Source organism: Acomys russatus, chromosome 17 (genome assembly GCF_903995435.1).
Source record: "Acomys russatus chromosome 17, mAcoRus1.1, whole genome shotgun sequence".
Lineage (NCBI taxonomy): Eukaryota > Metazoa > Chordata > Mammalia > Rodentia > Muridae > Acomys > Acomys russatus.
Genome location: NC_067153.1, coordinates 64,189,892 through 64,251,137, shown reverse-complemented (window position 1 = coordinate 64,251,137; position 61,246 = coordinate 64,189,892). Strand labels below are relative to the sequence as shown.

The following is a 61,246-nucleotide window of genomic DNA, read 5'->3' as shown; positions in this document are numbered from 1 at the left end:
TCTGCTGCGTCTTCAGAGCCAGTTACTAAACAGGCCACACCCAGTGAGAGCCAGAAGATGCCTTTGCCGTCCTCTACCACAGGGGCTCAGCAGGGACAGCCCTGAGGGGACAAGGCTAGCAAATGTCACAGCAGATGGTCAGGGGCAGGTTACCGTCTCCAGGGCTTTCACTTGGCTTTAGAAACTCACAGCCATACTTTGAGCTCAGGACTTTTTTAGATGGCTGTTTCCTGGGATCTTTTTTTCTCCTGTTTATGAATTTTGTTCCTCCTCTTCCTCTTCCTCCTGCCCCTCCTTTTAAAAATCATCTTGACTTCCCACTAGCAGCCTTGCACTAAAACACAGTTGAGTTTATGGCTCCCGAGGAGCCTTGACAGACCCTTGGCTATTTTTCTTCTCCCACCTGTCAAGTGTTTTTTAAGTCACTTCATATGTGCCCTACCAGTGTGCCTGTGTTGCATGTCTCCTATCTGTGAGGTTCTTTTTCACCTCCGTTACCCTCATGTCTGCTTCTCTGCAGTCTTTGTTTTTATAACAGGAGTTAGTGTTGGGGACCTGAGTGACGCAGGGCACCCCCAGGAGCACAGAGGGAAGCAGCTGGAGAAGGGGCAGGGGCAGGGGCACCCCCGGCTCCTCTACGTGGCTCTGTTTCACTGTGAGAGCAGAGCAGCTGCTTACACGGACTCCTTACCTTTGCCACCTGCATCGTTGCTGCCAGTGCTCACAGCCCTGACCACAGCCTGCAGGTTTATGTGAACCAGAGCAATACCCCAGAGTCAGGAACCCCTTCTTGACGCTGATTATGGTGTGTCAGAGAGGGGTCTCTGGACATGTCTATGTGGGGTCTAGATGCTCCTAGTATTTGGATATCAATTCCAGTCTCTAGATTTAAGAAATTTTGTGGTATAATTTCATTAAACAAGTTGACTAATTCTTTTTCAATTGATCTCAGGTCCTCCTCCTGCCCCATGGGTTTGGAGGTCTGTCTGCTCTTTTGAGCATACCCCAAACTGGTTGGAGGCATTGCTCATGTTTATGTATGTGTGTATATATGTGTGTGTATGTATGTATACACACACATATATATGTATGTGCGTATGTCTGAGTATACTGTTGTCCCGACTTTATGCTCCACCCCAAAACCGCATGATCTTATCTCTTGGGGTTCCTTTCCTAAGAGGGTTTTCATTAGATCATTTCTCTTTGATTCCTTTTCCATGTTCAAATGCCCTCGCTAACCTTTCTCTCCATATTTCTGACTTTCTTCTCCAACTTACCCACTTTTTTGTTCCCTCTTGTATGCAGTTCCTCAGTTCATTTATGTGTATTTGAGACTTCTGTATGATCATTCGTCCTTTTCTAAAAATAGGAGGCTCTTGAGTTCTTTCTCCGACATCTCAGTCCCTCTGGTCGTCAGGGAGAGGCCTGAGTGCTCTAGTGGCTTCTGTGGTCCATGCATCAGTCAGGGTGGATGTGTCCTCCAGTTTTAACTCATCCTTGCCCAGCTCTGTGTAGTTTTATGAGTCCACTGAGCCCTTCTCAGAGCCTTACCTAACCGAGAGGAGCTGAAAGCGCGATGTCTTAGGACTGAGTGATCCCACTCCATAGCACAGTGTGTTCAGAGTCGCGAAGGGTAAGAAGCCTCCCAGCACTAGGCAGAACCAGCAAGAACGTGGCTCCTTTCCTCCTTTCTGCACTGCTGTCCATGGCTGTACACACCAGACCACACACTAAAGGGAGCTGTGCTGGAGAGCCTTGCCTTGCTGCCTGCCTCCCCTCTACCTTCTGCTCAGGACCTGCCCCAGCACCCATGTCCTGAGAGATGGAGTGCCTCACCGGAACCTGCATTATCTACAGCCTGAACGACCCAGCACACACACGCACTTCTCCCCTGGCTCCTGAGAGGCTCCTTGAAGGTGCTAACTCCTGAGGTTACTCTGTCCACTTTGTCCCCTTGATAACTTTCTTCCCCTCCTCAGATTACATTTCCATTAATATTGTATCCACAAAAAGAAATAGGTATTTCCTTTGGGGGAAAAAATCATAGTTAGACTTGTCTTCTAGCAATGTCATACATGCCTTTGTGTATAAGCTCTTTCTACTTTGTTTAGACATGTTTGACCAGGGGGAGATGTGGGGAACAGGACAGGTGGGATCCTAACCCTATCAGAAAGCCCTCCCCCACCGCAGTCCAGCCAGACGTTCTCCTTAAAACCCTGCTTGTGTCGGTACACGTGCATGCGCACAGACACATCCCCTGGCTCCCGCCAGCGTGGTGACCCCACAGGAATGACCATTCCCCCTCCTCACTATTACCTTGGTGGGGATGGGGCAGGCAAAGGTTGCTGTGTCCTTGTCCATGTGAGTTTCTATCTCGGCTGCTGGGTGTGTGCAGCTGGCAGGCTCTCACCTGCTTCTGGAGAGTGAAGTGTTGCTGTGGAGCAGCCTGAGCACTAACTAGTTCCTCAGGGCAGTGGCTCAGCAACGTCAGCAGCACCATCACCTGCAGCATGCTAGAAATGTGCTCTTGGCCACCCCAACCTCCTGAGGATGAGCCTTACCAAGCAGGCTGTGCAGGGGTACACACTAATGCACAAGAGCCCCTGGAGGCAGGCTGGGAGTATCCAGCATGACAGGGATTACTTTAAATGTCTCTTCTGCCTTAGAACTGGCTTTTTATTTCCCCCAGTTCTTCCTCCACTTCATTAAAACAGCTTCCATCAGATTACTCATCTCAAACTCTAGGCTGGTCTTCCTTCTAGTCTTAGCTCTAAAACTTTTTCCTTTAGTCTGGGCAGGACTTATCCCATTTCCTTACAGGCTACTGGTTCTGCATTCTTGGTGACATTAAGAACCAGCAGGGAGACCAGGAGTGTGGGGCACGCCTTTCATCCCAGCACTTGGGAGGCAGAGGCAGGCAGATTCAAGGCCAGCCTGGTCTACATAGGGAGGCCATTAAAGAGCTATGCTGTGAGACTCTGTCTCAAAACAAACAACAGAATCAGCCGGAGCCCTAGTTGTCCAGTTCCTCTCTGTACACACACACATCTCTTGCAGGCAGGGAGATGAGCCTCCACTCCCACAGCAGAGCCTTCGACATCCTCATAGAATATCTGTTGAGAAGAAAGCCATGTGTATCTATGAATATATCTCTGTTCAACTATATATTTTTGACATGTAGCAATACCTCTCCATCCGCAAGGAACTCAACCCAGTCTGGGCCTCCTCAGGCTGCAGTGGGAGACCTGACAGGTGGGAGGGTGCAGTGCTACGGGCTGTTTTGTTACAAAACCGTCTTCTCTTCCCTCCACCCAACTCAGCATGACCCTTGTGAGCAGGCTCTCACAACCTCCTGGGGCAGGGCTGAGGCAGGGGCTTTGAGCTCTTCTCCCTAACCGTCCCTCCTTCCTTCCTCCATGCTATTCAGCAGTTACTGCCCAGCCTGACCTTCTCCCTCCGTCCTTTGCCCTGACGTATACTGTGCCTTATTTATGCTGCAAATATAACATTAAACTGTCAAGAGAATTCCTGGTACGTTTGGTGTTTCCCTACTCAGATCCATGGGGCCCACTGGCTTCTATGTCTGACCATCCTCACCCTTCCACATCTTAGGACAGGAAGAGTGTGTTCTCCTGTCTGCCTACTCTAAGGAACATGGTGTTACAGAAGGCACAATGTTCAGATCTGTGAACCACCTCAAAGACAAGGCATCACAGGAGCACTGGTGGGAGAAAATGTGTGGGGAACGGGACTGCCTGCACACTAGGAACCTCTCCTCTGTTCTGTCCTTACCCACTTCCAACAGTTGAAAGGAAGAAAAGATCCTACTCCCAATAAGACACTGGGGGATACACAGAGACAAGCCAGGCGTGGTGGTGCACTCGGGAGGCAGAGACAGGGGGATCACTGTGAGTTTGAGGCCAGCCTGATCTACAAAGAGAGTCCAGGACAGCCAAGGCTGTGTACAGAGAAACCGTGTCTCAAAAAAACCCACAAAGACAGAATCAAGCTTACTGTAGAGAGGAGGAGGAAGTGCTGGAGAGGTGGCTCAGTCCTTCTCTGCGCTGGCAGAGGATCCAGCTGTGGTTCCCACATACGTTTGTTGGCTCACAGCCACCAGACTCCAGCTCCAAGCAATCTGCTGCCCTCTTCTGGCCTCCACAGGCACTGCACTCACCTGCACAACACCCACCCGCCACACACATACATAATTAAAAGGAGGAAAAAGGCTGGAAGTTCTAGGCCCACTTTGTTTAGAAGCAGATGAAAGATCACAGAGCAGGCAATGCTCAGAGGGTGAGGAAGAGGGACAGGTGAGCCACGGAGCCTTCTTGTGTCCGTGCATACCACTGAAAGTGGGTACGGTGAGTCAGACCAAAGGCAACAGACAGAGCAGGTAGAACAGATTGACCAGGTTGGTGTTTGGTGAGAGACTCAGAGCCTCCTTAGTGCTTAGGAAATAGAAGCACTGTCTTTGTTTGTTTGTTTGTGGTTTTTTTGTTTTTTGTTTTTTGTTTTTTTCCGAGACAGGGTTTCCTCTGTGTAGGCTTGGCTGTCCTGGACTCACTTTGTAGACCAGGCTGGCCTCGAACTCACAGCAATCCACCTGCCTCTGCCTCCCGAGTGCTGGGATTAAAGGCGTGCGCCACCACGCCCGGCTTGGAAATAAAAGCACTGTTGTCGTCCTTGCTATACGGGGCTGGCGTGGTGGCTCGGCAGTAAAGGGGTTCACTACCATGTCTGAAGCCGGAGTTTGATCTCTGGACCCCATGGTAGGAGGAAAGAGCTGGCAAGGTGTTCTCTCACCTCCACACAGCCAGGTGGCTCACAGCTGACTGGAACTCCAACTCCAGAGGCTCTGACCCTGGACTGGCCTCCCCAGACATCTGCACTTGAATACATGTGTGTGCAGACGTACAATTAAAAAAGAAAATATAAGTCAGACACTGTGGTGCATACGTGTAATCCCAGCACTCAGGAGACAGAGGCAGTTGGATCTCTGTTGAGTTCAAGGCCAGCCTGGTCTACAGAGCAAGTCCAAGACAGCCAGGGCTACACACAGAGAGAAACCCTATCTTGAAAAACAACAAAAAAGAAACCCAATATAGAACAGAGGGTGTCGCTCTGTGGTAGAGAATTCACCTAGCGTACATAAGGCCCTGGATTTGATCCCTAGAACCACAGTTGTGGGGAGATGTCAGTAAATACACAGGGTTTCTCTGTGTTATTTTACCTGTCCGGGACTCACTTTGTAGACCGGTGATCCGCCTGCCTCTGCCCCCGAGTGATAGGATCACAGGTATGTGCCGCTGTGCCTAGCTGTAAACAATGAAGTTTAAAAATGTAAGTTGGTTCCAGTAAAGTGCTTCCCTGTCAAGCAAAGGATGTGGATAACCAAGCCCTCAAATATGTGAGGTGCTTTTCCTCATGGAATGAGAGCGGTTCCGAGACCTCTGACAGAGGGCGCCAAGAGGCTTCAGCCCGCTCAGCATCAGGAGAAACATGTCCGAGGAACATCTCGGGAAGTGGTGAGTTCCCAGGCTGGAGTGGGAAGAAGGCAGAGGTAATCACGGTTGACACTTGCAAAATGCCAGCTCTGCTTTTCTACAAAAGGAATCCAAATAATCTTAATCAGGAAGTAGTTCATTTTATTGCTCCCATATGTCACTGAGCAAAGTAGGGCCGAGTGTGGGTAGCTCGCTTTGCTCATGGCTGTGGAAGGACCTGGACATGGTTTGAGACATGGCACGCTGGCACCTGTGAGGTGAGGGGGAGCTCCTCGGAAGGATCCTTCCCTGAGCTGGAGGGGCTCTCTCCCTAAAGCAGAACCCCAGTCACCAGCCCCAGTAGTATATTAGAACCAGAGACAGGCAGAGACTGTGCTGACCCGAGGGAACTGGAGCAATGTAAGGGCCCAGCCCCTCCACCCCACAAAGAACTCGTCCTTAGGTCATCCTAGGTAACAAGGCTTGAAAAAAGAAATGGTTGGGCCTGGCAGTGATGAGTAGTGGCCACAAGGTGGCAGCAGAGTTTCATCTGTGGAGGCCTATTCCCCAGCTCTCTGTAGGAAGGATGGGCCTGTCTACCTCTGCTCAGTAAGGCGCCAGAAACCATCTCCTGTATCTCACCTAACTGTCCGTAGGTAAATCTTAGAACAGCGACCCCACATTTAATCCCACCAGAAGCGTTGGATTGGGGTGGGCTGTGATCCTGACCGCCCAACCCAGGCAGGGGTGGCTGACTCCACCAAGCTGGGTCACCTAGTTCCTTCCCGCTGGGTCCTGACAGGAGAGCAGCTCTAGCCCTACAACCTGTTGAAGGATTGGGGGTTCCTGTAAGGCTCCCCCAGGGCCTAGCTCTGACATGCTGCCTGCAATTAATGATGGTTCCCGAGCTCTAGAGACAGGATTTATGCATCTAATAAAGTCGGTAACTCCAGGCTTGGGCTGGAGGTAGGAAGCTGAGAGCAGAAAGTCCCCAGGGGGGTAAAAGGGAGGGGTCCCAGGTGGCTCTTAATAGAGCTATGCATTTCCAATGCCTGTCTAGATTTCCCCCCGGGCTGCTGCTGAGGTGGGGGTGGGGGGCAGCAGGTATAAGAGGATGATGGTGTGCCAGTGGGGGAGCAGATGGCAGCATGGATTCCAAGCGGGCTGCTGTGCTGCTGCTGCTGCTGCTGCTGCTGCTGCTGCGGCTGGACTGGGGCCACACTGAAGAGCCAGGGAGCCGGGGCGGAGACCAGGTCTTCTCAGTGAGTGAACACCCTGCTGCCCTCACCCAGCCAGCCATCGTTTCCCCCTCAGCTGAAACTGAGGGTTTGATGTTCCTGGACTGCTTGGGTCTTCATGAGGTCTCACTTCTGTGGGAGGGAAATGGCTTCTCAGCTCGTGCAAGTTGCCTCTAGAAGCTCCTCACACCACCCCCCACCCCGCATCTTCAGTGTCCAGGAAGACATTGTCCTTTACCCTCCCTGCCACTCTCTCATCACAGGAAGAAGAAAAGGGACCCCACCCACCACAACATGCCCAGACTCCTGGGTTTCTCTTGCGCTTTCTCCTCCATGCCGGGGAGAGAACTGGTAGGAGCCCAGGCTTCCTGTTTCAGCCCCAGAGGTGAGTTTCAACAGGAGGCTGGGAAGGATGGAGGGCAGAGGAGGAATGAGGGAAGGGAGGGAGCTCCAACTAAGGGTGAGTCTCTCTAAGGTTTGGCAGGAATGCCTGGGGGTCCTGGAGTAAGGAGCAGCTGAGTCCCCAAGCAGAAAAGTTCTGGAGCCTGGCTGCCCCTCAGCGCTTTGGGAAGAAGTAGCATCATCCCCTGTAAGATGTCTGCATGCAAAGTCACCCCATGTGCCACGTGTAACCCCAAATAAAATGAATCCATGTTTGGACAAGACTTTAAGGGAATGTTTGGGAGCCCAAGGGCAGTAGCGGTAGCCCCCTTCACCTCCACTCAGTAAAACAAGCATTGTGCTCAAAGGGTCCCCAAGGCTACTGCACGTAGCCCCCTGCCTAAAGCAAAAACAACAGGGAGCGCAGAGCAAGAAGAAACATACCATATTTATTCCTAACACTCTCAAGACCCAGGGCCAGAGAGAGCAGGGTTTAGGGAGCCAAAGAGCAGCGTTTATTCTGGACTCCAACAGAATTCCAACTTCCTTTCCATTCGTCATTCTGTGCGGGCTGGGGCCCGTGGTTCATGGCTCCCTGCTTGCCTGTGCCTTCCTCAGTCTCAAGGCTGGCAGGCTGGCAGAGGTAGAGATGGCACCTCTGCAGGGCTCCAGAATGCATGGGCCCAGGGAGCAAGAAGCAAAAGACGCATCCATCACTGCAGCCAGGGTGCTACTTGCTACCCGCCATGATCCTGAGGTACTGTAGGGCACGTCGAGCAGCCTCACCTCGGGCTGCCTCCCTGGTAGTTGCAGAACCGTGACACACAGTGGCTGGCTGGGTGGACAGTTCCACCAGGCACTGGCAGAGCCCACTCAGGCTCAGTTCCTCTGGAAACCAAGAGAGAGAAGGGAAGCAGTGGTGGGGAGGGGGGCACCAAACTGTTAAATCTCCCACCTCTCAACTGCTTTATACTTGATCCGATCCAGGCTCCCAGCTGGCCATACCAATATCCAGGTAGCTGACATGGAAAGCCTGTTCCTCAGAGAGCTCACTGAGGACGCTGCAGCAGGCAGAGCCCAGAGCCCCTAGAGAACCCATGGAGCCACTCCGAAGAGATAGGATCTTTTCTCCCACTGAATTGCGCAGGGAATCCCAGGTGCAGCCTGGCCCCCGGTTCCGAAGTCCATCCAGACGGGAGCTCACACCCTAATGAGATAGGAGTGAGAGGGCAGCTTAGGACTGTGGGTCCCAAGCATCGGGCATGCTCTGGGACCTGACCTACTGGCCAGGTCTCCTCCATCCTAGTAAAGGTTGCCTACAGGGGCTTTGCCCTAGGCCAGCTTTCACCAGTGAGCGCAACTACTTGCAGGCTGAGGGGGCTGCTGAGCGTAGGATTCAAGGAGCCTTGGGGTTTGGTAGGAAAACTAGAAGAGAATTGGACCCCCACCCGCGCCCCAGCCATGTCCACACAAGGAGCCACTTAACTTACGATGGAGAAGTGATCCTCGTCGGGCTCCGCCTCGTTGCCGTCCCGGGCGTCCAGAGGTACCGTGTGCACTCGAAGCAGCATTTTAGCTGCTGCATTACGCTTTGCCAGCTTTTTTGAGGTGCCGCTGCCTGAGGGAGGCGGGGAAGGGATTGCTGGATGTGGGGACTCCTAACAGACCAGTGCTTTGCCTTCAGGTTAATCTTGTAGGGGAGCTGAAGGCCTGCTGCTTTTAACTGAGGAGTGGGTGGGTCAGAAAAGGGGGGGGGGAGTAGCTGTGGAGCAGAGAAAGCTGGGACAGAGCAGCCAGGCAGGTACCCACCTTGTGCTCGGGATTAGTGTGGTGGGGGAGAGGAGTGAGGCCCCTTTGTCCCAGTTACCAATCTCAATGAAACGCTCCACCCGGCAGGTCATGGTGAACTCTTTGCGGTGAGCAGGCCCAGACTCCTGGGTCACCATGTACTCTGGCAAACGCCAACCTTTTTGCACCACCAGCTCCTTGAAAGGAAGACGCAGGGAGCCCAAGGCTGAGTGAGGAGAGGCTCCGCAGTCACGTGGCTTCTACCCAGGAGCCTCAGCGGTTGGGTGAGAAGAGGGATGACCATCCCCCCTCCAGGTACACACCCCTGCCTCACAGCCCTAGTTCAGAAGACAACACACACAGTGACGATTAGGCACACCTGCAGAGCACCAACAGGGTTGCACTCAGACTGCTGAGGAGAGACAGGGGGCTGCATCTCCATGGGAGGGCTCCTGAAGGAGAAAGGGCCCAGGCCAATGCTGAGAACACGATCACACGCCAGCCACTGCCATCTTCCAGTTCACCAGGCAGGCAGCTGTCTATCCAAACATCCAGCCGCGCTCCCTCCCTCCCCACCAAGTGAGGCCCTGCTAGTTCCCAGGAACATTTAGATGTGGAAATACTTTGGCAATATCCCTACGACAGAGGCACAGCCAGTTCTCAAACATACGACATGTTGTGTCCAACTTATAAATGGGGCCTGACGCCTTTAATCCCAGCACTCGGGAGGCAGAGGCAGGAGGATCTCTGTGAGTTCAAGGCCAGCCTGGTCTACATAGCAAGTCCAGGATAGTCAAGGCTACACAGAGAAACCCTATCTCAAAAAAACCAATAAAATAAAATAAAATAAATGGAGCCTGAAAGATGTTTAAACAAACTAACATCCTTCACATGGCTACATAAACATCTTAAATTTCTGGGCAGTGGTGGTGCACGCCTTTAATCCCAGCACTTGGGAGGCAGAGGCAGGCAGTTCTCTGTGAGTTCAAGGCCAGCCTGGTCTACAGAGTGAGGCGAGAACAGCCAGGACTACACAGAGAAACCCTGTCTCAAAAAAACAAACAAAAATCTTTAATTACCTCCTATCTCAAGTTTACCAACCAGCTAATACAAAGTTTTCAATTATTCCATTCCATTCTGTGTTTACTCTCAGGCTGACCTGCCTGGGTCTGAGGGCTATGAGGCTAGAAGCCAGGACTCCCTCCCACCTTCCTGCAAGATGTCAGGGGACTCACGATACCTGGTTAGTACAGCAGATGGGACAGGGGCAGCAGCTTCTGCAGCAGTGACAGGGGCGTCCTCAGGCAGTGAAGCGTCTAGGAGAGAAAAAGAACTTCCCGAGGGAAGGGGCGGCCTTGGATCCACACCCTCGTAGAAGGGAATGAGGGTGTGCGGTCCTTCCCCCCTATTGCAGACTCAGGGAGCCTCAGCAACAGCTCTTCCTCCTGGGAGCTTCTGCTGACCCAGGCTAGGCCAGGAGGCTCAGAAGAGTCTCTTCCTACCCAACAAGCTCCGACCTGAGTGTGGAAGAGGGAAAGCCATCCTACTAGAGAGAGGGGGCATGCTGGGACCAACTTATCAGCCTTGGCCTCCACCCCCGATACCCTACCCCAGGCCCCAGAGCAGCCACCACCTATCAAAGGGGCTGGCTATTACCCTGAGGTGCCTAGAAACACCCTGCTCAGCTTTAGAGGAAATTCTCAGGAAGGGACCAGGTGAGGGTGGCCGTGAGTCACCAGACCAGGCTTAGGGAGCGAGGTAGGTAGTGTGGAAGCCTGGGTTCTCAGCAGGGCGTCTAGTGTGCCTTGGCTGTTCCTCCCTCACCTGCTGTCCTCCAGGGCTGCTTCCAGCATGCTCCCCCCTTTGAGGTGTTTGAGGGCCACCTCAGCTGCCTTGTGCTTGGCTGCCTTCTTGCTGGGGCCCTGACCTAAGAAAAGGGGTGTGGGCAACACTGGAGGTCACCAGCAGGACAGGAGAGAACCCAGCCCCCACCGCCATTCTCCTCACTGCCAGAGGGAGTGCACGGCCCTCGAAGGAGCCCCCCCAGTCAGAACTGGAAGAGTTCTGTTGATTGCTGGGATGGCCTCTGTCCTAGTTCGCTTTCACTGTCAACTTGGCACAGCCTGGGATCATCTGCAGAAGGGCCTTAGCTGAGGAGCAAGCACCTGCACCAGACTGGCCTGTGGGTGTGTCTGTGGAAGGATGGACAAATGCAAAGCCCACCATCCCTAGGCAGTGGGTCTGAACTGTGCAAGAAACCTAGCCACGCTGGGCGCGATGTCAGGCGCCTTTAATCAGGAGGCAGAGGCAGGCGGATCTCCGTGAGTTCGAAATCTGGTCTACAAATCAAGTCTAGGACAGCTAGAGCTGTTACACAGAGAAACCTTGTCTCGAAAAACAAAAAACAAACCCCAAACAAAACAGAAACCTCCAGCATGGAGCCGCTGCCATTGTCCCTGCTGGCTTCTGTGGCTGTGAAGTGAGTTTCTTGGTCAGAGGCGACAAGGCTGAGTCCATGCTCTCTGCTTTGCACTGGGGATGAGTTTCTACCTTAGCTTCCCCAGCGCGAGTGTAACCCAGAACTGTAAAGCGACCAACCCTTCCTCATAAGCTGCTTTTGGTTAAGGAACGGGCCTAGAACAGTCGTTATCTTTCAAATAGCTCCCATAATTAAGCCAAGACAGGTAGGACTTCTGAGCTCCAACACTGTGGGGTGTTTTTTTTTTTGGGGGGGGGGGGTTCGTTGTCTTCCTTTCCTCTGCAAAAAGCACTTCCTTTTCCCTCAATAAATAGGCAATGGGGGCAACGGAGGGTTGGCTCTGAAATCAAGGCTCTACTCTGCCACTTACTAGGCGTGTGGACATGCGCCACCCATTTAATTTCCGATACTAAGTCACTCGTTCGGTGTGAGGCATGAGGACCAACAGAGTGTGCTGCTCTCCGACACCCACGAGCAGTTCAGTATCTAACATTTCCTGTCCGGGTCCTATCCACCTCCTTGAGTCTCTCCATCCCTCCCTGGGGTTACAGGAGAGGACTGTGAAGCGATTCCGTTGACATTAAGCCACGGGCCCTGTGAGTGCACACCCCAGGCAGGCCGCCCGAGCCTTCCTCACCAGTGCAGCTGGTGTCGCCGACGGTGACCCGGAAGGTGAAATTAGGCTGATGGGCTTGGCCCTCGGCTTTGAGGAGGTCGTACACGGGCGTCTTTCCTAGTCTGGTCCCATACTCCTGAAGAAGGCTGATCGGGGTCTTGCCCGGGTTGGCGGCCAGCATTTGCTCTATGCTGGGGAGGGGCACAGACCGACATCATCACACTTCCCCTTTCGGCCCCCCCCCCCCCGCCAAGCACGGTCACGTGGGACCACAGTACAGGTCCCAGGCAGTGCGGCGTCCACCGGGCTGAAAGCGAAGGTGCGGGAGGGAAAGCACGGTGCCCAAGCAAGTGCACAATGTACTGTTCCCGGGTACGGCGAGGGAGCCCGGGCCGCTGCGCTGGCTGCACGTGCGTCTCCCCCGGCACGACGCAACTCGGGGACCCAGTACCCACCAAACACACTGACTGAACGTGGGGGCGCGTAAAGCCCAGGGCTCCAGGGCAGTGTGGGAGCCAAGCCAACCCCAAACCAGAGCGGTGGCGACCGCCCCAGCGCATGCCGGGAACCTCTGCCCGCTACCCCAGTGCTTGCCGGGAACAGCCCTCGGGCCAGGTGCATGCTGGGGCCGCGCGCCGCTACCCCGTCCGCAGCGCCTCACGCTTTTCGTCCTGCGCGACGAAAGCGAGGCCGCTCACCTGGGCAGCCCGCAGCCTGTGGTAGTGCCGGCGCCCTGCTCCTCTTCACTCATTCCCTCCTCCGTCCCCGCGGGCGCCACCGCGACCACAGCCTCCGCGCGCGCCCCAGCACACCGCCGGCCAGCTAGGGCCCAGCCGGGAGCCGCGGCCGGTAGGGCCCGCCGCGGGGCATGCTGGGACCTGCAGTCCGCCCGCTCCCCCGACTCGCCGCCTGTCCCCGCGGAGCCGAGCTGCCCACACCCCACAGCCCTGCGCCGTGGGGCTCGCCCGGGGCACCGGCACCGCCCTCGGGGAGGAGCAGGAGCCTGGGCGGAAGCCTCCCGCGCTGCGAGTGGCTCTTGTTTCCTGACGTCATCCCGCCTCGGTCCTGGCGCGGCGCCTCCTCCGGGGCCGACACTGTGAGCATGCGCACTAGCGGGGTGTAGGCGGCCGCGGGGAGGCGGGGTGGTGGAAAAGGCTGCACGCCCGGGAGAAGAACTACAGAACCCGGGCGCCCGCGCGCCCTCCGGCTCCGCGGCCGCATTGGCTGTGCTGAGAGCGACTTCTTCCCGCGGAGAGGTTGTGATTGGCCTAGGAGGCTGCCCCACCGGAGGGCGGGCCTTACCTGTGTGTCCGCCCCCCGCCCCACAGCCCTGGTCCCCCTGGCGCCTCTCGCCTCCGCGTCCAAAGACCCCACTGCCCTTCTTCTTCCGCTTCACGCGGCCTGTTAGGGCTTGCGCCTCTTTAGATCGGCCCTAGTGAACCCCTCCTTGGCCGTCCGAGAACCGTTAGATGGATGGACCTTGTGCTGTGCTCTTTAGTTTCAGCTGAAAAAAGCAGCTGAGAGTGATGAGCGAACTCAGATGCGCGCAGAACTGTCCCCCAAAGTCTCGATAGCGCCAGAGTGAATGAAAGATGCAGGGGAAATCTTGTGACCTTGGGCAGATGGAGAGAGATGGCACGGGGAAAAACGTGGTTCCGACAGTGTTGTTCAGAGTGGGTCTAGGGAGAGACGCCTCGCTAGGAGGCAGGGATGGGGTTGCAGGGAGAGGGATCTGGAGCACTGGGGTGGATTCCAATTGGGCGAGCCTTGAGCAGTGACAAGGGAAGGGCAGCTGTCGCTGTCGGTTTGACCAGGGACCGACGCCAGACCGTTGTGTGTGCTCTCTGAGGGGCTGCTCTCTCGGGGGATAGGAGTCTAGAAGACGGGGGTTCAGGGCGGTTCCTACAGAATCATTATGCGGCCCAAAGCGGGACTGCCGTAAGACACCTCCAGAAAGGGGGCGCGGAGCCCCGGCGGCCCAGGAGCGAGCCTGGAGCGCGCCGGATGGCAGCCGCGGGCTCCTTTAAGAGGCCGGCGGCTCCAGCGCAGCATCCCCCGCTCAGGGCGTGTCCGTCCCGGGGGGACAGGGGCGGGGGACTTGCAAGGAGCGGGAGTTCAAGTCGAGAGGGGACGGGGCTTAGAGTAGGTGGATGGGGGCCAAAAGCTGGGGCTGACACCCGTGCACCTGAGCGTCACTCGAGCATCGCCGGTGACAGCGCCCCGGGTCCGGTGGAGGGCAACGAGGGGAGGAGGGAAGGAGGAGGAGGAGGCGGGAGCAGCATCCGGAGCGGAGCTGCAGCAGCGCCGCCTTTTGTGCTGCGGCCGCGGAGCCCCCGAGGTGAGAGCCTGGGCGAGTTGTGGGGGTGGGGGGCAGGAATGGGTTCGGGTCTTGGGATCCTGGCGTGGAGGGAGGATCGGGATACTGTTGTGGCGTGGTGGGGGAGGAGGTGACTCGAGGATGCTGCGGCCGTGGGATGGAGGAACTGGAGACCTGGACCCGACGCCTGGAGATAGAAAGGAGCAGGGCGAAGCTGAGGGATGCGGCGGCCCAGCTTGGAGACCCAGAGCCTCCAGAGCTGTGGTGGATTATGTGGGGTGAGGGTGGCCAGAGGAAGACTGACTGGGCAGCGGGCAAGAGCACGTCCTCTCTTCTCCGCACCCTCAAGAGCGAGAGGAAAGGAGGTAGAGTTGTCCCCTCTCCAGGGAAGGGATGGGAGGGCAAGGCCTACGGTACCCACCGCCCCTCCCCCACAACTGCACCTAGTAGGCTCCGCCTACTCCTGCCTGCCCTGGCGGGGTCCTTCTCCCCTCGCTTCTGTAATCCTCTAATCTCCAGCTGTGGCGGTCCCCACCATCCAGCTGTTGCTCCCCTTCCCCCATTTTATGTGGCTTTCGCTCCCTTCTGTTTTCCCTAACCCATTTCCCAGGTCAGGCGCTTCAATAACCCCCTCTTTTTTCTGACATAGTCACCAAACTCCTTGGCTTACCATCTTCGTAGCCAAGGCTTTGGCTGAGGGCGGAAAGAGAAGGGGTGGGCTCCATCAACAGTAGTAGGAATGAAGGGAGGAGCCACTGACCCAGAAGAGCGTGTACATGAGGTCTAACACACCCCAGGCCCCTCGACACAGGCCCCACGGTTCTGGTTTTCAGCCAGATGGTCACCCCAAGTTTACACCAGCAGCAAGGAAAGAGCCAAGTGCCCTTAGGGCCTTGCTGCCCAGATATTGAAGTTTCCAAGTTCAAGAGCCACCTCTTGTCCCACGTTTCAGGACGAAAAGGTAGGGCCAAGTGCACACATTTAATCCCAGCACTCAGGAAGCAGAGGCAGCCGAATCAAGGCCAGCCTGGTCTACAAATCAAGTCCAGGACAGCCAGGGCTACACAGAGAAACCATGTCTCAAAAAAACCAACTAATAAAGGAGGGAAAGCTATCAGGGTCTCTAGCTAGCCCCAACCAACTGTTGACTTCCAGGAAAACCCCAAGGCTACATAGAGAGCCTGTCTCAAAACACTAAAAAGTCCGAGGTCATTGGTGGACAGGTGGAAGGTGTGGCTCAGGCTCCCTAGGCTTCATGGGAGCAAAACCCTGTAGAAGGCTTTTACTGCTGGGGGAGGGCAAGGAAGTACATGAGGTAACACAGGACCCCACATTTCAGTACCCATTTCTGCCTCTCAGCTGCCCATGCCGAGGGAGTAGTAGAATGGGAGGGGGCAGTTTTTCTGTAAACCCATGGAAAGGATGCCAGCAGAGGACATGATGGCTTCATCCATGTGTCCCCAGAAAGCCTGGTCCTGTGTGTGCTGGGAGGAGCCAGGGAAGACCTCCAATCGTCAGTTCTGTCTGTTTAATCAAGGTATTAGGACTTCACTCCAGGGCCTGGCACACTGGGCAAGCTCTCTACCACCAAACTACACCAACTTTTTAAAAATACAAATTCTATATTGTGAGACAGTGGCACTAAGTTGCCCGGCAGGCCTTGATACTCCTGCCTCAGCCTCCTAAATAGCTGAGCCTTTGAGCACTGTGCTAGCAGGCCCAGCAGGTTGCCCCACCACACGTGTGTGTGTGTGTGTGTGTGTGTGTGTGTGTGTGTGTGTGTGTATGTCTTTGTTTCTCTTTATCAGCTATGTTTCTTTACCTCCCTTCCTTCCTCTGTCCTTGGTATGGTGTTACCTCTTGTTTTGAGGAGGAAAAGAAGAGCCGGTCATGGAGGCTGGTGCAAGATTTTAATCTCAGCGCCGTGGAGGCAGGTGGAGACAAGTGGATCTCTGTGAGTTCAAGGCCAGCCTGTTTACAAAGCAAGTTTCAGGGCAGCCAAGGCTACATAGAGAGTTTGTCTCAATAAACTAAAAAGCAGCCAGGCATGGTGGTGCACAACTTTAATCCCAACCCTTGGGAGGCAGAGGCAGGCAGATCTCTGTGAGTTCGAGGCCAGCCTGGTCTACAACATTAGTCCAGGGCAGGCAAGGCTACACAGAGAAACCCTGTCTCGAAAAACTAAAACTTTTTTAAAAACTAAAAAGAAAAACCAACATGGGTTTGCTCCCTAGCACTGCGTGAAGCCTGCTGTAGTGCTCCACTTCTTCCAGCAGTGGGGAAGTAGAGGCATCAGGATCAGGATTCATGATCATATCTAACTAATAGTAAGTTCACGTCCAGTCTCGGTGGCACAAGACCTTGTTTCCAAGAAAAAAACATTTATGTACTGTGTGTGAAACCATCATGACTGCTGTTTACAGAGCAGCAGCCTGTGTGCCAGGCGCGAGGCCAAGAGCTGCTTCTGGTTCCTTCAGCAATGTCTGTAACGTCATTGACCTACCCGGCCTGCGTCTCTTGCGTTAGTGATAAGGAGACTGAAACTGGGGGCACCTGTCAGTAATCAATGAGCTAAATAATCAAAGTGCATGGAAGATCAGGAGTTTGAGGCCTAGCACGGCAGGATAGCAAACACCTTTAGTCATAGGACTCGGGATGCAGATCTCTAAGTTTAAGATTAGCCTAGCCGGGCGTGGTGGCGCACGCCTTTAATCCCAGCACTTGGGAGGCAGAGGCAGGTGGATCACTGTGAGTTCGAGGCCAGCCTGGTCTACAAAGTGAGTCTAGGACAGCCAAAGCTATCACAGAGAAACCTTGGCTCGAAAAACCAAAAAAAAGAAAAAAAAAGATTAGCCTAGTTTACACAGCAAGTTCCAGGCTAGCCAGGGATATATAGCCTGCACGTGGCTAGAGCTGAGACTGAAGCCAGGCCTGTCCCCGGATGATGGTCTTGCCCACAGTGTGCACAGCAGCTTTGTCATACTGCAGGTCACCCAGCCTGTCAAGTAACTATGGCCTCTGCTGGTCCTGAGGCCTGTGACTCCCCCATGCCTAGGCTGGGGGCGGGTAGCGCAGGGATGGATGGCTGTTAGTCAAATTCTATTTCTTTTTTTTGCAATTAAAAAACATGTAAAAAAGCCGGGCCTGGTGGCGCACGCCTTTAATCCCAGCACTCGGGAGGCAGAGGCAGGTGGATCGCTGTGAGTTCGAGGCCAGCCTGGTCTACAAAGCGAGTCCATGATGGCCGAGGCTACACAGAGAAACCCTGTCTCAAAAAACCAAAAAAAAAAAAAAAAAAAAAAAAAAAAACATGTAAAAGCTGGGCAGTGGTAGTGCAAGTCTTTAATCCCAGCACTTGAGAGGCAGAGGGCAGGCAGGTGGATGTCTGAGTTCTAGACCAGTGTGGTCCACTGAGTTCTAGGACAGCCAAAGTTACACAGAAAAACCCCATCCTGTTAAAAAAAGAAAAAAAGTAAAAAAAAAATCATGTTTTTTATTAAAAGAAACTCAAAATTCTACTGAAATACTATAGACAAGCCAAAAGAGGAGCATTGATAAACTGTGGTTGCAAACACATGCGTTTTCCCAGCAAAAGGGAGAAAGAGCCCTGCGAGGGCTCCATGAGGCCTTTTCTTACTTAAAGAAGGAGTTGCGATGTCCACACCCTTACCTGGCGCCCTACTTAAGACAGGGCCTCACTGTGTAGCTTAGGTTAGACCCGAGGCCCGCCTACCTGAGCGTCTGAGTTTGCAGGCACTGTCATCTCACAGGATTCCTTTCAGATAGTTGTAAGTTCTGCCTATTCAGCTTCTGCCAGGCCTGACTTCCTGTAGGGGAGACCTGTGGTCCGTGATCTCCTGAGCAAGGCTGAGAGCTGATCCCAGCCATGACATCAGAAGGACATAGTAACATTACTGCATAGTTAAGCAGAGGGGACAGCAGGTATGGGCCCACTGTCATGTCACCTCTGTAACCTGGAACTGTCAGTGAATCTGGGGTAGCAGAAGCTCAGAGACAAGTCTCCCTTTTTGTCTGGATGGACAGGAGAGCTGGCCTCCCCACAGTCCACAATGAAAGACCATGCCCAGCTAGGTGGGAAGAAGCAGAGCCAGGAAGGTGGCAGGCATAGCTCACTGCACCTTCCTCCTCCTCCTCCTCTTCCTCCTCCTCCACCCTTAAGGCCAGGTAGGAGTCTCACAGACTTGACCCAAGACAAGGCTGCTGCATCGGCTCCCCTAACTGGCTCCTACACTCTGAGCAGAGCACCTCCAGCCCCCTCAGAAGTTTGGTAAAGGGGCCTCAGTGCCTGACTGGTGAGAACCTGCGATCTCAAAAGGCATCTGTCTCTCTTTTCAAGGACCCTAAGAGAGAGTGAGAACTCTGAGGTAAGGGCCTTGGACCCTGTAAAAAGGGGAAGTAAATCGTCCGGCAGGAGGCACAGCTGCTCTCTATCACAAACCTCTTCCCTTCAAGGGTCTCAGAGCCTGCGAGATAGAGAACCCGGGATCCCAGGTGATGATCATTCTCCTCTGTAGCTTCTCCTCAGACTAATGAGGGGAAGGTGGGGAATCTCTCCGCCCTGAGAGGAAAATGAGGTCCAGGCAGAGAGAGAGTTGAGTACGGGAACTCAAGGCATGGACAGATGGCCACACCTCTGAGCAGAGCCTCCAGGATCGGCCACCACAAGAGCCATTGGGTAGAGGGAATCCAGAGTTCACTTGATGCAGCCTCATGGTCTCCTCAGGCAGGAAAGCTTAGGCAGACTGGAAGGAGCAGGTGACGGTGACTTACCCCTTCCTGTGGGGGAACTGGCCTTTTCCCAGCTTCTCACGTGGTAGATTAATGCTGAGACCACCATGTTCCCTTGAAGTTTGATACACAGTCCACACTTAGTCCTTGTGGCTTAGAGCGACAGGAGTCCCCCCCGCTGGGCCTCCCAGGCACTGCATAATCGATGGTCAGGGTGACTCAATGTCTGGGCCCGGGGCTTCTAGTCTGCTACCCCCCAAAGCCCTGGCGCCAATACTCAGCTGGGGGCAGTGAGACTCAGCTGGTGGGTCAGGACTAAGGGAGCAGAGAGGGAGGCATTTGCTGGAAAAGAGGAATCTCCCGTTTACATTGGCTCCCTTGGGGCCCCCGCACCCCTCCTTGTGTTCTTCCGGGTCAATGTGGAACAGCTGTCGTTAGCCTTAGGGATGGTAGGGTGCCCTCAGCGCTGCACGCCACCTTTCTCCTGCCTCCGCAGCTATTCCCACCCCCCTAAGAGGCCAGCAGGTGGAATGGCTTCTCTCCTAGCCCCAGCTGCTGGCCCTGGATACCACAGGGTCCTCTGGGGATGCCGCTGTGATCTGAGGTAGGCAGAGTTGCGAACTGAGCCTGAGGATGTCATCCTCTCTCTCTCTCTCTCACTAAACCTAGTTGTGATCCAGATGATGGGGGGCAAATGTTAAGGCGCTTGGTTTTGTAATGCCCAAAACAGCGCTTCTAGATAGGAAACAGACTAGGAAAGGTGGCCTGTGGTTTTCATTCCCGTTTCCGTCTCCATCTTCCCAGGGTTCTCTGCTCTCAGACCATCCTCCGGGTTTGACGCTGTTGGCCATCCGCTCACCCAGTCCCTTTACTGCTCCTTTCTTGTCTCCCCATCTCCGTGTCTTAAATCCTGTGTGGTAGTGTATCCCAACGCATCCCACGCGCCCTCCCCTCCGATGCCAGCCGCTTTCCCTCCACCAGGTGCCTCGCCCAAGCAGAGGCGCGTGCGGAGGTCGGAGGACACAGGTGGGGACCCGCACCTGCACGCGGGTAGCCGCCTCAGCCTCCACGCGCAGGCCTGCCCGGGGCGGGGCGGGGCGGGCTCCGGCGCGGCCCCGCCCCTGCCTCGCGTCCACGTGACCCTGGGCTAATCTTGTCCCGGTGACTTCACGGGCCCAGTCGTCATGGTTACGCCGCAGCGCCCAGCCCTTCCCCCAGCCGGCTGTGCTCCCTTCTCCCCTCCTGGACCCCTCCCCCAGCCGCGCCCCCAGCCCCGCACCGCGTGACGGCCGGGAAGGAGGTCGGCAGGAGAGGGGGCGCGGGGCCGTAACCCCTTCTGCTCCGCTCGCCCGCCTGCCGCCGGGGGTCCAGCAGGTGCGCCGAGAGAGCGTGCGAGAGCCCCGGCCTGGAGCTGGTGAGGGAGGCTGAAGCCTTGGGCCGAGTGCAGGAAATTCTCGGGAGCGTGTGCAGGCTGGTCTGTTTGTACTTAACGTTACAGTAGACAACCTCGCTCTCAAGCCGCTCGTTTTGTGGGACATGTTGGCAGTTCAGAGACTGTGGCTCCTGATTTCTGGACCTCGGTTTTCTCCACCATAAAAGAACCAATAATGCTTTCCCTGCTAGGCTGTTCTGAGGGTGCAGGGAGCTGAAATAAAAGACACAGAGCATGTGCGGGCCTGGGTGGGCAGAGCAGGGCTTCCAACTCAGGGTGAGCGCTGAGCAGGAGCCGCTCAGGGCTGGGCCTGCACGGAGACTTCCAGGTTGAAGCCAGACTTGAAGACAAGAAGAGATAAACAGCACACCTGAGGTAACCTTGTTGCCTGTGGGCTAATAATACCAACTGTATTCGTATAATTTTAGGATTTGGGGGGTGGGGCAGGTGACGAGACAGGGGATCCAACAAGTTCCTTAAGAGGTATTTGTCCTCTGTACTAGCTCTGTCACCAGGCTGGCCTCGAACTCATAGAGATCCACCTGCTTCTGCCTCCAGAGTACTGGGACTAAAAGTGTGCACTACAATGCCCGGCTTTAATTTTTAGTTTTTTAATGTCAGTGTGTGTGTGTGTGCGCGCGCCCCCGATGAGCTTATGGCACCTCACACGTGCAGGGCCTTGGATCCCCTGGAACTGAAGTTAACAGGGATTGTGAGCCGCCGTGTGCATGCTGGGAATGGAACCCCAGTCATCGGCAAGAACAGCCAGCACTCTTAACTGTATCTCCAGACCCTTGGCAGATATTAATTACGCACAGAAATGGGTTTCATTAGGGGGTTTCAATACTTGAATATCACCCATGTTCTCCATCTCCGCAGCCCATCTCTCCACGTTCCTTTCCTGACCCTTTGCATCCACACGTCTCTTTGTGCGACCCACAGAGTTGAATTACGTTTGCTAATAGGCTTCTGGGTGAAGGCTGATTTGCAGTAGCACAGGCACCTTCTTCCCTCGCCACAGCAACCATAGTCTCAGCACAAGAGGCCAAAGGGAAGGAAGAAGTGAGGCAGCTCTGTGAGCCCTCCGTACCTCAGGGCCGCATCCTGACTTGCCCAGTATTGTGCAGGTCTAATGCCGACGATCACCACATCCCGAGAGTTTATGGGGTTTTTGTTTGTTCTAAGATGGCTGGCCTGAAACTATGAAGCCAGAGATGATCCTGAACTTCCTGAGTGAGTGCTGTGTGTGTGTTGTTGATCGACCTCGGGCCTCCTCCACGCCGTCAAGTGAGCTACTGACGGCGCCTTCCTACCTTATATGGTGTATTGTGTTGTGGGTTGGTTGCGGCAATACATGTATGTGAAAGGCTAACATACAGCATTTTTGGAAAAGTTGACTTTGTCTGTGGACACCATAGTTCATACCATGATATGGCTTCGTGTCCAGGGTGGCCTAGGTATCCTCTTAAGTGAGTCACTCGGGGCCTACAACAAACAGGGCCGATGGGTTTGTGTCTTGCATCTTCCAGAAGCTGGAAACTTAAAGAATTTAAGAGGAATTTGTCTGAGGCCGGGTGGTGACAGCTAGTGAGGTTGCGGCAGCAGCAGGGTGACAGTGTGCAACTTTTCTCGTGTTTTGTTTATTGTGCTTTCTGTGTATGCCTGTTCTGCCTGCATGCGTGTGCACCACGTGGTGCCTGCTGGATCCCTGGCACTGATGGTTGTGAGCCACCATGTGGCTGTGGCAATCACACCCACCGAGCCTAGCCCAGTGCTTGTTAACTGTGCAGATCCCAAACCAGCCCCTCCGCACAGGTGACTAGATGGTGGTTAGGCAGGCGGAGATGCTCAGTTCCCCAGACTTTGTTTCTGCATCCTGCTCCAACCATGTCTTTCCGCAGCAGCCGGACCGCTGCTGCTGCAGGGGCTAAGGAGGCCTTGCCTCAGGAACCTCACACCTCATCCTATGATAACCCAACCAACTGCAGGGCTGGGACAACGGCACAACTCTAGGTGTCAGGTTCTGACGTCAGTCTGAAAGGTTGGAAGAGTTCGTCGCTGCTGTTTGTTACGGCACTTTTGTCTGTCTCTTCTCTACGTGAGGTCTTGTGTAGCCCATGCTGGCTTCAGATTCAGAATCCTCTCGTCTCTGCGTCTCAAGTGGTGGGATGTCGGTTTGGACTGCTTGGCCCAGCTAGAATTGTGGGGTTTATTATTTATTTTTGGAGATAGACAGGATCTCGTAGCTCAGGCTGGCCTCAGATTCACCGATGACCTTGAATGTCTGATCCTTCTGCCCTCCCCTCCCAAGTGCTGGGTCATACAGACCTGTGTGCCATGCCTAGTTTTATGTGGTCCAGCAGGGCCTTCTGCATTCTAAGCAAGCACTCTACCAAACTGAGCCACATCCTCAGTCCATTTATTTACTTGACACAGAGTCTCCTGTATTCAGGCCAGCCTCAAATTTGCTATGTAGCCAAAGATGACCTTGAACTGGTTCTTGCCTCCACCTCCTCAGGGTTGGGATTACAGGCAGGCGTATTTGGTGCTAGGGCTTTGTGCATGCTAGACAGGCCTTACCAACTGAGCCACATCCCAGTCCCCGGACTTGGGTTCTGAACCGGCGCTATTTAAATAGCACAGCTAAGCCGGGCGTGGTGGCGCACACCTTTAATCCCAGCACTCGGGAGGCAGAGGCAGGCGGATCGCTGTGAGTTCAAGACCAGCCTGGTCTACAAAGTGAGTCCAGGATGGCCAAGGCTACACAGAGAAACCCTGTCTCGAAAAACCAAAAAATAAAAAATAAAAAAAAAAAAAAAATAGCACAGCTATGAGCTGAGACGCATCTCGATTGCCTGAGAGCTAGGGTAGCATAAGAGACAGAAATGATAATCCCAGCACTGGGGAGGCAGAGGCAGGGGGATTGCTGTGAGTTCGAGGCCAGCCTGGTCTACAAAGTGAGTCCAGGACAGCCAGGGCTACACAGAGAGACCCTGTCTCAAAAAAAGGGGGGGGGGACAGACAGACAGAAATGAGGGGCCTTCTGACCCCCAGGAAGCAGCTCATGAAGGACAGACTCCTGAGAATGCAGCCAATGCCCAGAGCCTCACACGACCTCACCGGCTATTCCTGGCCCCAGCCTTTGATTGGCCAGCCATGCTGAGGGGTGGTGCAGCTCTGTGGTTCTGGCTCTGCATACAAGATCTCATCTCACTGAAGAGGCCTGTGTGGGCACCGAGAGGCCCAGATGTAAGCCCTGACCTGGGTGTGCCGCTGTGTGCCTCAGACTGAGAGTCGAGGTAAAAGTGTCTGACTCCTGGGCTAGACTTAGTGGTGCACATCTGTTAATCTTAGCACAGGGAAACAGAGGTGCGCAGATCTTTGTAAGTTTGAGGCCAGGCTAGTCCACATAGAGTTCCAGGACAGCCAAACCTACATAGTGAATAGGGAGATCTGACTCATGACATCTGTGTCAGTGACAGTGAACCTCAGCTAACAAGAATGGGTACTGCAGGGATTAGTGACAATTACTCAACGAAGAACTATTGCAGTTTCTTTTTTTCTTTTATTTATTTATTTATTGAGACAAACCAGACTGGCTTTGAACTCAGAGATCCATCCACCAGTCCCTTCCTCCCAAGTGCTAGGATTAGAGGTGTGTGCTTACATCAGGCCTGCTATATTTTTATTACTAAAAAAATTGTTTTAGATGTATGTGTGTATTGGTGTTTTTCCTGTGTGCATCTGAGTGCATCAGCTATGTTTCGTGACCAGAGAAGCTAGGAGAGGGTTCTGGATCCCCTAGAACTAGAGTTTCAGGTGGTTGTGAGCCATGGAGTAGGTTCTGAGAGCCAAAGCCAGGTCCTCTGCAGCACTGCAGGTGCTCTTGCGTGCTGAGCCATCTCTCCAGCCCTTGCTTTTGTCGTGAAGCGAGTTGACTGACGCCATGGTCCCACCACCTCTCCTTCTGCAGCACTGCCTCGTACACACCAAACACTTCGTCGTCCGCCACTCCGGCGTGCGTGCTTGAGTTGTGCGGGTGTGAACATGTGACTGCCGCAGTGCCTGGGCAGAGGGGCCGGGACAGGCTGTCGGGGTTGGTGCTCCCTTCAGCTGAGGAGGATCAAGCAGGCTTGCACAGCAAGTTCCTCTTACCCACTGAGCTGTCTCTCCAGCCAGCCCTGAGAATTTCTGTGACAAGCCCTGAGTGGGCTTGTTACTTCTCTTTGCTCAGGACACTGCTTGTGTATGGTTTGCCAAGAGGAAATTCAACCGTATATGGTTTCCCATTGGGTACTAAACGTGACACTCCAAGCCAGGCAGAGGCAGGCAGATCTCTGTGAGTTCGAGGTCAGCCTGGTCTAGGACAGTCAGGGCTGTGACAGAGAATCCCTGCCTTGAAAAACCTTTAAAAAAAAAAAAAAAAAAAGTGACACTCTAGCCAACTCCAGCTAGGTACTGAGCTCTTTGCAGTGACTGTGGCTGATGTCCCCACCCTCCTCAACTCTTCACAGGGCCCGCCGCTCAGCACACCTGGCTCCAGAGGCCATGGCCTGCCTCCATGAGACCCGAACACCCTCCCCTTCCTTTGGAGGCTTTGTGTCCACTCTGAGTGAGGCTTCCATGCGCAAGCTGGATGCAGACACTTCAGACTGCACCCCTGAGAAGGACCTGACACCCACCCAATGCGTACTTCGAGATGTTGTGCCCCTGGGTGGGCAGGGCGGGGGAGGGCCCAGCCCCTCCCCAGGCGGAGAGCCTCCCCCAGAGCCCTTTGCCAACAGTGTCCTGCAGCTGCATGAGCAGGATGCGGGTGGGCCGGGGGGCGCCACTGGATCGCCTGAGAGTCGAGCATCTAGAGTCCGAGCTGATGAGGTGAGGCTGCAGTGCCAGAGTGGCAGCGGCTTCCTTGAAGGTCTTTTTGGCTGCCTGCGCCCTGTCTGGACAATGATTGGCAAAGCCTACTCTACAGAGCACAAGCAACAGCAGGAAGGTAGGCCAGATCCCTGTCGGAACACTATTCCCTCCACAGTCCCTCCAACCCACCAGCCCCCTTTTCCTTCCCCACGCCACCTACCCAGCTTTATTTCCCTTCACATTTGTTTCTGGTGCTGAGATTAAACAAGTACTACAGCTGAGTCCTTAGCACTTCCCTGTTTTCTCCCAGTGTGCTGGGAAACGGAACCCAGGAACTTGGGTTTCACACTTCTAGCCAAGTGCTTTACAATCAGCCACACCCTTACTGCACGCAGCTTCCCAGAGGCCACTCCAGTCATTTCCTTCACTGTCTCGCCATTGGCATGGCCAGCCCCTGAGTGTCTCACAGGGCCTTCAGTGCACATCTTCCTGAGCCTGTGGCACTGTGCCTCCTACCCACAGACCTTTGGGAAGTCCCCTTTGAGGAAATCCTGGACCTGCAGTGGGTAGGCTCAGGGGCGCAGGGCGCTGTCTTCCTGGGGCGCTTCCATGGGGAGGAAGTGGCTGTGAAGAAGGTGCGGGACCTCAAGGAGACGGACATCAAGCACCTGCGAAAGCTGAAGCACCCCAACATCATCACCTTCAAGTGAGGGACAGGGAGGGCAGCGGCGGGGGCACCATGACACCCAGGACTCCCCTCGCCTTCTTCCTCAAAAGGGACCCCCAGATGGCACGGGTGGGAACGTGGGTCCCAGGTGCATAAGGCAGACACTCATCAAGGACTGCCCACGTGGCCCTCAGGGGTGTTTGCACACAGGCTCCCTGCTACTGCATCCTTATGGAGTTCTGCGCCCAAGGACAGCTGTATGAGGTGCTCAGGGCTGGTCGCCCTGTCACCCCCTCCTTGCTGGTTGACTGGTCCATGGGCATTGCTGGTGGCATGAATTACCTGCATCTGCACAAGATCATCCACAGAGACCTTAAGTCCCCCAAGTGAGTAAGCAAGCTCGTGTGCATGTAGGTGGCTGCGCATGTCCCTGAGTCCATCTGAGCAACTTCTCCCAAGTGGCAGCCGTCCTTTGGAGAGCTGTGGTGACCTCTTAACATTGGGTGTCCCGAATACCACCATAGGCAGAAGCCGGGGGCAGTGGCGCACGCCTTTAATCCCAGCACTCGGGATGCAGAAGCAGGTGGATCTCTGTGAGTTCGAGGTCAGCCTGGTCTACAAAGTGAGTCCAAGGCAGCCAAGGCTACACAGAGAGACCCTGTCTTGAAAAACAAAAAACCAAAAAAAAAAAAAAAAAAAAAAAAAAACCATGGCAGCAACTAAAGGGGTGTGGTGGGATGTGGACCCTGACTGACTGACTGTACTCTTTACCAGCATGCTAATCACATATGACGACGTAGTGAAGATCTCAGATTTTGGCACTTCCAAGGAGCTGAGTGACAAGAGCACCAAGATGTCCTTTGCAGGGACAGTAGCCTGGATGGCCCCCGAGGTGATCCGAAATGAGCCTGTGTCTGAGAAGGTCGACATCTGGTAAGCACAGGGGTGGCAATGTCTAGGACTCACGCAGGTCTGCAGTAACCTCCCAACTGATGCTCTTGTGCCCAGGTCCTTTGGGGTGGTGCTATGGGAATTACTGACTGGAGAGATCCCCTACAAGGACGTAGACTCCTCGGCTATTATCTGGGGCGTAGGAAGCAACAGCCTCCACCTGCCTGTGCCCTCCAGCTGCCCAGATGGTTTTAAAATTCTACTTCGACAGTGCTGGTAAGGATGGCCTGGCTGGGAGATTGGACTGACAAGGTTAAGGAGCTGAGAGGGAAAGCCAGCACCTAGAAGCCTAAGCCCAGATCCTTAGCAAAAGCAAGCTGAGGCTCCCTAATCTCCGAGGGAACTACAACAGAGAACAGGCTGCGTGATGTTATCCCAGTGAGCAGGCCTGGTGCATCACGTGGATGGACCACAGGGGACAGGGAAGAAGGCTGAACTGTGACTGAGATGCCCAGCGTTTCTCTCAGGGTTAGACTAAAAAGTAGGGTGGAGGGGTTGGAGGAGAGGCACTGGCTAGCCTGGGAGTTGCTATGTAGATAAAGGTGTATGCCGCCACATAGTCATCAAAAGGCTTATTTGGGCATATGAAAAACTATATTGTCTTTAATCCCAGCACTTGGATGCAGAGGCAGGCAGATCTCAGTTCGAGGCCAGCCTGGTCTACATACCAAGTCCCCGCCCCCCATAAAATTTCGCCAATTCCCTTCACTTCAGGAACAGCAAACCACGAAACCGCCCATCATTCAGACAGATCTTGCTGCACCTGGACATCGCCTCAGCTGACGTGCTCTCCACACCCCAGGAGACTTACTTTAAGTCCCAGGTGTGCTTGTGGGTGGACGAACAGACCCGACCCTTGCAGGCATGGCAGAGCCTTCGACGAGGCCAGGAAACGTGGCGGAGTAGATGAGTCCCACTCCATCTAAATCCAATCTCTAACTTAAAAGTGGCCTGCCCAGGTGTGTGAGCTGACAGGGACATGGTTGGTCCTCACCCCTCGCCCCACATCTCTCCATCCCTAGGCAGAATGGCGGGAAGAAGTGAAACTGCACTTTGAAAAGATTAAGTCAGAAGGGACCTGTCTGCACCGCCTAGAAGAGGAGCTGGTGATGCGGAGGAGGGAGGAGCTCAGGTGGGTGCCGGTTTTAGGAAAGTGAATCTTATCTGAACAGCAGGAGCCACTCAGCATGGAGTCACCGTGGGAAACCCGTCTGCCCTTTCAGACACGCCCTGGACATCAGGGAGCACTATGAACGCAAGCTGGAGAGAGCCAACAACCTGTACATGGAACTCAACGCCCTCATGCTGCAGCTGGAGCTCAAAGAGAGGGAGCTGCTCAGGTAACTCTGCACTGCACCCCAGTTTCCATGGCGCCACCCGTCTCAGGAGACCCAACTGGAGGTGTCTGCATTTTTAGGCGGGAGCAGGCCTTAGAAAGGAGGTGTCCAGGTCTGCTCAAGTCACACCCTTCCCGGGGACTCCTGCACGGAAACACGATGGAGAAGCTCATCAAGAAAAGGAATGTGCCGCAGAAACTGTCACCCCATAGCAAGAGGTAGGACGGGTGGGGGGGGGGGCGGCGGCGGGGGAGGCTCACAAGCGTCCATCTTAATTTTGTACTTTCCTTCCCCTCCTAGGCCAGACATTCTCAAGACAGAGTCTTTGCTGCCTAAACTAGATGCAGCCCTAAGTGGGGTGGGGCTTCCTGGGTGTCCTAAGGGCCCCCCCTCACCTGGAAGGAGTCGCCGTGGCAAGACCCGTCACAGAAAGGCCAGCGCCAAGGGCAGCTGTGGAGACCTGCCTGGGCTTCGTGCAACTTTGCCACCCCATGAGCCTGGAGGACTCGGAAGCCCAGGGGGCCTAGGAGCGGGCCCTTCGGCCTGGGATGCCTGCCCCCCTGCTCTGCGTGGACTCCACCATGACCTTCTACTGCGGAAGATGTCTTCATCATCCCCAGACCTGCTGTCAGCCGCACTGGGAGCCCGGGGACGGGGGGCTGCCGGGGGAGTTCGGGACCCCGGCTCCCCTCCTCCACCCCAGGGGGATACTCCTCCAAGCGAGGGATCAGCTCCTGGTTCCACCAGCCCAGACTCACCTGGGGGGGCCAAAGGGGAGCCACCTCCAGCAGTGGGACCCGGTGAAGGTGTGGGGCTGCTGGGAACTGGAAGGGAAGGGACTGCAGGCCGGGGAGGAAGCCGGGCTGGGTCCCAGCACTTGACCCCAGCTGCGCTGCTGTACAGGGCTGCTGTGACTCGAAGTCAGGTAAAGTGTATGCGCAGGCTTCTCTCACTCCTAGGGGTCCCACGCTGTACCCCACCCTGCTCCACTACAATGACCTCTTGCCATTTTCTGACCAGTTCACACACACCCATCTCTACTGTAGAAACGTGGCATCTCATCTGAAGAGGAAGAAGGAGAGGTGGACAGTGAAGTAGAGCTGCCCCCGAGTCAGAGGTGAGCGGTGGGTGGGGTCAGCATCATTTGCTTTGGGGGCTCTCTGAAGGACCCCACGTGCTCTAACCACACATCAACGTTTAGGTGGCCTCAGGGCCCGAACATGCGTCAGTCACTATCTACCTTCAGCTCAGAGAACCCGTCGGATGTGGAGGAAGGAACAGCAAGTGAGCCGTCCCCAAGTGGCACACCAGAAGTTGGCAGTACCAACACTGATGAGCGGCCAGACGACAGGTCTGACGACATGTGCTCCCAGGGCTCGGAAATCCCGCTGGACGTACCTGCCTCAGAGGCGGTCCCCGAGCGTGAAGCCAGCTCCTCGCCCATGCAGCACAAGGATCTACCCAGAGATGCGCAGGTGGGTCTGAGATCGAACCACCAGACAGGAACAGGAATTGAGAGCAGACACCCAGCCATGTGAAAATCCTTACAGAAGACAGCTGTACGCCAGAGATACAGTAACAACCGCCACTATTAATTGAAAGCACCCCAGTGAGGGGCTCTGAAGGAGTCTGTAATGCTGAGAGGTGCTGGGCTCTCAGCTCACTGCATTTCTGCTCTTCCTCACAGGGCCCTAACCCTGAGGATTCCGACTGTGACAGCGCGGAGCTGGACAACTCCCACAGCATTGATGCCTTGCGGCCCCCAGCCTCCCTCCCCCCGTGAAGGACACTCTCATTCCTTGTACATAGAGAAATATTTATATACATAATATATATGCGCCACATAATCAGCAGATAGATGGGGCTTCCTGAGCCTTAAGCCAGGCTTGAGTGAAGGGCCCCACCCCCTGACCAGTTACCGAGTAAGTTCTAGGGACAGTGGCGGCAGCGGTAGCAAGTGCTGCCCTAGAAGCTATGGATGGGGAAAGGAAAGGTCCCTTCTTGCTCCACCTCATTCCTTATGCTCAGCGGCAAGGAGGCAAGAGAAGAGCCAGGCTGGTCTCCACACCGTCTGCCCCTGAATGCTGGGCAGCAGGAAGAGGGCCCACTTAAAACGGCACTTTTATTTTCTGTTTACATATTTTGCACTTGGGAGGAGGGGAAACTAAGGCTGGGTCCTCCCCTCTGGGTTTCTCAGGTGGCAATGTAACCCATTCCTTTGTTCCTGTTTCTCTGCCCAAGCCCTGGCTTAAGGGCCCAGAGGCAAGTTAAGACTGATAGCATGTGATGGCTCAGGCTGAAGAACTGGGGTCGTCCTGGTGCCTGGTAGGGGTGGGGACTGTCATTGTAACCCTGTGAACAACCCTGAAATATAGCCACCCTACGCAGGCCCAGCTGTTGAGGGTTTTCTTGGTGAATGAACGCTCAAGTCTTGGATTTTATCCAAGGAATTTAATTTTTCCTCACTCAAAGTAAGTGGGTAGCAGGTAAACTTTTCTAGGTGATTTCAGGACAAAACAAGTGTGTCTCAAAATATGCAAACTGACCTAACGGGCAGCCGTTCTCAAGCTGCTATCAACCAGATAAATGTGTGCAAAATAGACAGACCCCTTCCCTGCCCGGCTGCGGCCACTGCTGTACAATCCTTGGGTAAGTGTAAAAAGGCCACCCAGAATCATGGGGAGGAAGGATGAAGGGTAAATGGAAAAAAAAAAAACGGGAGTGGTAAAACAGAAGAAAGTATCTTAATTCTATTTAAACCCAGTCAGGGCTCTGTGAAGGTTAAAGGTATAAAAATAACATCCACACAGGAATAACACCCACGTAAGTCACTGTGGCATCCAGTTTCTATTCACAAAGAAAAAGCTCCAGTCCATCTTTTAATTTTTTTTTTTGAAAAATTCCTGACATTACAGAACTAAACTGAAATGTATTAATATTCCACTCTTACATTTCCATGACAAACAAAAATTCATGAGCCAAAAAAAAAAAAAAAAAAAAAAAAGGAAAAAAGGGGAGAAGCTTATAAAACTAAATATGGATTTCAGCATAACTGCTGAACAGAGAAAGGAATTAAAACACTTTAATTAAAAAATCATGAGTGGATGATAAAGTGTGTAGAAACTGAAAATTTACAAACTATTTAAAACCTGGAATCGCTGACTGTTGAGAAACTACACAGATGGATCATGGGTGGTGGTGAACAGCAGAGAGGGTTATGGGTGAGTCTGCACTGTTCTAGCTGCTCCCCATGCCACCTGTCTCCGAGGAAAGCCTGAAAAACAGAAATAACAAGACGTCAGTTTACCCAGTTACAACTCCAGTTCTTTACACCAAGCCCTCTTAGGTTAACTCGCACTGTGTTGTGCTGTGTGTCTGTCACAGCTCTACAAGTTTCCTGAGGTGTGCTCAAGAAGAGCCTAACAAAGCAGCCAAGTTGGCAACAACAGAACTCGTCTATGCAAGCTTTATTCTTTGGAAACCTTGTTAAAGAGCTGCTCGAGTTTCTCCACTGTCATGGGAATTACACAGAAGCCGTTCCACTTACAGCAAGTGCAAGTTTGGGAAAGAAAGAACACTAGCCTTCAGGAAGTAAAGCCCGTCATGTGCGTACATACCACAGCCTGGGTTGTGAGGCATTACTCTGTGTTGCGCACATGACATCTGAAGACACCACATGACTTAAGTGCTAAGTGGTGTCAGAGCGAGCACAGGAACCAGTGAGTATTTCAGTTACTGTTTTTTCAAGCTTACAGTTTAGGAAGATATTAACAGGAAAGCAAGTGGCAGGGCTTCACTTTGTATGTAGCTCACTCTTCAGAGTCCAAAACCTGTGGCCTTAGTGATGCAAACCCTACTTGTAAACACACCTGGCTGCAGTGCCTTTCTACTGTCTCACATAGGTGCTGTGAGGTCCTGGGATCCAAGTAACCTTTGAGGAGTGGGCATTCGGTGTGTTTACTATCACTAGGTAGGCAGCAAAACGCTCTATTTTGAGGACAACTGAGGGTGTAAGTCTCAGTTCCACACCATGAGCTTAATTCACTTCACAAATAGTTGGCTGACAACCATTGGTGCTGTTGGCGGGGAGAGTGTTGGGAACCGGAGGTCATCCTTCAATTACAGACTGTTCTCTTCAAAGTCAGAAACTACTTCTCCTGCCTGTCTTAGCACCCTGCATTCAGTGCATACGCGAGATCTCAAAAACTATACACAATTAGGCCTGGTTGGTCCTGAAATTTAGCACAAAGGGAAATATTTTGGTGTTTGTTTTTTTAAGGGAGTAAAAAATAAAAGGGAGAGGGGGCAGCACTCAATCAAGGACCACGTAGCACCCATGTAAAAGTGCCCGGAGTGGCAGCACACACCTGGAATACCCATAATGCAGGAAGGTGCCGAGGAGGGCATACCTGTGATGCTTGTTAGCCACAGCAGGGAGCCCCAAGTTCAAAGATCTCATCTCAAAAACTAAGTTGAAGGGTGACTGAGGACAGTAACCTATTTTGACCTCCTGCACCTGTTCACATGCACCCACACATAATGTACACGCATGACAGGATGCACGGGCTATGGACATGGCTCAGTGGATACAGTATTAGCCATCCAAGTATAAATATGACTTTAAGCCCCTCGGGGCTCACATTAACATATCCATAGGCAGCGTATAGTGTCTGTAGTCCCAGCACACCAAGCACAGATCAGAGAAAGAATTCCTAGAAGCTGGAAGTCAGCTACACAGTGATCAAAAAGACCATCTGAAGAAACAGGGTGAAAAGACAATGACCCCCCACCTGTGTGCGCTACGGCACACCCTACAGCACACCCAGACACAGGAACCCATGGACACCACAACAAACAAAGGGAAGATTCCTGACCATCTCAAAATAAAATTACCCTATGGCAAGGCTAACACTAACAATAAGTGTGAGGGACTCAAAAGGCTGCTCAATGGTTAAGGACACTTGTTGCTCTTGGGGGGGGGGGGTGTCCAGGCTTGGTTCCCAGAACCCACACCATGGCTCACAAATATCTATGACCCCAAGTCCACAGGATCCAACATTTGCAAGCCTCCAAAGGCCTTGGACATGCTTACACAGACAAACTCTGAACGACAGAATTCAGTGGGAAACAAAGGCTCCATGGAACTAGTTAGGTTAAATCTAGAACCTTGAAAAACCGCTACACAGGGCGCTGCCCTATGAGCAGCTCAGCAAAGCCTGAGAAGGGATAATGGACGGCATCAGACCCATACATGAGCAAATTCTCAGACCAAAAGCTCTGTTTAGTTTTAATACCTTCTTGAGCACATGGATTACTTCCCAGCAATTCTTTGCTCAGGGATATTTGTTAGATCAAGAGGCCTTCAAACACACACAAAGTTAAAAAAACAAATCCAACCAGAAATGGCTGAGAGCGTAGTAAGTTTCAACTATACACAGAGTTAAAATGGCATAAAACAGGAAGCAGCCAGCGTCCAAGCAGAAGCCTGATGTGAGTGAGGCCAGTCTGCAGTAAAGGGGCCACAGTCACCCCCAGGGACTCAGGCAGTATCACTCGAGGGATGTTTGGAAAAGGCCATCAGAAGATCTACATAGAGATCTGAACGCCTACCAGGAAACAGAACCCATGATATGCACGTGCTTGGATGGAGAGAACCAGGCGGCTCTCTCATTATGATCTGCATCTGTTCTGTTTTCAAGGCTAGAAAACAAACCCAGGGCCCAGCAAATACCCCACCACTGCCCGAACCGGGAACCCGAGCCCTAGCACACCAAGTGGTGGCACACGCCGTTAATCCCAGTACTAGGGAGGCAGAGGTAGGTGGATCTCTGAGTTCAATACCAGCCTGGTCTACAAAGTGAGTTCAAGACAGCCACGGCTGCAGAGAAACCCTGTCTTGAGGGAGTTAAAATTTTTAAAGTGGCTGAGGTGTACATCAGAGTAAACCACACTGTACAAGGTCTGGGATCAAGACCCAGCACCAGAAGTAAAGGAGAAAAGTAAGGACCTGGAGTGAAGTGCACTGCTGTGTAAAAGCTCAGCACAGTTAGTCCTGGCTGACCACGTACACCTTACATTTATTTTCTCTTAGGGCATCTTTTCTATTTCCTGTTACAGAAGAGCTAAAGCCCTAACCATCATCCACATCTACAGTTGTGATCCCCCCACTCAACACAGCGTTGCTAGTGAGAGAGACAAGCAGGTAGGAAACAGAAGTTAATGGTTTAGAAGGACACTCGACAGTCAGGTCTGTAAGCCCTCCCTATCGTCACAGGATATGTTAATGACCCGTGACAGGAATATAGACAAAAGCTACCTGACTGTGGCATTGCCCATCATCGTGGTGAAGTTAGTCCTATGTGTGCCCACTCAGCAGAGGCAAGTCAGGAAGTCAGGCAAGGGCACCTGACACCTCCTGGTGTTAGCAAAGGAAGGAAGCTGTGCGTGACTCAGGGCCTCTGGCCGTCATGAAGGACCATCAGTTATTTCAACTGCTGAAGCCCTTCTACTTGCAACACTGACAAAGGGTTGTAAGATTCATGTGGGATGCAAAAAGGCCAAGTAGGTTACACAGCCATCCAATCTGACAACGCACGGATCACAAGTCCCCCCCCCCCTTCACCCGTCACATCACACAGTGAGCTACTGTTCTTACTGTGGCAACTTTATTATAACTAGAAACACAGATTTGGCCAAGGCCAGCCGACACCTTAACCATTAAATAATTGAATGTTTAAAAAAAGGAAAAAAGGAAAAAAAAAAAAGAAAAAAAAAAAAAGAAAAGATGAAAGGAGAAGCTTTTATTCATCAACACAGAACCTAAAACATTGTTTATATTGCAAGGCAGAATAAAACTACAAAAAGTATAACAGAATTAGAGAGTAAGAACTGTGGCTCTAGATAAAGATTTAAATCAACAAGTCAGACTCTGAAACAGGCACTGAGCTGTAAAGACCTAAACCTAAACAGGATTTCCCATCCCCACCCCCACCCAGTTATCCCCCAAAGTAGTAAAAAGAAACCAGTCACAAGCTCACAATAGTTTGGTTCTCACCAGTGTTAACAAAGAAAAACAAAATGAACCAACACTCGAGGAGATGCCAAGAGATGCACTCAGTAGGGAGAGAATCTCTGTTTCTCGCCTTTCAGTTTGTTAGTTACACAGGGCACGGTAGAGGTGGTGGTGCTGGCAGCTGAAGCCCCGGAACCCTTAGCAGCAGACACAACATTTAGAGCCAGGAGAGGGATGGGTTTCATGCCAAGCAGACTGGAGACACAAGGGGCAGTCGGAAGAGGGTTGGGGAGGCTGGAGGGTGCGTCGGAAGTCCCCGCTGTGGCGAGCGAGGGGGTGGTGGTGGAGGAGGAAGAAGAAGAAGAAGGGGTGGAGGGTTGAGAGAGGTTGATGCTGAGGTGATCAGGGATCGTGACGGAGGCTGCCTGGGAGGAGGGTTTAGCGTTTTCTAAACTGTAACAGAGGAAAAAAGGAACAAAAAAAAGGGTGGGTGGAAGGGAAGACCACAATAGGGAAAAAGTACAGGACACAATCTGCTTCAGTTACATCAGTAAGTGCCTCTGGCTGCCAACTAGGAAAATCTAGTATCAATTTATAACAAACTCTTTTAGCTTGTGCCCCACCCTCTAAATATCTATTATCATCACCCCCCCCCCACCCAATACTGTTTAAAATTACGTTGATAAAGACACACCTGACAAGACTGAGGGGGGAAAAAAAGCACATCCTTCCATGGATCTGATATAGTGACCCAACCCAGAAACCAGAAAAAAGCGGCCAGGCCCTGGTGGCACAGCTACTAACTACAGAAGCTAAGGCAAATAAGAAGAGGTCCACAGCTGCCTGGGATACATAGTTTAGGGCAACTTTAAAACCTTCTTTCAGAGGCTAGAGATGGCTCAGAGGTTAAGAGTACCACCTGCTCTTCCAGAGGTCCTGAGTTCAATTCCCAGCAACCACATGGTGGCTCACAACCACCTATAATGACATTTGGTGCCCTCTTCCGGCCTACAGGTATAAAGCAGTCTTATATATCAAATAAATAAATAAAAATCTTTAAAAAAAAAAAAAAACTTTCAAAAGAAGAGACAAAAGTGGCTGGGAAAGCTGGGAGGTGGTGGCGCACGCCTTTAATCCCAGCACTCGGGAGGCAGAGGCAGGCGGATCACTGTGAGTTCAAGGCCAGCCTGGTCTACAAAGCAAGCCCAGGACAGCCAAGGCTACACAGAGAAACCCTGTCTTGAAAAACCAAAAAAAAAAAAAAAAAAAAAAAAAAACAAAAAAAAAAAAACAAAAAAAAAAAAAAAAAAAAAAAAAAAAGTAAAAATAAAATAAATAAATAAATAAAAACCCGTTTGAGATGAGGTCTCCTGTGTAGCCCAGGCTGGCTTGGAACTGGAGCGTCCTGTCTCAGCCTCCTTGGTACTAGGATTACTGGTGTATATCACCATGACTGCCTAAGAAGAATTTTCTGTAGATAGTATTTTTATTGATTTAAATTCTCATGGAAATGAACTAAAATGTTAAATGGGAGGAGGCAAAAGGAGTCCAAAAGTAGGTCACTAACAGACTAACTTCAAAGGAAAATGCTAGAAACAAGTGTGGGTAAGATATAGGGAGGCTTTTCTGGTGGAGAGCTGGGTCTTCATCTTACCTGGGCATTCCTATACTTTATAGAGTTTAAAATAGCAAAAAAAAAAAATTACCAGCCTTTGTGTTTAAAAAACAAATATAATGTGCTTCTATTCCTAAAATACGCCCCAACAGTCCTTATCTCAGACAGCTGTCCTACAAGCTGATTTCCAAAGCCAGGAGAGCTTCTCATGACCCACTGTGTTTTTAGTTTGTTCAGAGCCAGTTCAGTCCACTAAGGAATTGTCACAGCAAGGAACACGCAGACAGAGCCCCGTAAGGAGAGCTCAGGAGGCAGCAGAAATGCTTTGAACCCAATAGTGAAAATAAAACCAGTTTGTTTTTTTCATTCAAACTGGGCCAAAAAGAGAAGTTGAAAAGTAGGTTTGTGCATATATCCTGGCACTAGTGATGGGCTTTTAAAAGCTCTCATGCAGGTGGTGCACACCTTTAATCCCAGCACTGGGGAGGCAGAGGCAGGCAGATTGCTGGGAGTTCGAGTTCTAGGCCAGTCTGGTCTACAAAGTCCAGGACAGCCAAGATAAGAGAAACCCTGTCTTGAAAAACCAAAAAAATTCTGATCCAAAGCCACAACTTGGGTATTTTCACTCAGCTATATAATTAAACAATTCTGAGGCAGGCATGGGGGTGAAAAACTTTAATCCCAGCACTCAGAGGTGGAGGCAGAGGCAGGTGGACCTATGTGAGTTTGGGGCCAGCCAGGTCTACAAAGAGAGCTCTACAACAGCCAGGGCTACACAGAGAAACCCTGTCTCAAAAAACAGAGAGAGAGAAAAAAAAACAAACAAACAAACAAACAAAAAACAACAAAAAAACAAAACAAAAAACTGAACAAAATTCTGCATTTACTTCAAATAGTAGAGTTTTGTTTCCTTACAATGTAGACACTAACTTATTAAAAACAGTCAAGAAAGACGAATTTAATGTTATAACTATCTCATTTAAAGTAAGCTTACCAAAAGCAGAGGGTAACAATTTCTAGCATTATTTTTGCCAAAAAGTCCCAAAAACAAAGAAAAAAGGATTCCCCCCCCCCAAAAAAATCCCTTACCGCCACTGTGAGCTAGAAGCAGCGCTTATTAACAGACTCTGTGTGAGGTCACTATTTCACTCAGCATTAAACCTTTATGTGGTAGGAAAAGAACAAAGTGTGTGTGGATCCAGACAGCCCTTCCTATATAAAAAGCAGCAGCCGCGCAAGGCATGGAAATAGAAAGAGCCAAGTCTACAACTTCGGGATTGGCAATGCTTTCAACTAGGGATGGAAGATTCTGGTATAAATGCATAAGCACATTATAACATGAATATAGACTTTATATCCCTGAATCCCTTTGTTATGTAGATTCAGAACTTTTTTTTTTTTTTTTAAAGTTTGTTTTTTGAGACAGGTTTTCTCGGTGTAGCCTTGGCTGCCCTGGACTTGCTTTGTGGAGCAGGTTGGCCTCAAACTCAGAGATCTGCCTGCCTTTGGCTCCCTGAGTGCTGGGATTAAAGGAAGTCTTAATTCTTATGTAGAAGAGAATAAATACAAGAAAAAAGACTTCTTCCCTTTGGGAAGGGTGGAAATGGGTTGCTATTACCAATGTTACTGAAGCAGACCTAAGGAGAGAAGATCCCCGGCAGGATGCTCCTTTGACTATACACATTGACTATACACAGCTGTGCTACAACAGAACCTATGTAAAACCTGAGGAAGTCACTTTTGGATGGGTGGGGAACGGGATCTGCTGTATCTGGAACAGTCCTAAGCCTGTGCTTTATCTTTCCACAATCATCTGAAAAATGTTTGCAGAGCGAATGGTAACAGCTGTCTCCAAGAAGCTACTTAGATGTCTCATTATCCTTAAAAATTCAAGGTACTTTGACTTTGAACTCCAAATTCATAAAAGTAACGATCTACCTACATGAGGTGTGAAACAAGGAAAACACAAGTGTCCAGTGTCTGCTATCGCTAGAGCACTGTCCTACTCAGCAAAGGCCTAGGCTGCCACCCTTCCACGCCCAAAACATCTCATGCGAAAGAGCAAGACATTTATGCAACTCCACACAAATTTACTCCAAGCTGGCTATTTTTCTCTGCTACATTAAAAAATAGAAGGAAAGCAGACCTCAATAAAAAAGAAGGGAGGGGTTACGTCTGAGCCGCCCCAAGCTAACCCACAGTTACTCTGCGTGGCAGCCCCCTCCCCACTCATACAGCACAAGGGCAGGTCACACATTACCTGACGTTGATCAGATACTGAGCCAGGCTAATGCTGGCAGCAGATCCGGTGATGGTGACCTGACGATCAGTAGACCCTTCCACTGGGTTTGCAATTTTGATCTGCGCCCCAGACATCTGACGGATCTCATTGATTTTAGCGCCCTGACGCCCAATTATGCAGCCAATCAACTTGAGAGAAAACAACAACAACAACAAAAGAAAACGTTGAACACACAAGAATACCACACACCAACCAAGTTCTACAATTTGTGCCTACAAGTACACCCCATGATCTTTCTGGTATGCTACTATCAAAGCCTTGAATTACAGATCTCACTTTAATTCCTAAACCATTCGTGTGATTAATTATAAATCAAGGCCAACTCCAAGCCAGTTTCTCAGTCCAAGCATTAGCTTTTGTTTGTATCCCCATAGCATTGCCTCCACTCCACAGATAAATTATCCAGAGCCAATACTGAATCTAGTGAGATAGCTAGGAATAAGCATATAGTGCCTTCAGTGTCAGGCCACCAAAAAGGCATGAATTCATTCTGTCACCATCACCCTATGACTCTGGCAATAATTTCAAGTGTGTTTTTCAGTATGGGGGATATTATATTTGCATTATCTAGTATTAAACAGTTATCTGCTTGCTTACTTAGCATGTTATTCTAGAACCTAAACAGCCCCACTCATAGAAAGGGCAAATACACAATCATTCAGGAATCACTTCTCCCAAAGCACAAAGTTAAATTCTGATGTTCTTTTGGGGTAAAGAGTCTGACTATATATATTCCAGGCTGCCTTGAATTCAGAGCGTGCTGGGATTAGAGGCACACCCCAAGTTCCAGATGCTTTGAGAGAAAAGTAAGAACTTCTACAGGACAGGATCTTCAGGAGGTTTGGATAGCTCAATTGGTAAGGAAGAGGTTCCTCCACCTTTTAACTGTTAACACAGTTCATTTTATCAAATCTTTCTAACCAGGTTTTCCTCAGAATTCTGACATACTTTCGTCACACTTACATCATTTGGAATGGTAAGTTCATGAGAAGTCGTTTGAGCAGATGCATCCAAACCTGCTAAAAGACAGAAAAGAGCAAAGAAGTTTAATGCACAGCACTCAGACCAGTGAGCGCACATCAGACTAACAGAAGGAAGCACAGTGGAAGCCCAGCATTGGCTGTTGGGGCGCATCACTAACTCTGAAGCCTCCAAGGAGCGAAAATGCTGCAGAGATTCCTCTGCACAATCAGAAGAGCTGACTTCATGCCATTTCCTGTGAGCCCAGACTAACAGTAGGGAGACAATGGGGACAGCAGAGTGTGGTGTTCTTAAACAGGAGCAATCTAAACATCAAACGCTCTGTACAGCTACCCCTCTTCTGGTTGACACTGTTGTGTTCCCATTTTATTTCACCCAGTGCTCACTAAAATCAGTGCCAATTTCATTCCTGGTACCGGGTATCATGGGTTCTTGGCACACAGAGTTGCTTTCTTTATCCCTGTATCAGAATAGCACCCTCCACCTCTATCCTCCCAAGCTAGACTTAAAGATCAAACAGATAAAATGGCAATCAGTTTGACGGGAGTTTATCTCTCCAGATTTATTCTGTCTTTTGCTCTAATTATTCTGGCTTTTGTTTGGTTTTCCAAAGAAAAAAAGAGAAAAAAAATAAAATCCCATCACAAGCCCCCTACAGTCCCTAAGAACAGCAGGACTGGGCCGCTCTGGCTGCCTAACCCTACAGTCTGGTCCTGCTTTCACTACATGTTTACAAGGTGGTTGGCCGGATCCGTCAAGGGACCCTCAGGAGCAGCGGCCCGCCCTGTGCTCTCAGCTCCTCTCTGCCATGTGCATGTTGCTGGTACGGTTTATGGGCAGTGAAACAAGACTCCCACCAGTTTATTAATAGAACAGTAGAATACTACAGATTTTTTTTTTTAATCATTACCCCAATAGCCTTTCACCTCTGGAGAGCTGGATTCAATGCCTGTTAAGATACAAGTGAAAATGAGTTTGGTGGTCTCATTCTAACCCTATCGGACAAGTTATTCCTTATACAGAAAAAAAAAAAAAAAAAAAAAAAAAAGGAAAAGGAAAAGGAAAAAAAAAAAAAAAGCCCTAAAACAAAACAAAACAAAACCAAAAATACACTACACAATTTGGAACAAATGGACACCTACTGGAGGGAAAGGGGATGCTTGTCAGATCAAGGGGCCACATCAGGATGGTACAGGAGTGTCAGCCTATCCCTTTCCTGACAAGCATCCCCGGGCTCACCCCAAACCTTCCAGGGCTTACAATTAATTCGCCCCAAATGAAAATGTTACCAAACACATTACCTCCTTTAGCCATAGTAGGTCAAGTTTAAACCAGCAGATGCTAGATGATGACAGAGTTTGTTTTGATCAGCTGTCAAACGGAGACCTTGGGACTGGCCTCTACCCTGTACTACACCTTACAGAAACACACACTGAGGTGTCCATACCACTGAATCCGGTGTTGCCATGGGTCATGGGAAAATGGGACTGTTGCATTGCCAACTGGTGCAGCTTGGTCAACTGTAGGAAGGAGACAGGAGAGGCCAGCATTAGGAGGGCAACCTAGCCAGGACTCAAGTGCACTTGTGAAAATGCAGATAGCTTCAGACTCCCAAAATTGAGTCTACTCTTCCAACTATAACAGAGGATAAGGATGGGGCTTACAGTACAATCCAGAGGACACGCACAGTACGAGAGGTAAGGGTTAGAAATAGAAAGGGCGTCATTATACTGGAACGAATGCATCTGGGGTATATGAAACAGAAAGCAGTAACAAACCAGCCCAACAACCATTCCCTGTGGACTGTTTAATAAAGGTATACGCAGCCATTGCCAACGGTTGCCCCAGGGACAAGCACAGACAGGCTAGATAAACAAACTGTGCAGTGGTGCTGGGGGAAGCACACCATGCAGGGTTCCACCAGTGTTGGGGAAAGGGAAGATGAGGGGGGCAGGGAGACTGCAAGGAGGAGAGAAGCTTAGCAAGAAATCAAACTGGGCTTAGTCCCCAAAAGTTGTTTTCCATCTATCTTATTTGTAATACACTTAGGTAACTGTCCTAGGGGTAATGGAATAAGCCCCTGCCCAGTCACTTCCCACCTCACCTCGGGGCTACCACTAACCAAACTCAACTCTCCAAGTCTAAAGCTTGGCACCTGAAAGGGAAGTGTACAGGAAAAAGCTGTCCTTGGGCAGAAGTTTATGTGCTAGTACTTTAAAGTAGTAAAGTTTACATTGAATTCCAACAACCCCTTTGCTAGCCTTCCCAATGTAAATAAATCTCAGTGCTTTTCTGATCTGTCACCTCAGACTGAGGAGCACCTAAAGGAAACCCCACCTCCCATTCCCCCATGGGGTCACCTAAGAAGTGCACTCCGCTGACAGTGCCGAGATATTAGCAGTGTGCTGTGTACTGTTTCGTTTAGCATGATCTGAAAGGTAACTTCCAGGGTTTTACATTCAAAGGCAAACAAGTTGATACTGTGTGGTTCCCCTTGGAAGCCATAACAACACTGCGAATGTTCAAGACCCAACTTACTCCTGCCCACTAAGGAGAAAGGAATCAGACAATTTTGGATGAAGAAAAGAGTTTTCAACACAGGAAGTAAAGTCACCACTTACATCTGGCTGTGGAATGGCGTACTGTCCTTGAATGGTGTAGGCCTACAAGAGGAGACAGTTCCTATTAAAGTCCAACCATGGACAGCAGCCCACAGGGGGAGACAAGTTCTCAATCAGCCAGGAAGACAGAGTGAACTAGAGAGGTAGGCCAGAGCCTGAAGCAGTAGGTACAATCTCACAAATGCTCAGATCCAAGCTGGCCTTCTCTGAGCCCTAAACACAGTAACTTTATTATTCCAGGGATCCTCTAAGAAGGACATACAGATTCTCTTTGATTAAGGCAAAATATACATATATATGTGGCTGTTAACAAAAATGTGAAATACAGCAATGCCTCGACTGACCAATCCCCCCACCCCATGTACTCAATACCAGACAGTAATCATGCTAATATGAATAATTTGCATCTACACAAACCTACACAGCATGTACTCAAACACTTGACCTTTTAAGTGCACTAGAAAGCTAGCTAGGTGTCTAACACGAGGGACTTGACCACTGAAGCATTGGCAGGGAGAAAAAAAAAAAAAATCAGTATGCTTTAAATCCTGTCTTTGCCCGACCCCCTACACATAAAGGCACTTGCAGCTCCACTATGCCCTCCTCCCGACACCATAGTCTCCCAGAAAGGGATCTTGGTCCTTAGGTCAATGGGGGAACAAGGAAGAAAGGAAGGGATGGGGAGGAAGGAGTGGCTGGTTACTCAATAGGATGTGGCCAGTACCCCCAAAAACCCACCCCAGGTGGGATTGGGAAGGTGAAAATGGGATGGGAGAAGTGGGGGAGGGAAAAGAGGGATTGAACAACAGTAACAAAAAAAAAACAAAAACAAAAACAAAAACAAAAAAAAAAGTTGGTGTTACCATCTGGTGGGCTACGCGGCCTGTGTGAACTGAGGTGGGGAGGTCAGTCCAGGTCCCCGTGGACAGGTGGTGTCCACAGCACAAAAATCACCAGCACCACTGGCCCCCCGTGTGTTGGCAGTCTCGGCTGAGGCAGAAGGATTGAGTGAGCCTTGGAGACTGAACATCCCCTCTCACCTCTAGAGGTGGTCCCTCCAGGTCAGGGTTGAGGCACATGGACGGGGTGGTGTGGGGAAAGCTCGCACTGTCGCTGCCTGTGCTGTACCTGTCCTGTGGATAAATAGAGGATTTCAGTCTCCAGGGCTGTCAATCCGGCACCTTGTCACCAGCATGAAATTCACACCCAAAAAAAAAAAAAAGGTTGTTTATTTTTCTTTTTTTTTTTTCCTTTAAAAAGGAGCTCACAACACAGATTTAAAACGAGCTGAAGTGAATTTTAAAAAAAAGAAAAAGAAAAAAAGTTACCTAGTGGCAGATGACACTGCACAATTGGGTTATTTTCAGTAAAAGTGAGGGGTGAGGTAAGAGAGCTGATGCCAGGTCTTGGTCACTGTAGGATTAAGTAGAACCTACAGAGCCCACTTTGCCACAAAAAGACACAGGTCTGTCTGTAGACACTGTGTGAACTGGTCCATTTATAAAAAGGCCCATGGGAATGGCCCATAACAGGACAACTCATGGAAGAAGCTGTAAGCTTTTGAGGGCAGTTAACTGAATAAAGGGGAGGGAGGGAAAGGAAGCAAAAAGGTACAATGAGAGAGGAGTGACAGGGAGTGAAGATAAGGAGGACGGCAGGACTGGTGACAGCACGGGAGGACCTAGAGTTCTGTGGGAGGAGGAAGGACTCCAAGGCTAACCCGCCTGGCTACAGGGACTCAACTGGTGCTTATCTTGACCCACTGCTTACATTGACAGCCCTTGACAAACCCGTTTAAACAAAGCTAATGCCAAAACAAAGTTCTAACACATCTCAAAGTAACACTAAAACATGACTACTACCTGTGAAGGCTCTCAGTAGGATAGAAACTTGTTCACTTTTATTAAAACTCAATAAAATGTGAGATAGACTCCAAACTGATGCTTACCCCTCTCAAATGACTCTCAGACCAAATACAAATAAATGTAACTAATTAGATATAGATGTGGCAAAGGTGACTATCCCAACCTAAACTTTAACACTGGCTTACCTAGTACCTCGAGTAAACACTATCCCATCAAAATACACTAGGACCACAACATTTATCATGTTCTTCTCACACAACCCTGGCTTTAGAGTCAACCATGTGTCAAAGATAAATGGCTTAGGTTGGTGAGGACCAGAAGCATCCAGAGAGCCCTGGTGCCCACTACAGCCCGGCATGCCCTCCCCATCCTATCCCTGTACGTGCCTCTTACTCCAGCTGATTTCAATTATGCCACAGGGCTTCAAACCAGTGTTTATGAGGTTATGAGTCTGGGGGCAACACACTGGAATTTGAGGGTGAAAGGGTAGGAGTGAGGGAGGTGAGGTGAAGGGAGGGAAAATTTGTAGGACACTCAAGTTCATTCAGACCTCCAGGGTCCAACTTCTCTGCCATCATTACTCAGACCTCCATCACCCCACACATGCGAAAGCACGGCTGGGATGGTCACACAGGGAGAGAGGTAATGACACTGAAGCAATTTAACTCTAACCCAAACCACCACAAACCACAAAACCAATTACTGTTCTGAGTGTCTACAAAACTTCCATTGCCTGCTAAAAATAAAATAAGGTCTTGGCATTCAAAACTTTCTCCAGTATTAAAAAAAAGCAAATCAAACTATGACCAAAAGTACAGGTTTTCAGCAAGCATGCAAAGTGGCTTGGTGTGCCGCTGGCAAAGTTGGCATTTAAAATGTAATCTTTATTCATTCTAGCCCACCAATAAGAATTTTCTTACCTGACCACCTGCAAAGATGACTGGAGAACTGGAGGGCTTGGGCCGGTACGGGATGGTCACGCCCTTCGGGGGGGACTGGGAGAGAGTCAGAAGGGAAAAAAACAAAAAGAGATAAGGTTTCAAAACTGCTTCAGCTGTGTGGCTATAGCACACACAGGTCAGTTAAATAAAAATTATTTCCCGTCACTTAACTTAAAGCTGTACAATTATACAATCACAAATACCTTAAGTTATTTGTCTTTAAAGCAAAGCACTAACTCTCACTGAAGATGCTTTGAAATAATTTTATTCAGGGTTTCCACACTTGTAAATATATTTTAAGTGGCAAATTTTAGGATCCCACATTTTTGTATAAATAAGAAATAAAGCCAAAGTTTGAAATGAAATTACCAAATGATATATTTATGGCTCAAAGACACAAGATCTTTCTCCTTTCAGATTGGTATGAAGCCAATTCCATGTAACTCAAAAAAGATTTAACTTCCCTAATTTTTTTTTTTTTTTTTTTGCAGAACATATAGGACTTCACAATTCACTCAGAAATACCACTGATACTTTTTCTATAACTATTGTTTGTAATATACCCTGCTTCAAAGTGAAAAGTAAACAATGTGTCAATGTCTAGCAATTCAAAAGGTCAGTTAGCACTTCAGAAACCTGAAGTCCTTGTGGTCTATCTTCCCTACCCACACTGCTTCAATTGTTCTGAGCCACAAGACCACTGGTCTTTATTGAACAGATCCTATTTTCCCCCCCAAGACTGAGATATGTCAACACTGGAGGAAGGAAGGTATGGACTCAGGGAACCTCTTTCCCACCTCGACTGATAGATACATCTACTCACAGCTTCACCTAATTCTAGTCTTACTAAACACAGACCCGTTCCCACAATCCCCCTCACCTCCAGCATGAGCCTGAGGGCTTACCTCCAACATGACCACGCAGATCTGTTTGACACACTCAATGATGGACTGCGGAATGCCAGCAATAGTGATTGCTCGCTCAGTTGAGTTGGGGAGCATATCCCCTGCCACCTGGACCTGAGCCCCTGTACTCTTTAAGGTAAAAGAAAATTTTAAAAAGAAATCAGAAAATTAAAAAAAGCTATGTTCTTCAATTCTTCCCAACAACAACTTTAGAATATGAAGTCCCATAGATAACTATTTCACCTTTCTCATCTCCCACTTTTTCCTTAATCCAGACACTACTGCTTACTAAATTTACAACTTAACCTCTGAGGGACAAGAATGAATCTAGGTAACAGCCTACATTTAACCTGCACTCAGAAAAGTCCCTTGTTGACAATGACAGCTTCGTGGGCCAAGCAAAACCCTCATCAGAACTGCCCACCTCTCAGTCTCCTGCTGAGCAGTTTCATCCAGCCCACTCCAAGTAAAAAAACACACATCATCAAAACAAGAACTAAGACTTGCTGCTGACACCTACAATCTCATCACTAAAAAGCTGAAAGAGGAGGGCCATGTGCCATGTTTGTGGGCAGCCTGGAATATTGTGAGACAGTCGGTACCTCAATACACCTAACCAAAACCATCTCCCACCCCCCACACCTCCCTTCACAAAACACTTCAAAACACTCCATTCAGTAACATTTCATTTAGACATGGAATTTTTTCATGAAAACTTGATGAAATTTGAAAAATGTGAAAGAAATGGAAAGTAGAGACTGTCTTAAAAAACATAGCTAGGGAGATGTCAGCAAGATGGCTCCATAGGTAAAAATGCCTGCTGCCACGCCTAACAATTTAAATTCAATCTCTGGGATAGTCACATGGTGGAAAAGAGAGCCAACCCTGTCTGGGGGAAGAGAAGAGAAACAAGGCCTGCAAGCTGTCCTCTGACCAAGCACACACAAACACGAATAAAATGGTTTGCACAGAGATGATCCAGGTGGCTCATGACTTTAACTTTAATCCCAGCACTCAGAAGGCAGAGACAGGAAGGTTAAGTGCAAGACCAGCCTGGTCTACAGAGTTCCAGAACAGCCAGGGCTACACAGAAAAACCGCGTCTCAAAAAAAAAAAAATTTATATATATATAATTTTATAAAATTATAAAACAGAGAAACCGTCTTGAAAAACAAAAATCAATCAAACAAATAAAAAACAAGAGCCAGGCATGGTGGTGCACGCCTTTAATCCAGTACTCAGGAGGCAGAGGCAGGCAGATCTCTGCAAGTTCGAGGACAGCCTGGTCTACAGAGTGAGTTCCAGGACAGCCAGGGCTGTTACACAAACAGAGGAACCTTGTTGTCTCAAAAAACCAAATAAATTTTTTAAAAAATTTAAATGCATATATAATATAATGAAAACCCTAACTTTGGTATCATCACAATACAGTCTTTATGGGCTGCTAATGGTGACTGGGAGCTTCAGACAGGAGCAGTACTAGGGCCACACACACTAAGCAAAACACTGTACCACTAAGACCTAAACCCTTAATGTTTGCTTGTTTTTGTTTTTTCCAGACAGGGTTTCTCTGTGCAGCCTTGGCTGTCCTGGACTCGCTCCATAGACCAGATGCCCCTGCCTCTGCCTCCTGAGAGCTGCCATGCACTACTTCACCCAGCATCCCAAGCACCCTTTTTGAATCCCACTTTACTTTTTTCCAAATTGAGAGGTTCTCACTGTATATCCCCAGCTGGCCTGGAACTTAGTTTGTAGATCAATCTGACCCTCTGGCCCCCAGTAAACTGGCCTTGAACTCAGCAAAGGAAAGACATAAACTTGGGCGTCTCCCTTCACAGGTTCCTACGTAGCTGAGATTACAAACCTGCACTACTACAAACCCAGCTTCAATCTTTACGTATCAAATGATAGCCTTTTTAGCTAAAACACAATTTGGTATGTGTGTAATGGCACACCCATTCAGGAGGCAGAGGCAGGTGGCTTTGGTAGAGCTCCTTGTCCACATACTCAGGCCAATCAAGGCTAAAAACAAAACAACAAAAGCTAAAAGACATTTGAAAACAAAGAGAACACACACCAACCTCTCTTATTTCCTTGATCTTGCAACCACCTTTTCCGATGAGGGAGCCACACTGACTAGCAGGGACCACCAGCCGTAAGGTCACAGGGGGTCGACTGGCAGCTGTGCTATTGGTCATAGAGCTGCTTATGTCCTGTTTAAAAAAAAAAAAAAAAAAACGGCTCAGAACACCTGAAGAACCAACAGCGCACGCGTGTGTGCGTGCATGTGTGTACTTGGAAGCCTAACTTCCATAAAGGAACCACATACTCTTGGAATTAGGGACATGCATGTATGCTAACTATGTGAAGATTACAATTTCCAAGTCCAATGTGGTAGCACTGCCTATGATCCAGCACTCACAAAGGTAAGGTCTCCAGTTAGAGACCAGTATGAGACAGCAGGCTAGATGTTCCCCATCCTCAAAACAGAACCTGGGGAACTTGCTCATTGTTAGGATGCTTTCCCAGGAATCAATCCCTAGCAGCAACACCTAACAGAAAAATGAACTGTAGAAGCCGCCATAAACTTATTTTTCCTCACCGCCAAGAGTATAGAGAAAAACTGATCTTCCTTCCTCTTGGTTTAAAACCAGAGCTTAGTAAGGAAGCACTACTGCCATTCATGAACTCAAACCTCCTAATCCTAGTACCCAAGATTTTAAGGAAGTGGAGTTAAGGGACTGGGAGATGGCTCAGTGGATGTAGAGAGCTCGCCATGCAAGCAGTAAGGACCAGAAATCTGGTCAGATTCCTAGCACCTACATAAAAAGCTGGGAAGTATCCTAGGAACTGACAAGATTTCAGTTTAATGAGAGACCCTTTCTCAAAGCTATAAATAATAATGCAATGGAAAAACATCTGATATCGTTCCTTTGGTCCCACAATGCACAGTCATACTCACAGGCACAGAGAGTAATATGAGGAAAAAAATTTGTCAAAATTCAATCAAATTATTAATACATGAACCAATTTCACATTAAATATCCTTAGAAACCAATACTAGAAAGCTAACATGATTTATGGTCTGTTTTTTTGCAGTGCTACGCCTCCTACATGCTTACCAAACATTCTACTGAGCTATACCCAAGTTCAAATTTCAACTTCCCCCATAACAGTTCTACTATTGAATAAGTAAGCAAACTATTCTACAAACAAAAAAATCAGATATATCTAAAATGCTTTGAAATGAAGTTTTGTGGTTGGCAAGAGATGAGTTACAGGAGTCTAAGCTTGTCCAGCCATGACTGCACATGCTCTGAGAGGCAAAGGCAGGTGAGTCTGGGTTCCAGGACAGTGTGGTGAGCTACAGAGCAACCTTGTCCCTGAGACAAATAAAAAGACCCTGTGCATAGCATCCACAGCACCTTTGTTTCTATTACAGCAGACAAAGCAAAAACAAAAAACAAACAAAAACAATCAATCCCCAACAAAAACCCTCTATTAATCAAAAAGGCTTTCCAGTACATTGTGTCTCAAATCATAAGATTTTTCTATTGTTCTAACTATTAATACAGCGAGTATGTGGGTAGGCCAGAGAACACTTCGTGCAAGCTGGTGGGAAGGACCTCTACCTGCTGAACCCACTCACCAGAACAACAAAAAAATTATTCGGTAATTACTTTTTTTTTTTTTTTGAGGTTTTTTGTTTTTGTGACAGGGTTTCTCTGTGTAACCTTCGCATCTCACTCACTTTGTAGGCCAGGCTGGCCTCCAACTCAGAGCAATCCACCTGCCTCTGCCTCCCGAGTACTGGGATTAAAGGCGTCCACCACCATGCCCAGCACATAATTAATTTTTTTAAAAATGTTTTTTGGGACAGCATTTCGCTTGTGTAGTCATTCTGCAGACCGGGCTGGCCTCAAATTCACTATGTATATGAGGCTGTTTAGCTTTCTGATGAAAATCAGCAGGTTAAACAAAGACACTTCTAACAGGCATGGTGGTGCATACCTGTAATCCCAGAACTCCAGGAAGCAGAGGCAGCAGGTGGGTCTATGAGTTCAAGGCTAGCCTGGTCTACAAAGCAAGTCTAGGACACCCAAGGCTACACAGAGAAACCCTATCTCAAATAAATAAATAAATAAATAGTGATAATAATAATAAATAATAATAAATAAAGAAAAAGAAATGAGGAAAAAGAAAAGAAAAGGGAGAGATTAAAGGTGGTGCACACCTTTAATCCTAGCACTCAGGAATCAGAGGCAGGTGGAGCTGAGTTTCAAGCCAGCCTGGTCTACAGAGTGAGCTCTTGGACAGCCAGAGGTAAACAGAGAAACCCTGTCTTGAGAAACCAAAAAACAAACAAACAAGCACAGCATGTAAGCATGTACTGCTAAGTGTTTCTCCTAAGCTGCACACTCTGGAGTTGACAGCATCCTGCAGGCCAAAACCCAACACTTCTGACCTGGGCCAGGACAAGATGTAAGAGAGCAGGAGGTGCCAACCTAGAAGTGCTCTTCTGCCTGTGCTGTCAGCGCAGTTTAGGGGCGCTGCTACAAGGAGGGTGCTCAGCACGTGGCCTAAGGCAGTCCTCATACAGCCTGTAAAGGGTTGTAGGCAGAGAGAACTTCCGCTGAGTTGGTGTGGTGGCGCACACCCACGATCTTAGCGCCCAGGAGGCAAGAGGCAGGTGAGGCTCTGAGAGCAAGTCCAGCCTGGTCTGCACATCGACAGAGCCCGGGACAGCCAAGGCTACACAGAGAAACTGTCTCAGAAAAGCAAAAAAGAAACGAAAAAGAACTTCCTTTTTATAAAACCAGTAATGGTTATTTTGCTTCTAGAAACCCAGGGCTTTACCCCTTAACTTTTCATACAGTCTTTTCAGTGTCTACCAGTACACAGAGCTTAGAATGCAACAGCACACTGGGATGAAACTTGTTTACAGGATTTCCTGGTGTTCTGCAGGATTCTAATAAACAGCACATTAAGTTCACTCAGCCTTCAAACAATTACTGAAGACATTTAAGATGGCACCATTGGAAAAGGTGATGCACATCTCCATGTAAGCCCAACACTTAGAAGTGTTGAAGTACAGGCCAGGCATGGTGGCACACCCCTTTAATCCCAGCACTCAGGAGGCAGAGGCAGGTGGATCTCTGTGAGTTCGAGGCCAGCCTGTTCTATAAAGTGAGTCCAGGACAGCCAGGGCTACACGGAGCAACCCTCTCTCAAAAACCAAAAAACCAAACCAAAACAAAAAAAGATGTGGAGGGCATCTTACTACTAGCAGTGCCAGACTTACAGAATGACCTCAAAAATACTAAAATAAGCTGGGCATGGTGGTGCACGCCTTTAATCCCAGCACTTGAGAGGCAGAGGCAGGCAGATCCCTGAGTTTGAGGCCAGCCTGGTCTACAAAGCAGGTCTAGGACAGCCAAGGCTACACAGAGAACTCCTGTCTCAAAAAAAGAAAAAAACAAAACAAAACAACCTAAAAGCATACCACCCAGCTCCAAAAAGGGTGGGGGTGGGGTGGAAGATGGCTGGCTGTTCTTCCAAATGAACTGGTTCAGTTCCTAGCACATCCATGACAGCTCACAGCTCTCTTTAACTACAATTCCAGGACTCCGGTACACCCTTACGAAGACATACACATGGGCAAAACACCAGTGAACATAAAATAAAAATAAATTATATTTTTTAAAACAGTTGGCTCAGGGCCTAAGCTCAATTACCTAACATGTTTTCTGAACTTTGTTTTTAATGCCTGGTATTAGGGAGAGGGGGCAATTCTAAAGGAACAAACCTCTTCCAGTTTGTCAATGATCATAGCAAAGGCTTTGAAGATGGCATTGGTCGGTCCAGCCAAAGTGATAATTCTTTCAGGACAATTCCCTTCTGAGATGTTGATACGTGCACCACTCTGGATAAGAAAAAGAAACAAATAGCTTTAATAGATAAAAAGATCTGAAATTGCACAGGATGGTCTGTCCTAGATAACACAGGCAAGAAGCTGCCCACATAAAAGCATGTCAAACATTGCTCCACTTGCCAGGTATGGTGGCACAGGCAGGTGGATCGCTGTGAGTTCAAGGCCAGCCTGGTCTACAAAGCGAGTACAGGACAGCCAGGGCTACACAGAGAGACCCTGTCTTGAAAAACCAATAAATAAATAAATAAAACATTGCTCCAGAACCCACTGCAGCTGCCTAGGGCTCTGGGACTTGTCACAAAACTCATTTCCTATCACACTACTTGTCATTACAAATAAGCCAGAAAATGCTTTTGCTCTTTCAGCTCCTTCCCGTAACCTCACACAGAACTGTTTCAGGGTTCTTCCAAGTCCAGCAATTCCAATGTTCTTGTAACTTACCTCCTCACGCATCTTCTTAACAGATTCTCCTTTCTGCAAGAGGAAAATTCAAGCATGAGCTCCAACCACTATTTCAACTCAGAATGACTGAATAGGAATTAGTGTTGACGAGAAACTCGCTTACCTTCCCGATGATGCTGCCAACTTCCTGCAATGGAGAAAACTAAGTGTTGATACAAGGAAATTCAGAGCTCATCATAATGAGAAAAAAATGCTAAGTAAGTGTTCAGCTAACCAAGTCCTAACTATATCTAATTACCAACTCAAAGAAATAAAAAGACTTTAAGATTTATGAGGGGAGGCACTTCTTTGTACTGAAGCTATCAAAGAATTGAGAATCATCAGAGTGATTAAACTCCACACCTTTGTGTAATATATAAAATGCGGCCTGGATATAGCTCAATGGTAGTGTCTGCCTAGAGGAACTGAGTTTGAGCTCCAATACCACCAAAAATAAAATATATCTTTCTTTCTGACATTATAAGTTACAGAACGCACATCAGAATGTATTTATTACCACCAGTTATGACTGTTTTCTGGCTCTGTTTGTCAAGTCTTTCTTGCTCACTGAAGCTTCCTCGTAAAAGCTGTCCATTTTCCCACCAGACTCCATTAGAGAAAAGTGCTAAAGCCAGATGTCCCACAGCGCTAATCTGATGAGCTCCAAGGTGCTTGTCTGATTTCCCTGGCCCCTCCCGTGGCAGTTACTATGACCCAGTTTTCCAAGCTGGTGCATACCTTTCCATGCATAAGTAGTCTGATGGTGAGAGTGACATTTAATCCACCTTCAATCACACCGGTGTCCATTTCTAGCAGTTACAGAGAGCTGGACTTTGAGTGGTCAAGTCTTTGGTCACTGGTGAGTGAAAGCCAAAAACTGAAATGTAAGCATTACCAAAATAAGGGGGGAGGGGATAAAAAGTCATTCCTTTCCAGTTATTTTCAATTTTATCCAATTGACTCTCTTCCTAAAGTGCTAGCCTACCAGACATGTAAAAACACCCAGCTCAACTGCACAACACTTACAGATCAGGTTTTGTTTCCAGTTTTCTCATTAATGATAGGGTTTCCACTGATGCTTGGGATGAGAAAGATTCATTCCTTCCACTGGCAATGGTTCTAAGTGAACTGCTTAAGAATATGAAGTTGTCCTTCAGCTAAATTTTGAAAATGATTCAAAAACTGCTGGGAAAACTATATAGTGAGGGCAGCTGGAAGTGAGAGTATAGATGTAAATTCTCTTAGTGGTAGCAATTTCTAAAACTGAGATGTATACTTCGTATCTCAAATTGATGGAGAACACCAAATGAGCTTAAAATTGTTTAGTTCAGATTTGTGGATGGTGGTACATTTCTGTATAATATCAGGACGTTAGAGGTTTTGACAGAATTTCTGTTAAGTTCAAGGCCACCTTGGACGACATACTGAGAACCAAGTCAGCTGCCAGACCCACACAGGCACAAAATGACAAGAAAGTAATTTCGTTCAGGAGTCTCACTGAAAACACACTCCACACCTGACTGGCTCCATGCTCCTTTGCTGTTGATTCTGCACATCTCAGTTCTTTCCTCCCCCTCTTTCTAAACTTGAGAAATGTCCCTCATGTTTGTATGTTAACTTTGACTGAAGCAGTTTTTAAGTCTTTTAAGCCTATTTTCTTCCAGATACAATAAAAATAAAACTGATGAAACTAAAATTTTACTTCATATTTTCCTTGAAAAATCAGTAGTGAGGTTACCAGAATGACCCCTGTGCACTCATCCTCTGAAACAACTTTGGAGTATCTACTCAGATAGACAAAGAATTTGGATTTTGCTGTTTTTACGTTTAATAACTTTTTTTAAAGCACCAAACACTGATAATTTCAAGAGTCTCAAGCCCTGAAACCTCTCCCGTAGCATGGCCAGTATTCATCCCTTTAAATTAATTATCAATATTTCTCTCCTCCTAGTGCTAATTTTGTCCCTTCATAAACCAGTCATTTTTCACTTTGCTGTATGTGTACACAATCACCATACCCTCAAGCCTGTTTTTTGAGACACCTCACTAATAGCCCAGCAGAGACTATCCACACCAGGCTAAGCCCCATTCGGAGACCCATCGGCCTCTGCATCCCAAGTCCGTACCCCAAATACTTTTAAAGCACTTTAAAGTGGCTGTCACAGCACTGTCTTCCCTTCTGGTTGCTTCAGGGTGTTAAGTGGTTATATAAATGCATCACCAAAGCACATCAGTTCCTTCTTTCAAGAAAAGGGTTAATTGCTGTCAAAATCCGCACACATCAACACCTAACTGGTGGAAAAACAGTGCTTGTTGACTGGGTCTGTAAGACTAATTTCCCTCCTCAAATATATGGTATAATCCTGGTATTGTTAATTCCGTATCTCTACCTCAAGTATATTAATCATTTTACAAATACAGTAATACAAGTTCAAAGGGGCAAGAAAACTGAAAACCTATCTACTACAAAACTGTTTCCCAAGTACAGAACGAAGATGCTTTTTTTTAAACTCCAACTCCTCTGAGTTATCCCAGGAACCTCTTGTCTCTTCCTGAGTAGGTCAATCTAAGTGTACCCCACCCCGGGAATCCAGCTGTTAATCCTGCAGCCAATTACCCCACTATAAATAGCTCGGTCTGGTTTATAGCGGCAGGCATTTTGTAATTTCAAAATTCGTTACCCGAGAGAACGTCAGAGTAACTCGGTAAACTGGGAGTCCGCCTACCCTTTTAACTCTGCAGCTTCCCCACTCCCCCTCCCCCGCCCCCCCCCCGCCCCGGTCATCCAAGCATTTTCCACTTAAAAATAAATAAATAAATAGGCCCCCCCTCCCTTGACTGGGGGGTGGGGGAGAATAAACGGTCCGGTCAGGGGGGGGCGCTGCGACCTAGGGGGAGGGGCTGGGCAAGGAGCGCCTCCTCGTGTGTCTGCGCAGCGCCTGACCCCCGCGGGGAGCCGCGCTCACCCGCCGGGCCAGCGAGCTGACCGCCGCCTCCCCCACCCCCCCCCCGCCAACCAACAAATCCACCGCCGCCCCCCTCCCTTGCCGCGCGCGCGCCCTCCCGACTCCTGCGCAGCCGCCACCGGGAAAGGGGGGGGAGGCTCTGCGCGAGGCCTACTAGGCCGCGCCGGAGCCAGGGCCTCGCGTGAATGGCCGGCAAAGCAGAGCCAAGTGGTAGACGCTCGAGCGGGACTACGGGAGGCCGAGGCTCCACGCCAGGACCCGGAGCCCGCGAGAAAGATGTCACGGGTGGAAAGCAGAAGCTACCGCCGGGGGCGGAGGGGTTTTTTTAAGCTTACCTGGAGGGCGCGAGTCGACTGAGGGGAAAAGGGGAGCGGGCGGGAAGGGGAAGGGCGGGAGGCCGGGGGCGGAACAATGGGGCGGGCGGGAAGGCGAGGGGGGCCCCGCTGGCGGGCGGAGAGGGGGGGTGGAGGAGGAGGAAGGGGGGAGAGAGACCCCGGGGCGGGTGGAGGGCGGCGGAGGGCGGGCGGGCGGGCGGAGGGCGGGCGGGCGGGAGAGGGCGCAGGCTGCGGCTGCTCCGGCTGCTGCCTCTGCTGGTCTGGGAGGGGGACGGGGCGGAGCGGGCCGCTTTCAACCCCGCGCACCCTTCGACCCCGGAAGCGCTAACCGCCCCGGGGGCCGGCGAGTCGACTGCGTCGTCCACACCTTCCCCACGCAATGCGGACCGCCTCCCCGCAGCCTAGAGCGGCTCCGTGGACAGCGTCGGCACCAGCGAGACGACGGCCGGCGGCCAACGGCGAGGATGGTATAGAGCGGCAGCCTAAAGGCGCGGAGGGTCCTAGCGGCCTCTAGCGGCCGATCAGGAAAGCTCAGGCCTAAATGCGGGGCGACCCGGTGGCCATTGCCTTGGGTCTGAAGCAGAGAAGGAAAAGGGACAGGGACGGGAGGGAGAGAAAAATCCAGCTGTCTTAAAAAAATAAAGAAAGAAAGAAAGAAAGGAAGGAAGGAAGAAAGAAAGAAAGAATTAACTCAGCCGACTGAAAGTCTCATACAACCTGTTTACTCTAAAAATAATGATTAGTAAGTGCAGAAGAAATGAAAACATCACTACTTTGCATCCCAGAATACTGAATCGGGCAATAAGAAGCATACATAATGAAGAATTATTTTGAAAAAATTTTTCTTAAGCCAAGGCCTTTAATGTCAACAGTGGGGAGGCAGAGGCAGGTAGATTTCTGAGTTCGAGGCCAGCCTGGTCTTCAGAGTGAGTGCCCAGACAGCTAAAGCTACAGAGAAACCATCTCTTGAAAAACCAAAAGACGAAGAAGATAAGGATAATGTTCTTAGGGAATAGAGTGTCATCATGGTGCTAAATACCACCACACAGATTATTTTCAAACTGTACAATAATACGGTAAGCTTAGATGGAGAGATCTGACATAACCAAGCTATGCAGACTTCACTTTGATAAGGTCATCACACCATTATACCGCACAAGAGGGATAATCTAGAATTCCTGCCCAAAAAATGGCTCATCTTATAAGCTCTAATTTGTCATTTACAAGCAAAGGAACAAGTTAAACATCAGTATAAGAAGAAATTCTGGCTGAGCATGGTGGCACACGCCTTTAATCCCAGCACTTGGGAGGCAGAGGCAGGTGGATCGCTGTGAGTTCAAGGCCAGCCTGGTCTACAAAGTGAGTCCAAGGCAGCCAAGGCTACACAGAGAGACCCTGTCTCAAAAAAAAAAAAAAGAAGGAGGAGGAGGAGGAGAAATAATTCTGGGCTGAAGAGATAGCTCAGAGGTTAAGAGCACTGCCTGTACTTCTGAAGGTCCTGAGCTCAATTCCCAGCCACCACATGGTGGCTTACAAACATCTACAGTGAAATCTGGTGCCCTCTTCTGGCCTGCAGGTGTTACATGCGGGCAGAACACTGTGTACATAATAAATAAATCGAGGAGGAGGAAGAAGAAGAAGAAGAGGAAGAAGAGGAAGAAGAAGAAGAAATTCTATGACCAGGTACAGTGAACAAGACGAGCCCAGGATCATACAACTGGGGAGATTACAGCAGACAACAGTGAATCCCAGGCCTCCCGGGGATGCATAACCATACTATTTTATCGTTGCTTGTTTTGTTATGTTTTGTTTTTAAGACATTTTTAAAAACCCATAATGTTGTGTGCTCCACAAACAACTATCCTGGTTTCTTTAAAAAGGCAATAAACTTTCTAACACATTGTTTGTGTGCGTGTACAAACACTAAAGCAGGCATGAGGAAGCCAAAGGAGTCAGTTCTCTCCTTCACCCAAGTGGGTCCAGAAGATCAGGCTCAAGACCTCAGGCTCCGCGATGCCCCATCTCACTGGCCCTTAGGGCTGGAAAGAAGTCTCAGTAGTTAAAAGCACTGACTGCTCTTCCAGAGGACCAGGGTTCAATCACCAGCACCCACACAAGGTCTCACACTTAGTATAACTCCAAGTTCATGGGACACGGTGCTCTCCTCTGGACTCCACAGGCACCTGCATGCAAGTGGTGCGCATACTTACATGGCAAGCAAAACACACATTAAAAACAAAACCAAGCCGGGCATGGTGGCGCAGGCCTTTAATCCCAGCCCTTGGGAGGCAGAGGCAGGCAGATCACCTTGAGTTCAAGGCCAGCCTGGTCTACAAAGTGAGTCCAGGACAGCCAAGGCTACACAGAGAAACCCTGTCACCACAAAAAAGAAAAAAAAAAAAAGAAAGAAAAAAAGAAAAGAAAGAAAAGAAAAGAGAAAAAAAAAAAAAAAAAAACAGGTTGCCGAGCATGGTAGCACACACCTTTAATCCCAGCACTGAAGAGGCAAAGGCAGGTGGATTGCTGCAAATTCAAGGCCAGCCTGGTCTACAAAGCAAGTCGAAAACAGCCAGAGCTGTTACACAGAGAAACTTTGTTTCAACAAAACAAAACAAAACCAGGTAAATCTGTGAGAAGTAAGGACACATGCCTTTAATTCCATGGAAGGCAGAGGCAGGCAGATCTGTTTGAAGTCAGCCTGGTCTGCATAGCAAGTTTCAGGACATTAAGAATTACATAGTGAGATCCACTCTCACAAAAAAAAGTAATAATAATAAATAAATACATAAAAAGATAACTTACTCCCTTGTACAAAGGAGACAAGTTCAGTTCCCAGTAGAGGAGTCAACTCCAAGGCTGAGACACCCTTTTCTGGCCTCCTGGGGCACCTACACTCCCATGAGCACATTATACCATCAGACGGTGGGAGTTAAGGAGAGTAACAGGAAGCCGGGCGTGGTGGCGCACGCCTTTAATCCCAGCACTCGGGAGGCAGAGGCAGGCGAATCGCTGTGAGTTCGAGGCCAGCCTGGTCTACAAAGTGAGTCCAGGATGGCCAAGGCTACACAGAGAGACCCTGTCTCGAAAAACCAAAAACAAAAAAGGAGAGTAACAGGAGTTTTTTCCCTTTTGTAAGACAGCTGCTTCTGCCTACATGGATGATGTGCACCAGGTGTTTAGGGTGGGACAGGTGCTTCTGCCTACATGGATGATGTGCACCAGGTGTTTAGGGTGGGACAGGTGCTTCTGCCTACATGGATGATGTGCACCAGGTGTTTAGGGTGGGACAGGTGCTTCTGCCTACATGGATGATGTGCACCAGGTGTTTAGGGTGGGACAGGTGCTTCTGCCTACATGGATGATGTGCACCAGGTGTTTAGGGTGGGACAGGTGCTTCTGCCTACATGGATGATGTGTACCACGTGTTTGGGGTACCTGTTGAGGTATCATGAGAAGATAGCAGGAAAAGCACGCTCAAGGGCTCCTCATTTCTTTCCTTTCTCCACCCAAATGAGAATCCAGGTATGCAAACTTATCATCTGGGGCCAGGTGTTACTGTGCGCACTTTAATCCCAGAATTCAGGGGCAAAGGCAAAAATCTCAGAGTTCAACACCAGCTCTGTCTACAGTCCCAGGACAGGGATCTCCAGAGAGAAGCTGTCTTTAAAAAAAGAAAGAAAAACAAAAAATAATCAAACAACAAACAAAAACCTTACCATTTGGCCAATGGTAGAAGGCAGAGAGGTTGGTGTGGTGGCACACCCCTTTAATCCCAGCACTCAGGGTTAGGGTTAGGGTTAGGTTTAGGCAGAGGCAGAGGCAAGCAGATTGCTGTGAGTTCGAGGCCAACCTGGTCTAAAAAGGGAGTCCAGGACAGCCAGGGCTACACAGGGAAACCCTGTCTCGAAAAACAAAACAAAACAAAAACAACAACAACAACAAAAGCAAAACAGCCAGGCATGGTGGTGCACGCCTTTAATCCCAGCACTTGGGAGGCAGAGGCAGGCAGATAGCTGTGAGTTCGAGGCCAGCCTGGTCTGCAAAGTGAGTCCAAGACAGCCAAAGCTACACAGAGAAACCCTGTCTCGAAGAAAGAGAGAAAGAGAGGGGGGGGGGGAAAGCAAGCGCACTGACTGCTCTTCCAGAAGTTCTGAGTTCAATTCCCAGCAACCACATGCTAGCTCACAACCATCTATAAAGTGGGTGCCCTCTTCTGGCCTGCAAGTGCACATGCAGGCAAACATTGTATACTTAATAATAAATAAAAATCAAAACAAGTCAGGTGTGGTGGTTCATGTCTTTAATCCCACCAGGTGGATCTCTCTGAGTTTGAAGCCAGACTGCTTTACAAAGCAAGTCCAGGACAGCCAGGACTACAAGAAAAACTGAGAGATCCACCTGCCTCTGCCTCCCCAGTGCTGGGATTAAAGGTGTGCTGCCACCACTGTTGCCGCACCCCTCCCCCTCCTCTTTAATTCTGGGCACCATGGCGTGGGTTTATGATAGCACCTGGGAAGCTCTGCCAGGAAGATCTTAAATACAAGGTCAGCTTGGGCTACATAGCAAGACTGTTTGTTTTCAAGACAGGTTTTCTCTGTGTATCAGCCTTAGCTGTCCTGGAACTTGCTCTGTAGACCAGGCTGGCCTCAAACTCACAAAGATCCGCCTGCCTCTCCAGTGCTAGAATTAAAGGTGTGTGCCACCACCGCCAGGCTAGCAAGACTCTTAAATAGAAAAAAAAGGGGGGCAAGGCAGGCAGTTATGGAGACATGACTCTGTGGTTAGAACACTGATTGTTCTTCCAAAGGGCCTAGGTTCAATGTCCAAAGACTCAGAACAGGCTGTAACTCCAGTACCAAGGGGCCCTCTTCTGGCAGCTGCAGGAACTGCATCCATATAGCGCACATATATGCAAGACCAAACACCTGTACACATAAATTTTATATATAAAATGAAGTTTTTTTGGTTTGGTTTGGCTTGGTTTGGTTTTTCAAGACAGGGTTTCTCTGCTATAGCCCTGGCTGTCCTGGAC

The 61,246-nt window shown here is 49.8% G+C and overlaps 4 protein-coding genes across 20 annotated transcripts; 2 read left to right on the top strand and 2 right to left on the bottom strand.

Annotated features, from left to right (window-relative positions):
• Positions 1-6,541: 6,541 nt before the first annotated feature.
• Positions 6,542-7,595, top strand: Npff (neuropeptide FF-amide peptide precursor). Its single transcript, XM_051160491.1, has 3 exons — positions 6,542-6,748; positions 6,988-7,109; positions 7,200-7,595. The coding sequence occupies exons 1-3, from the start codon at positions 6,635-6,637 to the stop codon at positions 7,300-7,302; spliced, it is 339 nt and encodes a 112-aa protein (XP_051016448.1). The 5' UTR covers positions 6,542-6,634; the 3' UTR covers positions 7,303-7,595.
• A 188-nt stretch (positions 7,596-7,783) lies between these two features.
• Positions 7,784-12,851, bottom strand: Tarbp2 (TARBP2 subunit of RISC loading complex). Its single transcript, XM_051160461.1, has 9 exons — positions 12,687-12,851; positions 12,010-12,179; positions 10,718-10,820; positions 10,134-10,226; positions 9,273-9,345; positions 8,973-9,090; positions 8,596-8,723; positions 8,111-8,312; positions 7,784-7,993 (listed from the first exon to the last, which is right to left on the bottom strand). Exons 1-9 carry the CDS (start codon positions 12,737-12,739, stop codon positions 7,836-7,838), a joined length of 1,098 nt encoding a protein of 365 aa, XP_051016418.1. The 5' UTR covers positions 12,740-12,851; the 3' UTR covers positions 7,784-7,835.
• A 1,313-nt stretch (positions 12,852-14,164) lies between these two features.
• Positions 14,165-30,241, top strand: Map3k12 (mitogen-activated protein kinase kinase kinase 12). The gene is made up of 14 exons (XM_051160486.1): positions 14,165-14,326; positions 25,001-25,479; positions 25,866-26,049; positions 26,205-26,396; positions 26,785-26,943; positions 27,019-27,177; positions 27,676-27,784; positions 27,984-28,093; positions 28,185-28,301; positions 28,379-28,516; positions 28,599-29,223; positions 29,345-29,415; positions 29,500-29,773; positions 29,986-30,241. Exons 2-14 carry the CDS (start codon positions 25,035-25,037, stop codon positions 30,079-30,081), a joined length of 2,679 nt encoding a protein of 892 aa, XP_051016443.1. The 5' UTR covers positions 14,165-14,326; positions 25,001-25,034; the 3' UTR covers positions 30,082-30,241.
• Positions 30,242-31,126: 885 nt separating this feature from the next.
• Positions 31,127-56,288, bottom strand: Pcbp2 (poly(rC) binding protein 2). 17 transcript variants are annotated; one of them, XM_051160445.1, is made up of 15 exons: positions 56,215-56,288; positions 53,652-53,769; positions 53,038-53,061; positions 52,914-52,946; positions 52,347-52,463; positions 48,622-48,753; positions 46,542-46,669; positions 45,615-45,702; positions 43,870-43,962; positions 42,830-42,871; positions 41,656-41,728; positions 41,119-41,157; positions 40,191-40,246; positions 39,186-39,355; positions 31,127-31,572 (listed from the first exon to the last, which is right to left on the bottom strand). In XM_051160445.1, the coding sequence occupies exons 2-15, from the start codon at positions 53,718-53,720 to the stop codon at positions 31,536-31,538; spliced, it is 1,101 nt and encodes a 366-aa protein (XP_051016402.1). In that variant the 5' UTR covers positions 53,721-53,769; positions 56,215-56,288; the 3' UTR covers positions 31,127-31,535. The 17 variants fall into 17 exon arrangements, with proteins under 17 accessions (XP_051016402.1, XP_051016403.1, XP_051016404.1 ...); XM_051160446.1 differs by having other exon boundaries at positions 53,652-53,790; positions 56,215-56,255; XM_051160447.1 differs by lacking the exon at positions 56,215-56,288 and having other exon boundaries at positions 40,191-40,243; positions 53,652-53,890.
• Positions 56,289-61,246: the final 4,958 nt, after the last annotated feature.

Bases quoted from the DNA above. Each gene is read 5' to 3' on its own strand.
- Npff (XM_051160491.1), top strand. From the start codon at position 6,635: ATGGATTCCAAGCGGGCTGCTGTGCTGCTGCTGCTGCTGCTGCTGCTG. The intron at 6,749-6,987 runs GTGAGTGAACAC...CTCTCATCACAG, and splicing joins GCGGAGACCAGGTCTTCTCA to GAAGAAGAAAAGGGACCCCA. The intron at 7,110-7,199 runs GTGAGTTTCAAC...AGTCTCTCTAAG, and splicing joins TTCCTGTTTCAGCCCCAGAG to GTTTGGCAGGAATGCCTGGG.
- Map3k12 (XM_051160486.1), top strand. From the start codon at position 25,035: ATGGCCTGCCTCCATGAGACCCGAACACCCTCCCCTTCCTTTGGAGGC. The intron at 25,480-25,865 runs GTAGGCCAGATC...TCCTACCCACAG, and splicing joins GCACAAGCAACAGCAGGAAG to ACCTTTGGGAAGTCCCCTTT. The intron at 28,517-28,598 runs GTAGGACGGGTG...TTCCCCTCCTAG, and splicing joins CTGTCACCCCATAGCAAGAG to GCCAGACATTCTCAAGACAG.
- Tarbp2 (XM_051160461.1), bottom strand. From the start codon at position 12,739: ATGAGTGAAGAGGAGCAGGGCGCCGGCACTACCACAGGCTGCGGGCTG. The intron at 12,180-12,686 runs GTGAGCGGCCTC...GCCCCTCCCCAG, and splicing joins ACAGGCTGCGGGCTGCCCAG to CATAGAGCAAATGCTGGCCG. The intron at 8,313-8,595 runs GTAAGTTAAGTG...CTATCTCATTAG, and splicing joins ACGAGGATCACTTCTCCATC to GGTGTGAGCTCCCGTCTGGA.
- Pcbp2 (XM_051160445.1), bottom strand. From the start codon at position 53,720: ATGGACACCGGTGTGATTGAAGGTGGATTAAATGTCACTCTCACCATC. The intron at 52,947-53,037 runs GTAAGCGAGTTT...TTCCTCTTGCAG, and splicing joins TTGGCAGCATCATCGGGAAG to AAAGGAGAATCTGTTAAGAA. The intron at 42,872-43,869 runs GTGAGAGGGGAT...CTCCTCTTGTAG, and splicing joins TGGAGGGACCACCTCTAGAG to GCCTACACCATTCAAGGACA.